Raw genomic sequence first — 68,714 nt, 5'->3', positions numbered from 1 at the left:
AGAGGGGTGATTCATGATGGGAACACTGCAGTGTCCTCAACGCATGTCTTAATAAAGCCTTTGTGATGCGACTTGATGTGTTGGTGACTAGCTGGTGAACATAGTGGAGCATTCAGCAGCTGAAGGGGCAGATGTTATTGTGCAAATAAATCATAATGAGGCTCCATAACTGCTGGATGTGTACGCTCAACACATCCTCATACCTAAATGATGGAATAGTTCGTTTGACAAAAAAAATATCACTTTCCAAAACGACATGACCGTTGCAGCAACAGGCAAACAGAATATTTGTCATTCCGTCACAGTTTGGTAGGAGTTAGGCACTAAAACTACCTGGCTAGCATTAGGAAAACATTGTGGTTTGGGTAGTGTAGTCGCAACATACCTATGTACTCTCTAATATGGCCAAAATGTAGGGCCATGCCAATGTAATTCATATGTTTTCCACTTCTGGTCGCCACGAACAACCAAAAAACCAAATGAATTCTCATCATGACAACTCGTATCTTGCTAGCGATACCAGCAAGAATCATATCCTGATAATATCTCACATCATTCATAAACTATTGGCCAAGCAAAGCTGAATACCTTGCACTGAATGAAATGCATTAGTGAGTGAAAGCTTGTATGCAACAGTACAAACTGAATGATGGTCTTTCATTTCAACGAATGGACTCTTTTATTTTACCTTCATTGTTTGATACCTACCGGAGGAAACGTGGCTGAAACCAGAGCACCGTCACGTTACAGATTGAAATAAAAGTGTGAATACCAGAATCAAAGTATTTACGGCATAATTCAACATTTTCAGGAGGGTTTAACAAACACATTTCACTTTGGTTGAAACAATAATACAGAAAGTAGTCAGATCAAACAAGCGAATTACGAGTTAGCAGCTCTTTGTTCCTACCCAAGCAGCCAATCTGATGACGCTCTGCGCCCCAAAAACAACCACATCTGGCAGCCAGCAGGCCTGACTGTGGGGGGCATTTTTTGTTTCAGGCGAGGGAGAACACACAACGTGTTATGAGGACAGAGGAAGACGTGCAGAAGTGAAGTAAGGCTCTTCACCCCGTGGATGACGCTCTGAGGCGGGCCGTGATTTTGGAGGGTCACTTCCTGTTACATCAGCCAATTTGGGGTGGTGGGTCACCCTGCCATCTCAGTCCCTAGAGGCCTGCCTCCTTCTTCTGCTGCTTGAAAAGAACTGGGGGAGAAAGTCAGCGAGGGCTTTGTGTTTTGGTGTGTGTGAGTGTGTGAGTGTGTGTGCGTACATGTGCATGTGAGTGTTTTGACAAAAGAGCATGAGTCACCACTTGATTATATATTAAAGCTTCTTCTTTGTGTGAGCTGCTTCTCTTTTTTTCTTCTGCTTCCTTTGCCCTGTGTTTGTGCCCGCAGCCCATCTCTCTCTCTCTCTTTCTAATTGACTTATGCTCTCTCTCTCTCTCTGAATGTGTGTTTGTGCCAACGGGTTTGTCAGGGTCTCTCAGTTTTCTTACTCCATCTGTCTCACTCTCTTTTTGCTTGAGTGTCTGTGTTTTTTGCCCATAGGCTTCTCTCTCTCATCTCTCTCTCTCTCTCTCTCTCTCGCTCTGTGTGTGTGTGTGTGTGTGTGTGTGTGTGTGTGTGTGTGTGTGTGTGTGTGTGTTTCAGTGTGTCATGACTCAAATATGAGTCGCAGCGCCGCCCATTATGATGTATTTTATGTCAGTTGATGACACTGAACAATACATTTTTTAACGATACCTTTTTTTCTGTCCCAAACGAGTGTTGCTCATGTTGTGTGATGGGAATACAGTATTTCATCATCTGTGTTGAAATTGTTCATTTACTGTTCTTCAAGCACACACACACTGAAACATTCATCTTAATGCTGTCTGACGTTAATATTGAGCCATGACATGTTTTGAGTCAACCAGACAAAATGAAATCAAGAGGCGGGGCTTTGACGCTTTACTTGACTTGTCATTATACTTTGTTTCGTATAAAGTGACGCCAGTGGGCAGGTGTCGAATGATGATGTCACTCGTAACCTTGCGTCAGGCAGAGTGAAGCAGACAAAGGAGGGGGTTTTGCTGTCTGATGCTGGGTGGTGATGTATGGCTGCAGGGCTCCTGCCGCTGGTGGCTTGAGCCACAGTCTGACATCTTTGAAGTGTTTGCTTTGAAGAGAAATAACTCTGAGGAAAATGTGCACTGCCTGAACTTTGAAGTTCAGGATCAGAACAGATATTTTATGGGGATACTTTGATTCTAAAATGTAAACACAAGTGACATTTGACCTCTGACAGTTAAGTCAAGTAGTTTTCTTTTATCGGTGTCTTTGTGGCATTTGTAAATTCCTATTTGATAAAATAAAAATATCTCATATGTATAACTAGTATAATTAGATATAATAATACAATATTAATTTGCATTACTAAGGGAAGTAATTACCTGTGTTCCAGACTCTCTGGATTACCAGACACATTTCCCATTTGTTTAGCAATTAAAAGCCTTGTGATGTTTTGCTCGCTGACAGTTGTTTACCAATTTGCAGAAACGACCAATCAGATCTGTGTAGGATTAAGAATAGGGACACCATTTCCCTAATTACCTGGCTAGCTAGCTACATGCATGGAAAATAGCAATAGAGCCACGGCCTTAAAAGCAACCACCAACACAGTTTCTGTGCTGGCAGGAAAGTATGTCTGATTGGTTGAAGCAAAACTAAACTTAAACACCTACCGAGCACATTATTATGGATCCAACTGGATTTCTTGTGAGACCCGCCCTGCTTCGCCTGTGATTGGTTGGCTTCGTTGGTTGCATTCTCTATGCTTGACTCAAACTCACACAGTAGATCTGGCTGTATCTGTTTTTCTTGTGGCTCTGATGTGATGGTTGATGAGCTGTAGTTTTCTAGGTAAACACGCCGACCTCTTCGACCTCTCTCCCGGTCATCTGCTGCTCCTCTCATCAGGGTCACTCATCCTCCAGAGCTGCTCTTCCAGGCTCTGCTGCCTGCTTATGTTTTAAAAACTAACCATGAGAAAAACACAGTCACAACTTATTAACACCAGACAGCCACTGAACATACAGTTAGGAAATAACACGCTAAATAGCTAACTCATTTTTGTTTTTTTTTGTGGTCTGATTGAATAGTAAATTCATCTGAGCCCACAGTCCTCCCACCCTCATCCAGCAGACTACCAGGGCCACAAAAATCTCTTTCAGATTTTCAACATAACCGCTTTTCTCTCCATGTCCCATCAAAAAACCTGATGGATGAAGTTAGCACTAGTCTCTAGTATTGAGTTTTGCTCTTCTTTAGTTTGTTTACACATATCTCGGGGCGTACGGTATCTGCAGTGGAGTCGGATGTTTTCAGCCTTGCCGGATGTTTCGACACAGTAGCCTGCCTGTATTTGTCTACAGCACATTACCGTGAAATTACTTTGTCAGTCATTTACTATGGTATGAAATTGCACAACCAGTGTGATGTTGTTTTTGTGCCTGTGTGATGGATCTTATGCAATGAATAAACGCCATGCACTTTACACAACACAGGTTCTCAATGACAAGCCATGTTTTGGCTGCATGTAACCTTCAGTTTGGAGTTCTGGGTTCTGAACCTCTGCATAACATTTGGTAAAGTCAAGGGATCTTTACCTGTTCGTCTTTGTTTTAGCATTGTGATTGATCGGGACATTAAAGTTGCAATGCTTATGATTTTATTGGTTAAACAAGCACAGGAAGTGCTGACACTCTTATAACCTGATCAGCTTGCTTATGCTGTGTTTCAGTATGTCACACAGACTGCATCCATTTACATTCCTTCAACATGAGTCTCCAAATGTGGTTCCATCACATAACAATGCAGTATATTGGTTTCACAGTTTGTAAATTCATGTGTGGAGATGCCACCAGGGCCCCTCCTCAGCTGAGCGCTGCCTGTTGTGATGTGCGTCATCCAAGAACGCTTTGAAGACTCACGCAGTTCATGTATTGACAAAGAGGCAGCAATTGCACCCACATGTGCACAGACACACACAGAAATACACACCCTCCTGCTCTCATGCCTCACTATCTCTGTCACACATATTCTGAGGTGTATGCACACACACATTGAGGCTCTGCCTCTCGCCCGCTCTCTTACGCACATACACATTCATGCAGAGCAGTGCTAACCGTATGCAGAGGTAAGCGTATGTTTAGTGGTATATGATTCAACCATCAATGCAGAAGAGCGCTGCATATGTCAATACAGCCCTCCTCCTTGTCTTCGCCCAACACCGCCAACTAAAACCAGCTTTACGTGATGATACACCTCCATACGCAAGCAAGGAGCTCAAAATAACACCCTGCCTTTCATCTCCTGCTATGAGACCTAACTTTCCTCAAAGGTCCAACCCCTCAGGGCTCACGGGAGGTTACAAAGCAGTGGTGGTAACGATTGTGGCCTTAACCAGCCTGCTCCCAGGAGAGGCTGAGATAACAAAACTCTCCCCAGCTGGAGACTATCTGGGTTTGAGTCATCGAACGCCTGAGGGGGAACGTTGCTGCCTTGGGGAGTCAGGGCAGGTCGTCAGTGTTGCCAGAGACGGCACAGAACAAGAATGGCATCGGAATCTGAGGGTGTGTATCTGACACACAATGACTAGGTGTTTTGGTCAGGTGTTTCAGCAGCGTCACAGTGATGACTTATAAAGATATCACAACATCCATGGTAGAGGTGTTTGTTTAACTTTCATGGAGTTCTGGTTCACCAGAACTAAAGAAGAAAGGAGGTTTATCTAAAAGGTTTTATAAATGTCATAGAACCACATAAAAAGGCCTTTAATTTAGATTATTTCTGGGTATTTTAGCCTTAAATTGATGGTGTATCCTCAAAAGGGAGGACAGGAAATGTGGGGAGAGAGTAAGAAGGATATGAACATGCAACAAAGGTCCTCAGCCGGATTCAAACTGGAGGTGTTGTGGTTACTGTACATGTTTTTGGTAACTTTCCTTTGCGTAGAAAATTACCTTTTTTTGTATGAAATTGTGCAAAGATTTGGGATATTCAAAGCAGCTGTCCAACAAACAATTTCATCATGTTAACTTATAATAGAAAAGTCAGACACACAACATGAGCTATAGTGATGGCCCAACCCCAATACATCCCTTGCCCCTACACCGCTACTACTTAGCCCTCCAAACGAGGTTTCTATGTATTATGGTTCTTTGTTTTATGTCAAGCATATAACAATCACTTCTAGTTTACTAGCGTCTCTGAAGCTAGTTACTGTAGCTAGCTAGCTAACGTGACATTTTTATTGCTGATTGGTGCGTGACGGCCCTGCATGTTTCCGTGTTGTATCTTCTGTTGTGTCTGAATTAATGACAGCAGTGTTAATAGTTTGGACAAACTTGCTGACAGATTGATCATCGTGATCATGTCAGTCATAAACACAAACACAGGTGACTCACGAAGAAGACATGTGCGTACACGACACAACGGGCGTGTCCAGGTGAGTATTTGAAGGTTGGTGCGTGTACGAGCAAAGGCCATGTTCATCGAGTGCTGTTTAGTGGACACGCTCTCTCTACTGTATGTCGGCAAACTTTTGTCAGTACGTGTGTGTCACATCGTAAATCACTAATCTGCCCTACCTGTTAGAGTTGTTTACACTCGCTAATCTGTGTAAGGCTTCCAGACTGAAACACAATAACATAGCACTAGTAAATCTTTTCTGTGCCAAGGTTGAGCTCATCAGGATCAACTCCCAGAATCAACGCCATTTTCCTCAACCATCACCACCACCAGTATTTAGACTCAATCAGGAGGACTCACAACTGAATGTACAGTGTGTAAGCAGTGTGTTTACAGAGTTACTGTAAATAGCAGAACTGTGACAAATTCTAACCAAAAAGACAGTGATACAATGTAATGGATAGGTCATTGGGGAAGAGAGGTAATTTGTAGGAGTCTTGTTAATGGCACAGAGCTGTCACGGCTGAGTCATAGAGCTCAGCCTCGCCTATGAGCAGTACTCCCTGTGTTGTTAATGAAGGTGTCATCGCTCCTGCCTGCAGGGTATGAAAGTAGTTGTCTCATGTGAAACTGAACTAAATACTTGTTCAATCTTTATTTAACTTCAAATGTTTGCCCAGCACACCCTCTATTTTCTTCAGGCACTATCACACCGAACAAAGTCCCAAAAAGTTTTGTGAAACAAGCAGAAAAAATGTGGAAAAACTTTATTGTGAAAGCATTATATGGCAGTTGTTACAGGCATAGTGTGACATTTGGGGAAATACTCTTAATACCAGGGGTTGAGCGTGTACTTAAACATGCATCACCTGAGTAAAATGTCTCAATAAAGTTTGAAGTTTATTTAAATTTTATTCAAGTTTATAAAAAACATTCTCGGTTCTCTTACTTTTGTGATCAAAAATGGCTGAAGGTCAGTCCTGAGGCTTTTCTTTAAACAGTTTTCAGACTTAAATTATCAACTTCTGTTTGGTTCTGCCCACTTCCTGTTTAAGCACCACCCAAGCCCAGAATAAGCCACGCCCATGCAGAGTATGTGTACGGATACAGATCATTTAGTTGGCTGAACAGATACAGATAGTGGTGTAATTGCTCATCCAACATCTAAGGTTGATTTGCGGAGAGTTAAAGATAGAGCTCTGTTCAACATTCTGCCTAATGGCAACTTTAAAGGTCACTAATTATTATTGTTTAATCAGTAAGAAACAAACAAAGTGTAAAAGCTGCAGGGTGTTTTACAGAGTGGGATGCCAGACTATTACTTGTGTTAGCTAAGCTAGCCGGCTGCTGGCTGTAGTTTTACATCTAAGGGACAGACATGAGAGTGATATCAATCCAACTCAAATAAGCATAATACCCAAACTGTTGAGTTGTGATCATGATTAAGTAAGAACAACTCGAGTCATGAAAACGTCACAGAATAAAGTTTCTGTGCATCATTTGAACCTGTTGAGGGTTGCGTTGGAAAGTTTCTTCTGCAAGTTTCCACATGTGTTTTGAAAATAGCCAATGACGTATGAAATTTGCACGTGAATAAGCAACTTTCATGTGATTTTACGTGACATTATTTTCTTTCCACATGTTAAAGTTTTAATTGACATGTAAAACTGTAATTTTAACATGTGAAAAGGTAAATGTCACATGGAACGCATTCATAAGCCCCGACCATTCCTGGAAAAGTGTGAGAAAATGATGTAGGAAAAGGGACTTGAAGGTGATTTCCACGTGGTGTTTCACTTTCAAACTTGTGTTTCTCCATATGTATCACTCTGACTTTTCAAAGCAGGGAGCACATGCTCTATATTTAAAGATACCAAGCTTATTTCATGAGAAAATGACATTCAATAAACACCTGTACGCTGTCACAGGACAACCACATCCCCTTTTCATTTTCATCAGCTGTTCAGTACCTGCTTATGTTCATACTGCGGTCACAAACCCAGAGTAAATAGTTCATGTTTCAGGATGAATTTCATCAAAACCTGTTTTCTGTAAAACCAGAGCTCTGGAGCATCAGCCAGCTGGCCGCTATCAGCACCTCTACCCATATGGGATCCCATTTGCTACTGTATATCAGCGTCGTCATCCTCATCCTCACCGACACTTCTCCCCGTTATGATCGTCCTCTCGGATCACACCCAGTTTAACACCCAGGTAGGCTGCGTGCGCACCGTCCGGCTCTGCGTGACGCGGGTTGAGCTGTTGGCTCGGAGCTGCGGCCTGCTGGGAAGAAGCAGAAGCCAGAGCAGTGGAGGAACAGATTGGACCAGATTACTCACTGTTGTCTGAGTCTGAGGCAGGCCTGTTTGTGCAGGATGTTGGTGGGTAAACAGGGAGAATTAGAGGCCTAGAGTGTTGAGGCCTAGATACCCCGCAGCACGTCTGCTTCCTTCCCTCTAGAATCTAGATGATTTGACAGGGGGTGTCCACCATGCGAGAGGAGATACAAATCAAGTGAGAAAGAAACATGATTTAGCAACAATAAAAGAACTGAAGGAAAACTTGCTACATCTTTACAAGTTTGATGACAATATGAGTTTTTTGTAGCTACAGAAGTACACACTGTTAAACTCAACTGTAGACAGGTCAAAATGTCTAGAATACATTTTTAGGTGGGACGAGCCCTCACAGATGTCTTTTCGTGACACAAAGATTGCAGAGCCCAAAATGTCTGGGTGGTTTGGTGGGCTGATGCTATTAATTTGAAAAACTACAGGTCTTTGTTCATGACTGAAAGCAACCAAAGGATTTTTTAGGGACAGTTATATTAATAAACTATGCTTTTAAAAAGTGATGGAGACAACACTGGTGAAGATATGTTCCTAGTGTCCCCAGTGTAAATGAACCCTATGGATATCATTTTAAAGTAACTACAGCCTGGTCCTTTCTTCATTTGCCTGAATTGTCTCTATTGTTATTATAAATGTTAGAAAACTCAACTTTTCTTATCTGGACACGTATAGACTGACATTTTGGTAAAACAGACTTCAGACCTGTCTCCTGAAATGTATGTGTATGTGCAACTACTTGATCAGGAAACAGTTTTTATCAACATGCACTCTGTAAAGTTGTAAAATGTTCATTTTGAACTCTGAACATTTTGACAGACACCCTCAGTGTTTGGTTATGGTGACGGATTGTAGTCTTTGTAAAGTATGGAAAAAGGCAGTGAGAAAGGACAGGGCCTGTTTCACTTCTCCATTTTTAACAATGATTTTCCCCGAAGGAATAGTTTGACATTTCGGAAAATATGCTCACTTTCCCATGAGTATATTGATGATTAATGAGTGTATTTCCCAAAATGTCAAACTATCAATTTAACCAAAGTTTTACTATAAGTTAAGCAAACTTAAAGCAGCATTATGTAGAAACTGTGACACTGTGGTAAATACAAATCCCAGGTCTGTAACAATTTGTCAGATGAAATGTAGCTGCTAACTTGTATGTTGAAGTAAACATGTATGTAACGCTGTGATCCTACCCTCTCACTGAAGTTACACAATGCAGAAACAAGTAACAGGAAGGCGGAGTGACTAGGACAGAGACACCATTCACCATATTACAAGACTCTGTACCATCAACATGATTTGAAGCTGTTATTTTCAGGTAAAAACAATACATGATGTTGCTTTAACAATGATTTTTCCCAAAGGAATAGTTTGACATTTTGACAAATATGCCAACTCTCCTGTTAAAAAAAAGGAAATGAGTGTATTTCTCAAAATGTCAAACTGTTCATTCAAACAAAGTGTTACTACAACTTAACCAAACTAACCAAAGAGATGGAGGCTGCAAACCATGATCTCTGGTGTATCACGCTTTGGTCATCCACCCTCTGACTGTATCCTACTTAATAAATCAGTATTTAAAAGTTATGAAGGAAAAGCAATCTGTGCTTGTGCTGTTGTAGCACACTGCCATGGTTGTACAGGTTAGTTAGACACATTGGGTATGAATTTAAGTGCTTAACTTTAACTGAACTATGTGTGTATTATGAAAGAGGACTCTTCAAGATCATAACACGAGGCAGAAACGTTCATGATACAGCTGCTGATGGCTTTAACATGGAAATATTCAGCAAAAGCACGCTTACTGTTACTGAGAGCAGCTCATGTGATGTGCGATGTTTGCTCAAAACTGCACGACTCATTCAGAAACTCTCACACACTCGTGACCACGCCTGTGACTTCCTGGTCAACGCTGTGCAAATTTGGATATTTAAATGATTCCTAACAGACTTCTTTGACTAAGCAAGTGTACAATAGGAAGTGACACTTCTTCCAAAGAAACAGGATCTGCCTCAGGAAACTACAGTCCTTCCTCATCATAGATCAACAATGACATGTTTGTCTTTCACTGGACGGCACTAAACATGGCCGTAAATCCTGCACAGGACCACAGACTGACGCATACTGGGCTCATGTGTCATATAAATAATAATATGCAAAGGATTTCTCACTTATTTCCTCATCATGCTTATTTCCTGTGCACACACACACCCAAATCTCTCTCACACACACACACTCTCAGATGCATGTGAAGTCATTGACAGGACTGAGTTTTGTTGCCAGTTTCGGTGGAACTGAAGCATTCCCCTTTAAAAACACCATTCATGCTGACAGGCCCTGATGACACAAAAACACCCTGTGGTGTTCACATTCATCTGTTTATGGTTACCGCAGACCACATCCACTTAAAGTGGAACTGAAATGAAAAGTGCTTCTCTAACCATTTTAGATTACGTCCAAACAAATCTATTTCTTTGTATTTCTATATCAGAGTTGGTCGTGATTTCTTCCTGTAAAAGTAAACGTCATGTACTTCTTGACTCCATGAAGCACAAGGGTGATGATACAGTAAGTGATTTGATTTATGAATCTCATTCCTAAAGCGTCAGTATTTCGCAACTTGGGATAGAGATTCAAAAATCAACTTTCCTACAACGTGGACCTTTAAAGGTAATTTCATTGTTTCTATATGTGTAAATATCCTTAATTAGACATTAAAAGGCAAAAAATAAACATAATTACTGTGTGTTAACAGTAATGTTAGGCACCCCTGCTGCTGGAATATTACCAGTTTGTGGTTTTACAGTGCATAATGAAAATATATTTATGGTGGTGCGGGCACGTCTGAGCACTTGCGTTGGGGAGGATGCAATGTTATATCGATGATGTCACAGGAAGGTTTGACAAAGTATTGGCTGGCCTCATTATTGCAGTCAATGAAGCCACAACCAGTTTCTGTTATCAAAAAAAACCCTTCACATTCTTAATGATATTAATATCATTATCTCTTCGGTCTAATCTAACTCTAATAACACAGCTGCAAACTGGGATTTAACTCCACTGTTGCCGTGCATCTGCCTATTTAACTTCCTAACCCACCTTTTTGTTTGTTTGGAGTTCTGGAGGGTTAGGTCGGATCCGAGCCAAGTCACACAATAACACAGACATATTAACACTCCCGTGTTCTGAGCTAAAAATATTGTTTTGTCAATGGAGTCTGGTGGCTGTAAAGAGAGTGATATAACGGCAGTGTCTGGTTCAATTAACAATCTTAGTCTTTCACAAAAGGTCCATCTCAGCACAGATCCTTTTCACTATGTTGTCATAAAAACCTGAAGCTATCAGTGACACAAGCAAGCACTTTTAGTGGACGTAATGTTACTTTGATGGGCACACTTGCTCTCAAGCATTACAGCCCCGGCTACTGGCTGAGGCAATCTACTGGACCAATTTCAAACCTATTTGTACCTATTAGTCATTTGTGAAAAATTGTATCCCTTAAACTTGACTAACAGGTTAACTAGAGCCAAAATTACACATTTGTGGATCAGGAGCTATTTGTGTGTGGATCACAGAAAGGCGAAGCGAATTTCTCAAAATCACGTCATCAGCAGAAGGAATGAATGTGTGTATCGCTCGATCCACAAATTCAGATTCAACACTTCACACACAGATTTGCAAATCTACAAATGACATTTCCTCAAAAAGTATCTTTACAAATTACAAACGATATTAACAAGATAACATTCATTTAAATGCCAACTCAGAAGTCACTGGTAAGGATTTTCGATGTTTGTGGATAGCGAAAACTCATTTGCAAATCGTGGAATATTTGTGGATCATGGTTCACGCGTTTACAAATAGTTTTGAGACAATCACTCTCCATACTCTAATGTCCCCCGGCAGCTCTGTCTGAACCCTCTGTGATATTCCTGCTGAGCAGATAGCTTCACTTGTTGCTAAAGTAGCTGCTAACTAGCTGTACTGGGCTCCAAGTGAACAGGACCAGTGTCAGGTCCAAACACAAACTCCAAGACAAACTGCCAGTTTGACGACAGGAAATCTGGTATCAAGGTGGTTGATGGCGTTGAGCTGCTGTTAGACAGTTGCCATTTGCTTGTTTAGTCCTGCAGCTTAGTCCAACATTAGCAGTCCTATTAGCTGACTAACCGGGGCCATATGAACATTAGATGACAGAAGCAGTGTAACTCAGCCTTACTCTCATTTAGCACCTACGTAACGAGCTACAATACCAAGTCCCTCATTTCATACAAGAAATGCGTAAGTATGCAGAAGCAAATGTCAGTCTGCCTTCTGTTTCAGCTCGGCTTTAAACACATGTACTGCATCTACTGTTTGTCTTTATATTGTGAGAAAAATACTTCATTTTCCTTTGACTCGATCTCCTTTGACTTTAAAAAGCCTTCTAGAAAGATATTTAAAGCCTTCAGCCTTTAAATATCTTTACTACGTGTACAAAATTACAGTTATTCATTGGATTATATGACCAATTGTTCTGACAGCCCATTATTCTGAACCCAGTGGTCCGAAAGAAAAATGTCCCGTTGGACGGAAAGTTTTGTCTGTATTTTGTCTGACAGCCTGTTATTATGAAAACAAATACCCGCTCTACTGAAGGCCTGTTGTTCTGGAAATCAACAATCTCCCTTTGTTTTTTGCCATTAATAGGTTAGTGTCTGGTAAACATTAGGTTTATGGTAATTTGTTGGGTGTAAGGCCAGAGAGAAAGTCTATTAATGTCAACCTCCTGCTGATTCATTACAATGGACGAGACCAGCAGTCACTGAACTAACCACTGTAGTGTGTATTTTCGGAGCAATGGGCATTTGTTTTCCGAAATTTGGCTGTCGTAAGAATGGCACGGCACCTGACTTATTAAACTTTAAGAATTGAAAGGAGTTTAGATGTTAGCCTTGACAGGCAGTACAGCTGAACTGATGGAGAGGCTGGAACTGGATGGTCATGCTTGGAAAAATTAAATGAAATAGCTGACTATGTAACATTCCTCCTTGCCAGACATTTAACCACCAGTTACCACAGTGAAGATGATCAGGCTGAATGATGTCATACTGTATATTTACTAAGCCAAACAAAGTAAGGATCTTTTGTAAATATGAGGTTAAAATAGCTGCAAATCCTGTCTCTAGATAAATAAATGTTGTGTTTGGCTTGGTATCCAGGCTTCACTACCCAGCCTCAGACCTCCGAACAAAAGCGAGTCCATTTCCTGTTGTAGAGGAAGTACATGGCTGGTTGTGTGTCACTTACGTGAGCGGGGACAGGAAGAGTTCGTTGGCCAACAGGAAACTGTTCCCTCCTGCATGCCAAACATTGTGCACAGCACTGTTTGGACGACCTTTCTAATCACATCTGTGCTGAATCCACAGTTTTGTTTTACTCCTGAACTTGTCAGTCCTGTTTTTTGTTGATTTGGCTTTTAAAAATAACCCAAGTTTTTGCAGGATTTGGTGGTACACCTGCAGATGCTCACATTTACTGCCTCGGCAATCTGTATTATTTTCATTATCATCACAGGAAAGAGCTATTCTAACATGTGGGAAAAGTCAAAACAGTTTCCATAAAGTATTTTTTCTTTAAGCGAAAACAGAATAAGATTCCCAGAAAGGACAGCCCCCACTGTATGCTGGGAAATCAGATTTAATGAAGCCTCAGGATTTCAAAACTTGTTTAACAGGTTGTTGTTATATCTTGTGAAGTATTATTTAACAAACAGAAGTCACACAGGAGGTCATGAAGAGAACTGAACCGGTCAGAAGATTTTATTTCTTAATTGTTTATTTCATAATTTACAGCAGTTCTTCTTTTTACCTTCCTGTTGTCAGGCTAAAACAAAGTGTGTGTGTAATGTGTTGAAATGTATTCAGAGCTTCTCTTCACCACTTTGTTGACATTTAACAGAGTTTCTCATGCTCTGGTTGTGACACAGATGTTACACCTGTTTTCTCTTCAGGGGAATTTAAACTTTGAAACTGCCACCTCATTTGATCAGGGAAGTACAGAAACCACACTGCAGTTTGAGCCCCGAAACTGAAAAAGTGCTTTTGTTCTTTCTGTCATGGTGCATTCCGTTACCACAATCGAAATGATGTAACACGATAAAAAAGTTGTTAATTGTTTGAATGAGTTAAGTGCAATGATTCAATCACTTATTAATGTCAGAGAAGAATTTAACACAAAGCCAGATTTATTAAAAAATATATATTCTTGTATTTTTAAAAATGTTTTGATAATGTTTTTATTTCGTTGTTTAGTTCATATTACAGGCATGCAGTTTTGGTTTTCTTTTGTCCATTTGAAGTCAAGTTGTTGTCGTTTTTGATAGAGAGGACAGTTTTATGATGAACAGGAACTTTGTGTGTGCTTCTACAATGTATTGTTACATCTGTTTATATCATCAAAAATGTGTAATTTTACAACATGTCATAACATTTATAATTCAAATTTTAACTAAATTGATTTTGCAATACATCCTGAACTAAAAAACCGAAGGCACTCCAAACAAGATAAGTAGAAAAAACTAGAGAGGAAAATGATTGTTGTGGCTAAATCGTTAAACATGTTTGGACCACTAGGTCTTCATCAGGGCTCCAAACAACAAACAACACGATGTGGCCCCTCCTCTATTAGGCGGCATTCACCTGACCCAATTAATGACATGTCAAGTGAAACTAACAGAAAATAACAACAATTAAATGACAAGAGATTAGGAAAAAAGTTTACATCCAAACATATATACAATCATATACAATATGATACCTCAACAGGCTGTGGAGAAGAGGGAGGCCTGTACAGAAACAATGTTCTCATTAGGACCAGGATAGTTTGACACATCCAGTCTAAGAATCCAAAATGCTTCCCTCAAGTAAATCAAAGGTAATCCCTCCTGATTTAATGATGACATGAAGATCAATTTACTTATTACGTGCTGTGCTACACAGAAAACCCTGGTGATGTCACAGTGATGTCAAAAAAGCTTTGTTTTTGCATTTAGCCAAGTTCTTGGATTTTTAATAATTTTAACAGGCAGAGAGTCGAATAAAAAGACACTCAGACAGGCTTCAAAAGTTTTTGGAGCTTGACCTCTATTAGCGTAGAAAATTGTGAATATTTTGATCTGATTTGCATCAATTTGTTTCATTATTTTACTAATCTTTCTTTCAAAAGTCCCTAAACTTCCTGGAAATGCAATAGTACAATGTAAAAGGAGCTGCGTGACCCAACAGACATCCACCTTTGAGCATTTAGCCTAAAGTTTTACATGATCAAAAGCGAGTCATAACATTTCATGAAAATCTAACCAGAGGACGTGCAGATAATGGTTATGTTGACGTATATTTTTAGTGAAATGATGCTTCAGAACATTCAAAAACTTCTGCTACAAGAAAACCACAGACAGGCCCAAATACCCCCATCTTTCACACATCACAATTGGAATTTGCGTATGCAAACCGTCCACAGAACCACAGGCAAAACTGTGAGAAAATATTTACATTTGGTGTTTTTGAGTCTTGGTTTACGAGAAAGTTCTCATCTCCGGTTTAATTTTAGCTCATGACCGTAACCATGGTCTTGGTTACAGATGTTAAAAAAGTGACTATAAGAGCGTCACGTTATAGATCAACAACTTTAACCTCCTCCATGTCATATATTTGCACGCTGTCAAAGTGTCACCACATTCTCACACAGCCCCTCCTCGTAGACTCTGAAATCACACCAAAAACACAGCAATCAGCTCAGAGTCTCAACGTGACCTCAGACAGTCATCGCCACTGAGGTCAGCATCATCATTACCACGCTGACGATGGCAGCTGCTAATAAGAGTGTGAACGCAGGCGGGTGGCGGCATGGTGGTGACTCATCGGGTGATGCCTGGCCCCCACAGCCAGACAAAATGGACGCTAGCTAAAGGGAATCTGTGTGTGTGTTTATGCAGAGCGAGCTATAGGGATACTTACACGGGTTCATTCACAGCCAAGAGGGATAGACTATTACTTTCAGCGTTTTGACGTCAGGTAGAAGTTGACTTTGGAGGATGAGAGGGGTTCGCGAGCGAAGAGTGACAGCTATTTGAGTTGACATTTATCAGGTTTGCAGCGGGCGCGATGGGTGAAACAAAGTGCAAGATGGGAGGATGAGTCAAGAGGCAAGGTAATTGCCATCAAATGAGATAAAATAAGCTTTTAGGGCATCAGCTGTCAGTGAGCAAGAGAGTTGGTGGGGCGGGGGTGGTCACTCCTCTGACTCATTCATTTTGTTCACAGAGGTCTTTCATTCATGCTACGTGTATGTGGAGGCTCTTTCTTCTAATCACCTCCTTCACATATTAGTCAACCTGAATGTCACATGTGTGTCTTTAGGTGTGTGTGTGTGTGGGGGGGGGAGGTGTTTGTGAACCGCTATAATCGTATGTTTCAACCTCGTCTCCTACGACATACATTTATATGCAGCTACTTTGCACCTGCAGTTCACACTCTGCGGGAACCTTCAGTGGCAAAGCAGGAAGTAGCGTGACGTTCGTATGGCTGAATAGTAAAAGTGTGGAAACATGAGACTGTCTTCCCGACAAGGACAACATCAGTTGTGTCAGAAAGTGTCCCAAAACAACTTATGTTCACATTCAAGTGACAAATCCCTTGAGCGATCATACTTATTTTAGCAGGTGCAAAGGAGGAAGTCAGGTGACGTTGTTGTCGAGCTATAAAGTCAATGAAAGGAGGAGGTTGGTTTGGATGCTTGGATCACCAAAATACCAACTGACAGTCAACGTTTTTTAAAACATGACCACCATCGTTCACTTACCTTAACCACAAAGTGCTTATTACAATTGTGTCTATATCCAACCAAAACTTAACCAAAGTTTTGTCACATAATTAAAGACACTTAAAGGTTTTTGGAAGGCACAGACAGACGATGTTGACCTGCCAATAGTGGCAACCGACCTAAAAATGCTTCTATATGTTGGTCGAGAGGGCATGTACTTCCAACCTAAATGACAAAGAAGGTTATACAATGTCAAAGTGGAGTTCCAGTATTTTTAAACCAGGGCCCTACATTTACATGTTTAGGTGTGTAAATGTCTTCAGAAGTTTTGGAATCGGTCCAGCAGATTGCCTCAGCTCGCAACCAGGACACAGCTGCAACGGCTGCAGCACGATCCTTTGGGACAACTCATACGTCAAAGTTACATCCACTAAAAGTGCTTGTTTTTACTGACAGACTGAGGTTGTTTTTCTTAGTGTCAGACAACATTACTGTAATGATTCCTACAGAAACAAACCTTTTTATTAAAATATAAGATCTTCTTTGTAACCAGAAACACAAGTCCTGTTCAAGAAGAAGGCTCCCTCAGGAAGGCGGAGAGAGTTGGAGAGAGGAGTTTGTAGTTTTCCTCGAGGAACAGCCAGCAAGAATTTAATTCCAAAGTCATTGCTGAGTATTTAACTGATTTTGACGATCTACATGAGGCAGCTACTGTAACAACCCTCCTTTTGCAAGATTTCAGAGCAAGACTTCTCCTTGAATGAGACATTGCTGATTTACTGATGAATCATTCGTATGAATCATTCAAACATCAAAACATGTCAATACAGGGCCCAGGTTTAAAACAACAAAAAATGCAGAATTCCCCTTGGAGACAGGTTTGGTAAAGTTTGATTGGATTGACCTTCGTGATGGTTCAGGAAAGATTGTGGCCACACTTAATAAAAAGGCAAACATTCAATGCTGTTCTGCGACAGGACATAAACACTTCTTTACTACAAGTCCACTGCATGAAGATCAGACACACTACACACTGATTCAACACCTTGACCACTACACCCACACACCCCACCTCTCTACATGAAGGTCACACTACTTCCATAAATCATGAGGTGTAGAATCGTCTAATATCAAGGCCATTTCTGAGGATACTGGGCTGGTTTACCTGATGAGGACCTCTTGCCATGCATGAAGGTCCTCTTTTGGGCACAAAGGTTGAAGAAATAGAACATTATTGCTCCACAAACCCTCTAATGAGTAGGTTCAGGGTGGGTGGTTTGGCATCCAAAAACAAAAAGGCTTTTGACAGAACGAACCACTGTTTCCATTACGTCTCCTACTAGCTGTCAGTGTTGGTTTTTGTAACCATGACGATTATCTTTCCTAAACCATATGTGTTTTTGTTGCCTAACCTTAACCGTACCTTCATTTACAAACTATCATTTATTTGCCATAACTACAGTCTTGCTCTCACCTTAATCGTACCAGTCGACATGCGCAGATATTGAGGATGCGCACATTTTTAAAATGCTGTCTTTTAACCTAAGCTGGGGTTTTGCAGAGTCACACAATTGCAATGTTCAAAGGCAACCAACTAAGTAGCTTAATAACAGAGATTTGGTTTTGACCTTGCTCGTCAAAAGGGCTATGGTGTATTGGCATTATGTAATGTAAATAAAGTACAAGAAAAAGTATTTATATCTGTTCTATATTGAGGAAAATAATGTGATTAGAAATAGCTGTATAGTGTTTCTGGATTAGCTCAGAAAATACTTGTGGGAAACTTGTGTGTGAGAAAATGTGCATGTGACGAGACGGCTGTTCAAACTGTGACAGTTGTTCATCGACGTGAAACAAATAAAGTTTCTATTTGTGTTCTAAAGGAAAAATTCTGACGAGCTTTCCTTCTCCATACCTCGGATGGCCAAATAATCGTTCAGCAACTACAATACATACTGAATTTGGTTCATCGCCAGATGACAGATTACATTTTTCTGGGAAACTTTTAGGCAAAAGTCTTTGTTATATACAAGTACATTTTTTACTCTCTGAAGATCTGGTCTTATGTCCAGAAAACCTTTAACGAAACAACACAGAGTTATAGGATACCATCTCGTTACTTCCTGCTCCCAGATCCTCTCTAGGAATTCCACTCAGAGGGGAAATGCCTCACTAGCATCCAGCCCCACCCGGCTCCCCTCCGCTGGGAGACGTCTGCCTGCCTCGTCCCCTTTCATCAGTGCCAGAGGTACTTCATGATAACAAGCTTTAGCTCCGTCACTGATTGAATTCAGGTAGCAGGACTCATTTCCAGGGCATTGATCGCTTCCCTAATGAGCAGACACCACGGAGCCTTTCGTATCGAGACTCCTAGTTTTACATTTATAGGGGTAAAACTCAGACAAACAAAGAGCAGAGATAACCTGGCTTAGAGTGTATCTGCCTCCACTTAGTGTATCAAGAAAGGAATCCGTAGCAGTGGTAGATTAAATGGCCATTAGCCTGCGTCAGTGGCTTGACTTTCAGGAGACAGGAAATTACCTTTTGATCTTTTACCTGTTTTACCAGGCAACTCGGTTTTTACAGCATGAAAACAAACACAAGACAATGACTTACTAGCTGCCTGAGAGGCTGGTAGAATGGAAAAACAAATTATCCCAAGCAACAGTTTACCAGCAATTCATGGATAACAGCTGACCAGTCTGTTGATGCTCTTCTCTGATCCAGCTGACGATACATGACTCACAATGAGAGTGCACATTAGTCCTCCATGTGATTTCATTATAATGTGACAAGGAAGAGGGAGATAAAACAACACACTTGGATGTTACTTGGAAAATGAAGCGATTTTCCTGGCATGGCATGTTCTTTGGCATTATAACATGATAATGTTCCATGAGTTATTTTGTAATAAGGTGTTTACAGTATGCATGGGCTTGTCTGTCACTGGTTTCATACCGTACTTCTTCAGAATGAGAATCAAAAGCCCCGGGAGAACATGCCTGGACTTGTTCAGGCTGAGTAGGTGGAGAGGAAAGTAGTGTTGGCATAAAAAAAAGCAAGATTTGTGGAAGGAAACTGAGAAAATGAAACATGTTTTATTCATCCTGGTCAACTGAGGCATCAAAACGCTTTTAGAAAGAACCATCCTCCTCATCCTGTCTTCTTTTTGTACAGCGGTACGATGGTGCAGTGGTCAGCAACAAGAATGTTCTGGGTTTGAACCTGAAAAACTTCAGTGTGAACTTTGACTGTTTCTGCTTATGTCTCAAGCATAAATACAAACTCATTTAGAACAAGCAAAAGATGATTTGTGGCTGTACTTGCATATGACAATTGCTCCTAACCTTTTGTTTTGAATGTCAATGTAGTCGATCTCACAGCTCAGCTGTTGACGGCTGTCCAACATATTATGATCTGCATTCAAACTACGTCCAAAGACATGCAAGCTAATCCTTGACTCAAATGTGTGGATCTTATTTTTTCTCTACACCAAAATTAACACTGTTGCCGTTCTGTTTCTTTTCTCGTGTAGGTCAACATCACGGAAAATGTTATGGTGGTTACCTTTTTATATTTTTTACATCATTGTTTCTTTCAAACTCAATGCCAACTGAACAGTGTTCGAGTGTTGCTCGTACTGACAGAGGTGGAAACGTACTTACGCATCAACAACTGTAACATCAACGCAAATGATGTGTATGTCATGTGATGCGGGAATAGATGCCTATTTTACCCTTTTCCATTAAAGACCAAAGTGAGATGTTCGTGGGTGTTTCGAGTTTTTTTGTCCAGTGTGACAGGGGTTTATGTGTCAGCCCTGTGATGAATGGCAGCCGGTCCACGGGGGATGTCCAGTGTCAGCTGGGATTGTCTCAGCCCCCTGGGACCCTGCAAAGTATAAGCAGTGACAGATAATAGATGGAAGTTGGATGTTGCTGCAAATTGTGCCTCCAAACCAAGTCAGTCAAAGCATTTGATTTTTAATTCTGCAGGGCTAACACCAAACCTTCACCTCAAATCGAGAATCTGGGCAAAGAACTGACAGGTGTATCACCAAGAGCAGCTTTTTAATAGTGTCATTGTGCATACATGGCCTATATGTGCCACCGATCCCCTCAGTCTGCTTCAATACTAAAGGGAGCTCTCTGCCCAGTGTCCCTTTGTAGAAACGGAAATGACTGTGCGAGGGTATTCCCTGAAGATTTGATGTCTGTCTGATTCTCAACTGCTCTGTATATGTGTCTGCGTGTGTGGGTCCTATCCATAGTCTGTGATGGACTTTTGTTGCTCATTTCTGTCTCAGTGACTCAGGAACGAGATTTATTTTTCAGCAGGCTGACTCATCCAGGGCGTTTTGATCACCATCTCAATAACCGTCATAATCTATTGGTAGAAGGAAAAGGTTGTTCTTTCTGACACTCACACTTTATATATGAGTCTGCTCTTTCTCTGTCGTTTTAACAGCCTCCCAGTCACATTTGGTAGTAATCTTCTCATAGACAGAGTAATGTGTGTGAGTTTTTGGAGGCAACAGAGATCTTAAAGTCTGTATTAATCATTACATTTTTCATTTTTTCTGATTTTATTCATATAGCCCAAAATCACAAATTTGCTTCAATGGGCTCAACAGTCTGAACAACAAAGACCATCTCTCCTTCAACCTCATGATATAAAACACACTCATATATTCTAATGTGTATTGGTTTGTCAATTGACATCCATTCATCAGTGTACCGATTAATCTAAGGAGGTAACCTTGCATTGGACAAAGAAGTCCAATGCAAGGAGCTGATCCGATGTGAAAAAGCTGCCCACAACAACTTGTCGGAAACAGTTTTCGAGTTTTCAAATTTTAAATTTGCGTCTTAGTTGTATTTTGTTTGATGTTTTATTTCCTGTTCTGGTTTGTAGGATATGGCAAGAATTAGAAGGTAACTCCAAAACCATAGCATATCAGCAGGGTAACCAACAACTGCTGCTCTTTGCTAGCTATCCATGGCTGTAGCTGGCTACTTTTAGCTAATTAGCTGATGGCTCAGTTGTCTGTGGAGCCAGTCAAACTAATGTTTGTCTGGACAGGGACCTCAGATCAAAGGGAGAGTCAACATGGGCAACGGGGACACAACTGGATTTTGCAGCTGAGAGTGAACACAGCTGCACACAGAACGAGGACTGAACACAGCCTTCAAGACTGACAGAGGTCAGTTTTACAACAGGGGATACAGTATGGAGGTGATTTACAAGCATTGACCAAGACTATGACTTCGGGGACAATGAGACACAATGGGTGGGGATGGGAGAGAAGTTTTATTTAGTTTAGGTTGACTTGAATGAAGTTTGCTTCACGTTGAGTAATTAGGGTTGTCTTAGTTCGGTAATTTAACATTAAAAAGGGAGCAACTTGCATTCAGAAACTGTCGGTGTGAGTTAATTTTGTTGCTTTCTTACGCTAACAGCTGACATATATCTGCCAGCTAAAACTACTGGGGTCTATCAGGCTATCACCTTTTGTGGTACAAGGTGGTATTGCTAAACAAGACGGGCTGGGGCTAGCTGGTTAGCATGCTAAGTTCAGTAGACAGCTCTGCAACACGTCTTTGACATAACATCAACACCATTGTTTCTCATTTTTTAAATGTTTTAAAGTAAAATCCTGGCCATATATTAGAAGTTGCTCCTTTAAAAAGTTCAGTCAGACAGCATTAATTCAACAAAAACAAAACTAATGCACATAAGGTTGGGGAGTGAAGGCAGCTGGGGCAACAGAGTTTCCAGGGGAGTTTCAGCAGACAGCAGGAAGTTTTAGGTTATAATGACAGGCCATAGGATACACCTGTGTGAATATGATTGGATGTTACTGGTCAGCTGGTAGCCACACAGCTGATGAATGAGTCAGTGATTGTGAGGCTGAATGAAGCAGCTGATGTCAATAAGATAATGTAAGCCTGCCTGCAGTGCTCTGCCTGAGCTACTCTGCTTCAGTACAGTATTTACTTGTATACTCAGTCCAGGTATAGTACGCTATCATTATAATAATATATAAAAAGGAGTGAATGTATTGTATAGAGTCTATATTAATAGGTTAAGGAGGCTATTGAAGCTTTATGGTGAGCTGCAGTGAGAATTGTTTTATGACTTGAAACAGAATGACTGAAGTCGGTCATCAAACACGCGCACACACACGCACACGCACACACACACACACACACACACACACACACACACACACACACACACATACAGCCCCCGCTCCTTCAGCTCCAGCATCTCTGACCCACATGTCTGCCCTCTTCTGCCCCTGCAGGATTCTGGAGGATTAATGTCTTTTTCTCACTGATGACGGCACAGCAGCTTAATGTCATTTTGCCTCTACACTTACACACATCCGCATACACACCCCCGTCTCACAAACAAACGCACACACATCCCCACAATCATATATCCATACTTCTCTGTCCCCGTCTCACACGAATGAGTCATTATTGGGGGCTTCTTACATGAATACAGATGGCAACCAGTCAGTGCTTTTGATGTTTGTTTATATTGTGAGGCTTTGAAAAACAAAAGTACTTCCTGGTGGTGCAAAATAACCTTCACAAATAAATATAATTTATGTATTTGCTGTGATTATAGGCAAGTTGGTCAATACATGTGACTCAACATTTTCTTTCACCGCGAGCCAAGATCTCCTGGTTTCAAAATTCACTTTCAAAACCATCCTGGAACAAAAAAACTTTCCTCCCACTGAAGTTTCGAGACACTCCCAACACCAGCAGGTACAGACCTCTCACCCCAGTTCCATGACATTATGCTTACAGAATCTGTTGGGACACCACTGGCTCGTTGTCAAGGTTTTTGAGAGATCAGCCCTGATGCGGTTTGTTTTGGACATTGTCCACTGCACGCATGGGCAGCTCTATCAGCTGTGACTCAGTCATTAATGAGCGTAACTAAAGTGTGCATCATTCAGACTAACCCTTGTTGGCTCAGATCTTGGTGAAATACGGAGCAAAGGTCAATGTCCACCTTTGTGAAATCTAAACAAAAAAATTAAGAAACACGTGAAGGGCAGTTTTATGAGCAGTGTGTCCACCATGAATGATACGTTTTCCTTAAAGAAACAGGCACCACACGGAGGTTGAATAGAGGTGCTGCAACAATGGACTGAAAACTGTTTGTTTTCTCTTCCTCTTTGACATGTGGTTACTCACGGCCACATGGACGCAATACTAAAATAAATGTACAGAGGAACACAGCTCTTTAACTTTTGGTTTGTCAGTGAAATCAAGAAGAACATGTTGTGTTTCTCACTCTGTAATCCAGCCTGGCCAGAGCTGACAGTCTGGATGTGGCCACTTGATCACAGCTTGGTTTCTAGTGTCGTCAGCTTTCTGTTACGTGTCTTTCCCCCTCTGCCCCTCCCTGCACCACTTCAACACCTCACCCCACCCACGGATCAGTTTATCAAGAAGCAGCGGTTCCTCGTAATCAAGGCAGTGGGTTATCCAGATAAAATTAGTCGCTCATTCATTCTATCTGATAGCTCTGCAGGATGTACGAGGGGAGAGAGGGAGGGGGGGGGGGGGGGGGGGGATGCCTCCAGAAATGAGGATGCGTAACCTTCGTTTGTTCTCAAACAAAATCTTCCCCGAGGTGGCAGCCAGAGGAGTTAAAGCCAATATGAGGAGAGAAAAAAAGAAGAAATTGAGAGTCAAACATCCCACGTCCTTCCCTCCCTGTCACTGATTGGGGGAAGTTAGATGGAGACAGACAACGTATGAGTCACCAGCCCAGCCCATCCCTCTGCTCCTGTGAGAGACTGTCAAAGAATGGTATAGAAAGCGGAAATGTTATAACCCAGCTGATTGTCTGCCTGCCTGATTAACCCACCGCTGATTCAGTGTGCTGCATCACATCACCTCGAACACGACCACCATGATTACACACACGCAAACGCTGGAACAATGCCGACAAGATTTTAATTGGTGTTGATTGTAATGGCGTCATTTTCGTCATGTATATGCACATGTGTGGTATGTGTAACAGCTTTAGGTATGGTTCCTGATTTCTTACTTTCTGTTTTGTTGTGTGATGGTGTGTCTCTTATTTTTGCTAGCCCTTATTTTCAACATTACCATGCTGGTATAGTTAAAATGGCATGAACGGGCAAAACCGATAACCGATAAACCAGCCCGGGCCCTCTCACCTCAGTCAGAGAAGAGGAGCGGGCTACAGAGGTCTGGTAAACATCTTTCCGCTCCCTCTTTATTCACTTGGACAGTCCAAATCATTTGGCATCCCATCACCTGAAACATTAGAGCATGTTGTATTTCGCAATGAATGAAATCAGCTGACTCAGCAAGTACAATAAATGTCATATCAGTGCCTTCAGCTCCTGACAGTTTACAGTAAACAAGACTGATGTGTTTGTATTTCAGACTTTAATGTGGCTCAAGACCTGAACAGTCCAGAGCAGGGATCTTTGTCTGGTGAGGTCTGAGTACTGCGGCGTACTGAAGCAATGCACGGTGAAGAATAATGAGATGAAAATTGAGCAAAAACAGCACTTTGAATATGAAACAGCAAATGGTTTCTTGTTTCATACAGGTTTGTGGCTGCATACCAGCTGGGGTTTCACCTTATGAGGGGGCTTTATTTCACAGTCTGAACACAATAGAGTTGGCAACAGGACTGCGGCTCATCATGGAAACAAATAGTGTGCGACCTTCACGGGAAGCCATGTCAGAAACCCTCCCCCACACAGATGTACTGAGATAAGGGATTTTTTTTTTTTTTTTATCAAAGACCGGAAGTTAAGAGTCACTCTTGCACCATACCCCCCTCTTGTCTGTCTGTCTGTCACTCTTTCTCTGTTTTACTTCCATCCTCCTCTCTCATCCCATTGTTGTCCAGCCTGTCTCATCACCTGTGTGGGAGGCACAAAGCCAAATCCACTCAGCTGGAATTAAACTCACTGGGACCTTACAGATTGCACTGCTCCCCTTTAATCACACACAACACACACACACACACACCTGCACATAAACACATACAATCACACACTGACACTGACGCTCTCCCACTCAGTGGATGGAAAGACCGAGGCAGGGATGGAAAGATGTAATAGATAGGAGCACTGGGAGCGGGCGGTGACTGGGGAGTGCCCACGTCATAGGAAGTAGGTATAGACAGTACTGTCACACACACACACACATACACACACACATATCTACACACAGTACATAGAGCTCAAATACACACATACACACACAAACTGTTATCATTGGGAGCAGGTGCCAGTGTGTCAGAAACATAGAGGGAAAACATTTGCAGCAGATGTTAATGCACACAACATTTCCCTGTTGTTGGCAGCTGATAAAAGGAAAAATACACTGTTACCATTTGCTGACATATGTCCTTTTTTCAGACACTTATGTTATTGATTTAATGATCAAATATTTTGGTTTTATGTTCAGTTCCTGCCTGGAGCCCTTTACTGCATGTCTTCCCCATGGACGATTATCTAATGAGCAATTCCTGAGATGGATACCAAAAGCAGTGCTGTGACTCCGCTAACGTCACTCTGAAAAACTACACTGCTCCTCCAGCTTCTCTCACTGACTCAAATTCAACAGCTACAAACATTCATTAGAAGTTACAGATTGTTTGTTTGATATTATTGAAATGACAGGGTTGTGTTTACAGTTATATATGGGGGGGCACAAAGGTGTCATGTCCCCCATGTCCCCCCCTGTGATTTTCGCCTTCGGTTCTCCCCTGTCATCAGCCCTACTATCCAATAAAGGCAAAAGCCCAGCCAAAAAAGCTTGAAAACTGGACTTAAGAGAATAATTAAGGCATTGTTTTCACTTTAGATTTGGTAGCTGCAAAAAGCATTGTTAACTGTTGGTAGGATCTTAGTTAGCTGCTAATAAATGCATAACAAAGTAGAAATGTAATCTTTATAAAGAACAAAAAAAATTTCAGTTATGATTAAGAATGACATAATAGGTAAGTCCTTAAACTTAATAAATGTGTTAGTAATGCTGTTATGAGCAATCTTAAGAAACTCATAAGGCATTGATTATTGTTCCTAAGCGTCAATAAACTGCTAACAAGTTTATTATAAGTGCTTATAAATGTCTTATAATCGAGCAATAAACATGTTTATGATGCCATTATTATACTTATAGTCTTATTAGCACTTAAGATGTTAATAAGCATCTTATAATGACTTATGATAACAAGGACCTTAATATAATAAGGCATCACTGGATTGGGTAACGTGTTGTGCTTTCACGAATCTGTCTCTTAGATATTACATTCAAAATTTCTTCTCCCAATTATTCAGTCGCTGCCAGGTTTATGTTAATGTTTACCACAGTTACAGGCTACACCGCTCACTGCACACTTTCACCTTTGAAACACAGACACACACACACACACACACACACACACACACACAGCTGCAGATACAAACATTCAATTGTCTACAGGAATGTTTTCGCGCTCGCAAGAGAGCATGTTTCCTTGAACAACAAAGGCCGGGGTGCCAGCTATCGGGAAGTGCTCAGTTGAAGCCAGAAGCTGTTTTGCCTGTAAATCACTGAGGCTTTTCCGAGGGTTTTGGCAGGTGACAGTGTCTACAAAGCTATTGAAGAAGGAAGTACTGCACCCACTTTACAAAGCTTCTTGAAACCAGTTTTCCAAACTTGTTGTTCAGTGAAAGTCCTGGGAAATTTGCAAGTGTAACTCTTCCAGCTTTTTGTTTGTTGATTGTTTCCTTCCTGTTGATTGGTATATTAGTATATTCAGCAACTGTGTAGCTCATCATTTTATGCACAAACAAAGGTGAACTGAGACACACAGCCACTGCGACTGTAATGGCTTCTCCACAGTGGCTGTGATATTAAAAGCCCCGCTGCATTCATACAACCCGGATTATTTGGTTCTTTATGTAAAAAAGCTTGACGTACACAACTGTACTTAGTGCATGTCGGGATTTATTCTGCAGGGCTCTGAAGTTGATGATCCATTGGCTGACTCACTAGCAGAGGCTTAGAGTGATATTTATTGCTGTCTCAAAGTAACATTAACACCCTCAGCGAGGCAAACACCAGCTACATTTTCAGCACTGCCCCTTTGTTTATTTACCTTCTGGCTTCCTTCTTCATTTCCTCTGTGACCCACTGTACTCAGCGGAAGTGAAGACTTATAACAATATAGTGACATATATGTGTATTTATAGACACTGAAATGAGTTAGAGAGCAAAGCTGAGAGGAAGGCACAGCTTTGCCCAGGCATTGTTACATATAATGCTGAGGATGTGGTAGAGTAATGCCGAGCAGGCAGACATACGGGTGGCTGTATCGAAACGTTCATACTCTCAACTTGATTAACCACTGAGGCCGTGAGGCTGCTGCCAGGATGCATTTCTGCCTCTATTTTACACACCCACTGAACCAATTTAGCACAAAAAATGATATATCTTTCTCGTGACACAAAATGACCGATAGCACATAGCACTGGGGACTGATATCCATGATAACTCTTGTCTGGCGCGGAAGAGTCTATACTTTTCTATAAAGTCAACAAATCACATGATGTAACAAAAAACAACAATGCGCTAGTTCATCTATCAACACTTTCTGTCTTCATCCTGTGTGTTGCAGGCTCATCCATCAACCCTAAGCTTAACTTAAAAAACAGGCCACACATATATAAGTAAATTTTTCACAGTTGGGCACTGTAGTTTTTAGCAAATGTTACCCAAGTAGCAGGAAATGGAGCATTTTGTCAGGGACTATTTTCAGCTGCGGATTAACACACATTTATTGTATCACCAGCTTTAGCCTTTAACTCTCTTGGATGCTTGTATTGTTCTTGAACAAAAACTACACATCAGTTGGCACTTCGAGATATTAGAATGTTCAAACACATCAATGACTGTCAGCGTCTCCAAAAACAAACTACTGTACATCACCGTTCCCACAGTTGCAGCGAAATCCCCAGATTCCACCAGGGCGTCTCCGGCATGTTAGGGCTGCAATATGGTCGGCTGTGCTGCTGCACGTTTCAGCAGCATCCTCTCCGCTCTGCTCTGTGGAGAATATGCGGCAAGTTTTGACGGGAAGCGGACTGCAGCTGCGTCAAGCCGCACAGAGCTGATCGATCCAGACAGGAGGTCAGACAGCGGACGGGTGCAGTACATCAGGTCAATTTTCAAAATAAAACACCCTGTGCAGATGTAGCCTGCTCATCTACAGTAGAAGCACAAAAATCAAGAGAAAATGATGAAATATGCACAATCTGAGCAAGTCTACAGGCATGATGCCAAGGACAATGCAGCTTTGCGCACGTCACATAATAGAGACTTGCCCAGTGGAATCAAGCACACGTACCAGACCTTCATTGTGTCGCTGTTTGGTCGGGTTTAGGCAAAAAACTATTTGGTTATGTTTAGAAAAACATCATGGTTTGGGTAAAAATCACCACATTACCTCCGTTACAAACCTACCTGCATCACCTAAGGTACCTCATGTCATGTATGTGACGTAACTTGTAACTTGTAAGTTAAAAGAACTCACAGCTGACTTCTGGTTACATACTGGACAGGAATACCAGTTTCTTAAAATGAAAGTCCTACACTTGTTTAATCTGTCCTTCCATCCTTTTATCTCCATCTTAAAAGGACTTTTCCCTCTTTATGCTACTTCTCCTCACCTCCTCCTTTCAGCTATAATTATACTACAGCCGCAAGACGTCATCTACCGCCTACCAACAAACGAAAATATGGGTCGTAATAAGCTGCTCTCATTTTTGACATATATGATTGTTTTTCTGAAGAGGACAGGCTCCAACACTGTATCTGTTTTGGATCACATTTTAGGTGCAAAAGGCCAAAAAACCTAGGAATAGGAAATGACTACACTATTATTTGTGAACATTTCTGTTACATCTCTACTGTAAATAACCTATTGTTAATGGCCACGAATTAAAGCTGCAAAGGACTTAAAGCAGCTTTGTGCTTCCAGATATGGATGTGTGTAAGTGTGAATGTAAAGCAGGTGAAGAGCATGCAGGCATCTGGCATGGCAGCTTGCAGAGATCTGCATGCGCATTTCGTGTTATTTTAAGGGATGTGATATACGTGGGCCCCTGTATAATAGTCCTCCTCGATAACCAGGTCATGCTGTGATTCAGGGTACAGTACAGCACAGAATGTAATTCAGCTATTCTCGCAGTTACATCTTGTCAACCCGATGCTGTCTGCTTACACTGACTGACAACATGGGTAGATTAAAAAAATAACAATAATCAGAGGTGTTTGTTGTTCTTTATAGTTAACACGTCACAGAGCTGCATGACAAGCCCCTCGAGCTCCGCAGTCGGTTCCCACAGGACTCTTGCCTCTGCAGCCTGAACAGGACGGACCAGATTTATCACCACCCGAGGCCCTGACTATTTTTACGCAGTGGAAATTTCACCCGTAGACCCAAAATGACTTTTCTTTGGAACAATAACTGGGGGCTAAGAAAGGGTTACTCTGTTTAATCTGCCAAACACTCTCTCTCCTTCCCTCCTTACCGGTCTTGCTTAAGAGTTCGGTTTTCCTCGAAGAGTCATGACATGACGGTGAGCAGTGGGTGGAAATGGGGGGTGAGTCAAGCCTTTGAAGCTCTTGTGTGTGTGTGCGTGCGTGTGTGCGCGTGTGTGTGTGTTCAGCATGTGTCATCTGGGGCCATCATATCATGACTTGAACTCAGGAATACCAAACATTCTTGTTCCATAATGAATTTGGCAGCGGCTGGTTGACTGGTGTATTAGATGTGATGTGATTTGAGTGTGCAGTTACTCACAACGCTGACGTTTGTTTTTCCTGTCTCTCATCGAACACGGCATCAACAAGAACTGGCGTGTGACAACATGTCATCAGCAATCCCTGAAATACTTTTTGATTGAATTTACTGAGAAAAGCTTCAGGGGTAACAACGTTTCTTTGCCAGCAGCACTTTTTGCACTCCTTATGTTATGAAATGTAATATTGACTTTATAGTCTGCTTGTTTTTCTCCATGACCTCCTCTTTTTTCTACCCTACACAGGTGTTGCAACATTGAGGTCTCAACTCATTTAAACTACTTTTGTTTGACTGGTTGTTTAACTATTGTTTAGAGTGGGTTGTGGTGATTTAGGCTACAGTACTCGTTGTACTTGGTAGGTTTCCACTAATGAAAAGTTAGGCTATATTCTCATCCAAGTTGTGTGATTGCAACTGACAGATCACTGATATCAATACCTGAGTCTACACACACAGACTGATAACTGCATTGTAAAATCTGACAAAGAGAGTTTTAAAAGAAAATTGATTGTTCTGCTTTTGTATGAAACAAAAAAGGGGGGACGCAAAGTTCCCAAAGTTTCATAAAGTTTCCATTAAAATGAAAAGAGTTGGTTCAGAAGATTGTATTTTACTGAGTTGACATAAACAAGCTCATATTGTAGGACAGACTGGACAACTTTCAATACAGCATACTAATAAAACCAACATATTAATAAAACACTAATATACATAAAATACTACAAGTAAAAAAAAGATAAAACAAAACATATGAATATACACAAATAAACCTTAAAGTGCCAAAGATTCACAATTCAAGAGTTGAACAACCCAGTAACACTTTATAACAACCATCATTAATAATGCTAAATTCATAGTTTGTTAAACTTGAGTTAATAGTTATTTCAACTGTAACAAACAATCACGAGTTTCCTATACCTTCTGACAGAGGGCATTTCCTATACGAGCGCAGGTGCTGGGTGAAAATCATCTTTAAAAGTCAAGTTGATTTTTGAGTCTCATTCCCAACTTGTCCAGTACTGGCAGGTTGGGACTGTAGGTCGGGTTTGGCCATCATCCCAAAGCAAATATTCTGTTGAAGCCGAACGTTATAAATTAATAAGAGAGATGGGAGGGAGTTTTAGTGAACTTATTGTGGCATTTCCTGTTTTCTGCCAACACCAGCACGCAGTAGAAAGTGTATTTATGACCAGAGAACACATAATGGTTTCCCTGTTTTATCAGCATGGCCTCACTGACTTTGATGTGATGGGACGGGTTGACATTCTGTGGGAGACATTACCAGAAATGACTTGCTGCTGCTATTAAAATAAATGTCCTGCAAACTATTAATTGTTGATCTACAGTGAAACTTTGAGTCACTTTAGACCCCCGAGTGGAATTCCAAGCTGCTGGACTCAGTGGTCAGCTGAGGGGAGGTGAGATGAGTAATGTGGGCCTTATTGGGAAACAGCATCATCATCTGGAGGCTCTGTCAGCAAACCAGGAAGCACCTGCGCAGCTGAGGGGGGAGGGGAGGTGCATGTCCCTGCAAAGGCGACCTATTGTGTTTGGGTGCTTTTTATAAGTCACATGGAAAAGGGGACATTCTGGACAGGAAGTGACTTGACGCACTCACATACCGTACTAATGGAGTGTAGCCAGCGGTTATTGTCTGGTGAACATAAAAAGTCTCGACTCGAGTTACATGCAGCATGAAAACAGACACTTAAAGATGGCTTCAGTATAAACTATTCTGTCAACAAGTAATGTAAACAAGAAAAAAAGGAAAACCATTCTCATACCATACATACAAAATAATCCTCATTAACAGACTAACACCTTTAACTAGATATTGGCATTTATGTGTTGGCAAGAAAGTTGCGGTGAAGTTCAATTGCAGGAAATATTGAGACTTTTTAGGCCTTGTACACAGTAACAGTACATTTTTGGATATATCCCTCAGAATAAAGGACATAGTGGGTCTTTCTGGGTCCCCCATTTTGGAGCAGAGAAACAGCAAGAAATCAATCATAGAAGAGGCAGAAAAAATGATTTTTCCACCAGCAGGCGCCTCAATAGACCAGTAAATAGCACCAGCACAAGACTTGAGGTTCTGTTTCTGTGAACCTTTGACAGAGTCGTGAAAGTATTTCTTGGAAACAAGAAGAAAAAAAAAAGTTTATACTTGGAAGTGGGCAAAGCAGTTTATACTAAAGTAAACAAAGGCTAAACTGCAAAAATTCACCATAACTCCAAGGAAGCACTGAACACTAAATATAGTTAACATCTGAAACTGTAAAATTTTCTTGTGTTCATCCACCTTTGTGGACATTGTCAAAGCATCCATCCAGCCTGCGTGTTATCCCCTGTGAACCACTAACAGTTATCTGATGTTTCCATTACATAAAAATAAGTACTTTGGAGGGATTTATTTTGATGGCAAGTTGACCTGAATTAACATTGAGGACCGTGTGACAAATAATTGTTCAGTAGTCATACTAAAATCCTGAGGAAGTATTTATGACAGTCTTGTCTGTCAATGACAGAAGATGGAGACTGGCTGGACCGTGGATGCAGGACCTAGGGTCGCCTAAACGAGGCACTATAAAAAGCATTATTGATAAAAGAATATTGATAAAAATATTGATAGTGATAAAGTGTGTTGCAGACTCGCAGCAGAGTGTCTACACATTATAAAGATTGTGTTTGATCATGAAGCCTGATGTTACTCTACAATTCTTTGGCTTATCAGTCAAGTGTCTGCTGCAGACTGGTGTCTCTGTTACAGTGACAAACAGGCACATCAGCGTTATAGTCACTCATCTCCTTTATGAAATGTCTGTATGAATGAATGAATTAATTTATATTGGTTACATACATCTTGAGAAACAAAGATTATTTCACAAAAATTTCCTAACAGTCCATCTTCACTATGCTGCATTATTATAAACTGTGAGCATTAAAGTGCCTTGTGTGTCTGATGCACATTCTCCGTGGCTGGCATTGGGAGTCTCATCACTTGTGACGGCAAACAGAGATGATATTTACTTTTGGTGATCATTGCTGCTCCTGTCTCTTGTGAAACCAAAAGCGAATGCTGAATTGAATCCAGACCGTGATCTCTTCCAAAACCTAACCAAGTACTTTATTGCCTAATCCTAATTAAACTGGGGCTGAAAATTGGAACTACTCATTTAAATCGACTGAAGCTCAAACGTCGAACAAAAGCATAATAAAATCAGGCAATTCAATTTGACTTGTTGCACTTGTGACCCGATGACATCAGCACACAGATGACACACTTTGTGGAAATACTGGTTAGACACAGTCACGGTCGATACAACAGAGTCCTAATAGCTGACCAGCTGACTCTGTGCAAGCAGGATTGTGGCTGTCTTAAAAATTGCCTGTCTGCTTCCTAAACATATTAGCTTTACTACAGAGCCACTGATACACTGAAGCAATCCTGTTAGACACATGTGTATGGACTCAAACCATTGATGTAAGAGGGAGGGAGGAGACCAGAGGAGAGAGAAACAGAGGAAAAGAAGAAAGCAGAGATAATAGACTGGAGTGGAAAAGAAAGCCAGTTCTTGTTTATCCGGCTCGTCTGGGTCTACTGTTGTTATTTACAGCTGACACCAACAAACCCCATAATGAAATGAGAGCTCGGAAACGGATGGTGGGCCTCCCCACTCATCAGCCATGATGTCACAAGCCCAGATTAGACTGGACCATATGGCACACTGCCTGCTGTCCCTCTAATCCTCCGCTGCCATCCAGGCATGTCTCCACCCAACCTCAACCCATCCAATTCACCCTCCAGTGCTTCTATCTATCTATCTATCTATCTATCTATCTATCTATCTATCTATCTATCATCAATGGTCTTTCACTCATTCATTTAACTGCCTCTTTTTTCAATGACACTGGTGTGGCTATCTTTTGTTTTGTTTTGTTTTTTGTCTGCTGTCCATCTGTGTCTGTCACCACGTCTGTTTCACTGTCTGTCCACGTCTCATTTTTATCTTTTCTCTCGCTCTCTGTTTTGATCCTGTTATCATTCCCACGCATTCATGCAGCAGACGCAACATGATGTAACACATATTTGTTGGAGCCATTCGACCAAAGAGGCTTTCAGTGCCTGTTGTTTACATTATGTATAGGCAACATTTTATGTAACGCGGCTTTGCCCTTAAATCCTGAACTTTCCCATTCGTGGGACACTACCCACGAAACAAATGTTATTTCATTAAAAACATGCAGTGTGCAATGGCTCAGAAATTCTGATTAACAGTGAAAGTAAACCAAGGAGCAACTGTAATATAATGTCTTATTTTATGTATTCAATTTTGTACACATTATGTCTTCTTCTTTTATTTAGCTTGTCTTTATTTCTTTGTATACATATTGAATGAGCATAGACAGCCACCATTAGCATTCAACCACATTCTAGCTAACACTACTGTTTGATACGATACTGTTTTGATGTGATACGGTTAGGAAACCTGGAAGTGAAACACACAGGATATAATCAAACAGTAATGTTAGCTAGGGGCTACGAGTTATCAAATATGTTGGTCGAATGTGTGTCCAAATTTTTACTATCCATCACCTTTTAAGTTGCTGATGAGTTGAGAAGCTTTAAAATGACTACAACTTGTCAGATTACCTACGTTTATACGACTTGTAACCTGGAACACAGCAGCATTACGTTACCTAGCGTTCAAGCTTCCCATTCAAATGTCTAGACAATTATTTTAATTCATGAGAAGGAAAAATAGCTCTGCATGTAACCCCCTGGTAACATGGCAAATTGTTATTTTCCCATTTCAGTTTTTACTAATTTAACAAATGAAAAATTAAGTGTTGGCTTGACAGGAATATAGCTTGTATTGCTAAAGCTAAGCTAGCTAGTCGGACAAGAATGGCAGAGAACGCACAGCCAAAATGTTCCAATACTAACATGAGACAGTGTGTTCACAGTACACAGCCACTGAGCCTGTTGTTGAACAGCTAAAGCCAATAGCACAAAGCACACAGCCTCTGTACTGAAGAGCAGAGCCGCTGCAGCAACAGACTCGTTGAGCTGCTAGCACAATACACACACCCACCTCAGAGAGCAGTAGCTGCTCGGGCGGCCTTTACAGACTGAGGTAAGTTTGCTTGTATTTATTTGGCTGTGGCATTCAACTGATTTGTTTATTTATGTATTTATTAGACTGCAAAAGCTAAGAGACTTTGCTGAACGTATCAAACTAGCTGTTAACGTCCCAGCTGGCCAGCTGAAGCTAAAAGGCAGGCGGTGTACTGAGGCGGTGCGGTATCAGTGGGATTAAAGGCTACAGTTACATTTCAAACATACACACACTAATACACATGCAAACAAAACCCAAACACAGTCCTCAGCTCTGTGTCAGGGTTAGTTGTCATGTCATGTGAGCACACGCAGTATGACGTTAAACCTGTTAATTCATTTGAGGGATTAGGCTTACATGCTGAGGGATATAAGGCAGGTTCACTGGGCTATACATGGGACCAAGCGGAAGTTGGGGGTTGCTTGTGTCAGCTTCTTGTCGTCCAGCTACCGAGCTCTCCTTTGAATTCTCCACAAAACTCAGGACTACAAAAAAGATTATTCAGAAGTAGCCTTAACGTTTGGCCCTGAACTTTTTCACTGTATTTGTATACAACCTCTTAACATCCAGACAGCAATTAAAATGTTGTTTTGAAGGACCTTCAGTATGCCATGTCACACTCTGTGTGTTATGAAGGTCCTGCAAGATCATTGCAATATTTTTCTGTAATGTTCCCCCAACATTGTATGTATTTGTATGTGTTTGGTGTACAGTATGCTTATGTATGTATGAGTTTATGCATACAGTATGTACCACACCCACCTTTTTCATTTATTACATTAATGTGTATGTTGCATTTAACTGCTGTATGTGTTTAAGGTTAAGCTCATTCCATCTACTTCATACAGGCCTACTGTTGGCAGTTTAATCTACAGCAATGTTTCATCATCTATGAGATCATTACATGTTTGTAGCATCTCTGTCCTGTTGGAGCCACATATCTCTGAGTCAAATTAAAAGAGCTCAGAAAAACGTGCGTGTGTGTGTTTGTGTGTGTGCATTGTGAAAAAGGAAAATGTAATAATTATTTTTAAAAGTATAATCAAGGTAGACAAAAAAAGAAGCAGGAGAATTTTCTCAACCTTCACAGGGTTGCTGCTTAATCCTTCAATGTATCAATATTCAAAATTAAAGGTCACCAAATTTGGAGATACATGGTTTTCACTGTGTCAGAAGGGTATGAAAAATTGTAATCTGAAAAGTAACTTGTAACTAAAATTGACAGATTAATGTAGTGGAGTAAAAATATTTGCTTCTGAAATGTAGTGGAGTCAAAGTCGGCTATAAAGTTGCATAAAATGAAAATAATCTAGAAAATTACAAGTAGGTCACCTCGAATTCGTACGTAAGTCCAGTACTTGAGTGAATGCACATTAGTAGTTGCATCCCACTAATGAAAAACATGGCTCAAAATAAATTCAACTTGAATTGCTGACCATCAAGCTGCTGCAAAATGTAGTTTAAAACGCCTTAATTACACAATGCTCCCCTTTTCTATCATTGAAACTCCTCTGAGCTTTGGAAGTGTTGGTTGGACACAATGAGACATTTGAAGATGTCACCATGGAGCCTGTAAAACTGTGACAGCGTTTCTTATTATTATCTTCTTACATCTTGCAGACGACACGAATAATCACTGGCTGTAATCAAGAATCCAGCAGATTAACACAAGCTGATGACAGTGCTGTTGCAGCCTCACTTCCCTGTGATATTCCTGTGATACCTCCTTTTAGATAGAAATGTGTTAGTGTTGCATTATTCATCGTTCATCATGAGCAGCCTGTGATGGCTGACAGCGTCCTTCCAAAACATTGCATCTTTTTTTTTAGCCAGCATGTTTAACAGTGTTGTTAGATTTGCTTTCTATTAGCTGGAGTCATTCTTCTCATGAAAGACGAAGAAACTGTGGTTTTATGTTCAGAGGTGTAGAAGCTGGAGATGAAAGGACATGGTGCTGCTTGAGGACACACACTGAGTAATAGCTGAATCCAGCACACTGCAGTGTGGTTTTGACTTAGCGGCACCGGGGGCGGAGCCACAGTCCAGTCATAGTTGTGGGCGGGTTTTTCTGCTGCGATCACACCTCGCCGGTGTCCATATATGGTTCCTGACGTCACTCGCCGGAGGTTCCATTCACATAAAACTGATCAGCCGGAATCCCCTCGGAGGACATGTAGGCACAGACGCGCACGGGACTCTAACCCTCACCCGTACCCACCGTACAGGAGTAACTCAGTCTATTCTTTAGGCAATAATAACAACTCAAGATGAAGGTGTCCAGCATCGACTGCCGGCGTCTGAGGAAGATCATCAGGAAGGAGTCCGGGAGCTGCCTTATTGTGGATTGCCGACCTTATTTCTCATTCACGAACTCCAGCATCAAAGGCTCTGTCAATGTCAATCTCAACTCAGTGGTGGTCCGGAGGTCTCGCGGTGGGCCGGTGCCTCTGCAGTTTGTCATCCCGGATGAGAGAGCCCTGTTTCGGCTGCGGGAGGGGAGCATATCGGCTATCGTGGCTCTGGACGACCGGACGTCCCACTGGCAGAAGCTGAAAAAGGACAGTGTAGCACAAATAGTAATAAACACTCTGTCACATCTAGCGAGCGGGGCGAACATCTGCTTCCTGAAAGGTGAGAGCTTTGGGAGTATTTTAAATCCAGAAAATAACGTGTGTCAGTTTAGTTGTTGTACATGAAATAGACCGTGACAACAAATTCTCTGCTTCACGTTTGAGTAAACTTTTTTCTGTTAATGTCTTGGGATTGAACTTGTGAACACGAGTCTGTACTTTGTTTTTTCCCCCTCCTCAAACTTAAAATGTAGGCCACTCTTATAGACAATTAATAGGGCGACTGTACCCATGTGAGTCTACATAAACTGGGAATAAAGAAAGGCTTCAACGTATATATATAAATATTTTTACATCTTATTTTACTTTTCCTAATAAGCCGGATTCGTTAAGGCCGACTCGTCTTCCTCTGATTATCCTCCTCGCTTGGTGTTGGGAACATTTTTCCTCTCACTTCTTGGAGAGATAAATGTCCTGCGTGCGTCAACGGAGCGGATGAGTCAGTGCGGGAGTAACGCGTTCAAATTGGTGGTGCAGTGACTTTCATTTATATATATATGAAAAAAAGAAAACAATAAATGTCACCCGAGACGTTTCTTTGAGGTGTTTGTGATAATGTATTTGAAACTCATCCATTTCCGTCTGTCACCTCTGCGTCCTCAGGATGTTGCTCTAAAAGGATTACCGGTCCTTCCACTGCGGGGCCCCTGTAATTAATTACGCGCTTATAATCAGGTTATAAAGGTTATAATCCGGGGCTAAGACTGTTTCATAAACGCCGCTATTTCACAAGATGTGTATTTGTGTGTGTGTGGAGAATTATTCTAAGCTTGTTTATCACAGTTATGTGCTCACGGTTTATTTCCCCCCCTTCTCTCAGGAGGATACGAGAACTTCCACTCTCAGTACCCTGAACTTTGCACTGAGGTGAAAACCGTCGACCAGAGCGGAAGCGAAACCGAGAAAAGAGTCAACAGCAGCCACAGCGAGAAGCTTTCTCACCACAAACCAGATTACGATCAGGTATGGAAACACCCCTCACAACACAATGCTGCCCGCTCCCCCACACGGGAGCCACTTCTTTATATTTTTATTTCTAACCTTATCCGAAAAAAAAGAACAAACACACCCGAGCCCTGCTGACATCAGACAGACTTATATTTGGCATCAAAACAGTTTCTCAACATACTATAATATTCTGTGACCTTCACTGCTCCCCGGCCATCTCATGTGTGGCTCGCTAAAGAGGAGAGAGCCTCACAGAGAGAAACCCCTCTTTCATCCCTGACCTTTCTTCCATCTCCTCCACTGCCCAGACAGAGAGCAGGCGCTCTGTTGTGTCTCTGTGTGGTTGACATATTATGAGTTAATTCACTAGGGTGAAGTCATTCCTGCAGCTGTGTGCAACCATGCGTTTTGTCTGCAGATGAACTTAATGTTCTTGGGCTGACAGGTGTTTGGATGTTGTGGCTTGGACCAATGAGTGCATACTTACAAAGCTTGATGCATCAACATCTGCCATCCAGTGTTTTGTCTTGTCAGGTGGCTACGAAATCTCGTATATTGTGGTCCTTATCTACATGAACTCACCCCCCACCCCCCTCTCTCTCTGCCTTTCAGGGTAAACCTGTAGAGATCCTGCCTTTCCTCTACCTCGGTAGTGCCTACCATGCCTCCAGACAGGACTATCTCAGCGACCTTCACATCACGGCCTTGCTCAACGTGTCGCGCAGGGACCTACAGCCGGCAAAGGGCCACTACGACTACAAGTGGATCCCGGTGGAGGACAGCCACATGGCTGACATCAGCTCCCACTTCCAGGAGGCCATAGAGTTTATCGGTGAGTTGAAGGGAATGGCTCTCTATTCACTATCTTCTGATTGAATCTGAAATCTAAAAAGTGAAGGGTTAGGGAGATGGAGTTCAGTCAGCCATTTAGCTTGTGAGGGAAATAAATACACCACCACCAAGATAGAGAGTCTTTTTCTGGAATACCGTGAACCCCAGCTTCACTGTATTTATAGTACAACATCACCCCAAGGAGTCTTAAAAAAAACCTCCCTAAGCTGAGTCACCTAAACATAGGTGTGTTTATTTCTGCGTCTCGGAATAAGCCCCCTTGTCGCTGCGTCTCACCTGCTACCATTCACAAATAGAGGGCTATAAGAAACCCAGCTGTAATCAGTTTAACTTGATCGCCTGCCTCCAATCCCTCACCGACATATCCAGCCAGTCTGCTTTCATTCAGGATTTGCTCACTGCCCCCCCCCCCCCCCCCCCCCCCCCCCCGTTCCCTTCCGACATCTCTCCATCCCTCCCCCCGCGTCTTAACTTGGAAAAGACGCTCCCATGCCGTCATCGCCTCCCAGGCCTAATCTTAATGGCTTTACTCTGCCGGGTGTGGCCAGTCAGTGTGACAACTGGGTGAGCTGTCCGTGTTTAGTAATGGGCGGGTGGAGGAGGCTGGGGGTGGGGGGGGTGGGCTGACTGACACACACAAACACAGTTGTTTATGACGACCGACACACAGTGAGAAAGCACAGTTGTTGGCTGCTTGCAGGTGGAAATCATTGATGGGCCTGAGGGCAGCAGGTAGGCTAATGTGTTACAGAGGAAGAGAGAGTGTGTGGGAGAGGAGAGAGGTGCGGGATAATAGCAGCAGCTAGCAAAAGATGTACACAATGTGCTGGTGGCTATTTATAGCCAGGCATAACCAAGGACAAAGCTCACCAACGCGCAGCTTGGCTGACCGGTACTGGGTGGCTGCTGTTGTTGGTATTATACATTGTTTGGGGATGCAGCCCACATTTAGGGTGTCTTTTGTGCAAGCCCGTCTACGATTACATAAGGCCGAAAATTGTTCCAGGGGCAGGTTTAGCCTACATTCAAAGAGGGACTCCAAAATTCATCAACCATGCCAGGCGATTAGAAATGTGGTGCACACAAATCCTCACCGAGCCGCAGCCGCTCCCCAAAAGGAAATCAATCAGCAATCAGAAAACCCGTCTGACCTGGTGGATGATGGTACAGTCAGGGAGGAGATAATAAATATTATTGACCCCCTGGATGAAAGCAGCTGTCGAAGTGTGTCATGACATCTCCGGCCAACGAGGGCGCATCGCTCGAGGACGGTCATTAAAACACCCACGGCTGCTGTCACTCCTTCTTTTCACCCCTCTTCCCTCTCTCGTTGCATCCTCCACTCCAGATGGGAGGTTCATGATTCATTCATGCGATTTATCGAGGATCAGAGCTGTCAGAAATCATCATCGGTCCCTATCTGCAGTGGCTCTCGGGAGCGGGCAGAAGTGGCCCTCGATGTTTCTGTTTAGTAGAAAGAGAGAGGCACGGGTGTAGGTGGAATTAAGCGTCTGTAGGTAGATCAAACTTGAACGAGACAGACAGCACAGAGACATGTAGGCGTTGGCAGTAGTTCTAAGAATTAACAGGATCTTGAAATGTGTCATGAGCGACACTTATGCAGATGACAGAGAAGAGATTTTTGTGTGGGCTTAAGAACATACACAGCGAACTGTGCAGCAGCACCCAGTGCCTCCGCAGACGTGTAGGAGAAAGAAAGTCTCATGTGCAGCTGCACTCTGTGACTCAGACGAGTCTCACACCTGAAACTGGTATAGGATGTGTGTACATTTCTGCGCCTACAAATGAGGTGTGCCAACAAGGCTGACGTTCCTGTTGTGTGTGAGAGAGAAAGAAAAGAATGTACGATGTGAAAAGTGTTCGCATTAATAAGCGAGTGGGAGTAAAGAGTAGGCAATTATTACACAGTTAAAATGTGATTTTCCATATTTGTTATTATTCTGTTTAAAACTCCCTGTTGAACCTCTTCACCACGCAACTTGACTTAAAAAAATATCAATTACAGAGGAACACAAATAAAACAAGAAATTAACCTTTACCTCATCTTCTTCTCTTTCCAGATCACGTGAAGCAATCAGGGGGAAGGGTCCTGGTCCACTGCGAGGCAGGCATCTCACGCTCACCCACTATCTGCATGGCCTACATCATGAGGACGCAGCAGCTGCGGCTAGATGCGGCCTTCGACATCATCAAGCAGCGCCGGGCAGTCATCTCACCCAACTTCAGTTTCATGGGTCAGCTGCTGCAGTTTGAGTCCGAGGTCCTCTCGACGGCCCCGGCTCACGCGGCCACACCTGAACCAGCCACACCCTGCGCCCCAGAGTCCGCCTGCTTTTTTGCCAACGACTTCACCACTACCTTCAACAGCAAAAACTTTGAGCCATCTGTGTTCACCCTCCCTACCTCTTGCCTGCAGGCCCCGGTCCACCACCAGTTCAAACTGAGCCCAATAACTGCACTGCCTTAAAATGAACTGTGACTGCTTGTAGTCTTACTTGAAAACAAAAAAAAGAAAAAATAATGCTGTCTGTGTGCCTTGTGTTGAAATCAGCAGAGCAGATAGACTCGAGATCAGTAACAGAAACAGAAGAGTCAAGATAACGGTATTCAGTTCATGGGCCTATGAAATCTATGGGCTTACAGAGTCTGATGCTGCTTCCCTGTCTTCTGAGCTGCAGTGATGAAACAACACAGCACAGTAATAAACTGCAATATACATGCCTTAGGTTGTTATTGTGATTTATTTGCCTATTCACAAATACAGTCAGGCATTGAAACCTAATTTATTTGAAAACTACTGTCTGTCTGATGTTTTTTCAATAATGTGGATATAAATATGTGTTTAATAAATGTTTTCACCACAAAAATAAAAGCTGTTGTCATGTAATCATTGTTTGTAGTTGATGGGTCTATAATTGAGAAGTTAAGTTACCACAGCCTGTTCCCATAAACAGGAATACAGAGCAAAATCTGTAGCCTACTTTATAGACGTTGCATGTAGAGTACAACTTCTGACAGGACAGGGCAAACATACAACTGGAGGGGCAACAGTGACACCTGCAGTGACTGAGCTGGCCTCTATAAGCAGATACAGAACAGCAGCATGGCTTCCATTCAGTCGGAATGCATATTTCTAGATGATTAGTCAACAAGTTAGTGTAACTCAGTGGAAAACTATTAATGAAAAGTAATGCATTAGATTTTTGAAAACCAGCCTCAGGAAAAAAAACTAAACAAAACAAAAAAACAGTCAAAATTCCCGTCAGAATCAGAGTGGCAGTGTGCTAATACAATACATAGATATAATAAAGCGTATCAGTTGGTAATAAGTAATAAACAGCTACATTTATCTATTGACCGGTTTAGTTTCTAATTGCCTTCAGTGTGCACGGAGTGTGCTCCACTCTTCTGTCTTTGGCGCCTAGAAGATAGACAGGAAGACTGTACCAACTGTACAAATAGGGAGATCAATAAATAGCGTCGTGTCAAACATATTATTTATGTAAATTTGTATAACAACCAAAGGGTAAACTTAATGTACCAAGCTGTATGCTGCACTTTCGTTGACGGATTCGGTCTAAATAATTTAACCATTGCATGTAATTTAGTATACATTTATTGCTACAACCCTGTTTTCACACAATGGTATTGTCCATTTTATCCCGCCCCCGCCGCCATTTTCCATGTTATTCTCTGTTGCCACACAGGGATTCACAAATTTTGAATGCATCTATTTCGAATATTTTGTTGAGTTTGGGTTATTAAACACCCGGCTTCTCCAGTTTAGTGGAGGAGGGGAGCTTATCTCCTAATTCAGCCAAGGAGACATCCTGCTTAGACAGCCATGTACATCAAACAGGTAAGCTAACGGCATCAGACTTGTGCTTGTTGCAGGCTATCACTGGCCTATCGGTAGTAAGGCTATGTTAACATTACCCCAGTGAGTGATTGTGCCCGGAATAACGAGGTCTCACACACAGTCTAACGTTAATGTGATCGCAGAGCTCATCAAAATCGCACCAAAGACGGCAACAAGTTTAAGAGCTAGCTTGCTAAAGCTAGCTTAGGCCACATTGATTAATCTTGAATTGAACAGCCCGTTCTCCTTCTCAGGATGCTAAGCTAACGCTAACGTACATGGCTAACTTCTGTTAGCGGATTTGTCTCGTTTCTATTAATGTTGCACATTACCACTTAGCAGATAATTTCATTACATGTAAATGTGAGCTTTGATAGTATTGTGGTTGCTTAAGTTTGTATTTATTTTTGTTATTAAGCATGCAGAAGCGTTAACGTCCTGAATGAAAAGTGGCTCGTACAGTAGCCGACAGTAAAGGCCCTGGTGGAAGTCGTACACCGCTTATGATATATGTGATGCTGCGCATAGCACACAAGTTGTACAGCTCGAGTCGACTTTATATAGGAGGGCACAGGTTGTTTTATGCTACATTAAGGACACGTTCCTCTCTATCTGTTTCACATAACCGCGTATTGGTACAGTATATTTAACCTAAATATGAGGATGTTTAATGACTGTTTACTTACGGCGGTCTGGTTCTTGTGCAGGTCATCATCCAGGGGTTCCGAAGTTACAGGGACCAAACGGTGGTAGACCCTTTCAGTCCAAAGCACAATGTCATTGGTGTGTATTTGCTCACCTCAACTGTTCACTCATGCTTTTGTAATAAATGTATTTTTCAATATTATGTGGATGTAAGGGGATGTACTTTGAATGCACCTACATTAGTTGCCAGCCAGTATTGGTGCACTGAAGACTTGTCTTATGTGGGTGGCTGTGGACATACCTCACCATGTCCTCATTCTGTGTTTTTTTCTGTTACAGTCGGCAGAAATGGGTCAGGAAAGAGTAACTTTTTCTACGGTATGTGAGCCTCAAATGATCATACAACACAGCTGTCTTTTCCTTCAGTGTTTTTGTTCTCTAAACTGTGTCTCCGCTCTGTTTTCTTAGCCATCCAGTTTGTGCTCAGTGATGAGTTCAGTCACCTGCGACCTGAACAGCGGCTGGCCCTGCTCCATGTAAGTAAAGGGCAAATGTCAGACACACTACGGATCCCAGTGACTGAAAATGAAGTGCCCCCCCCCCGACGTAGTGAATGTGTAGAAATTTCTTGTCAGGCATGCTTACGCTGACAAAAAGTTGTGTAACTTCCTAATAATAAATAATGGATTACGAAAGTCTTTACATGAATTGTTGCACTTCTGTTAATTATGAGTTTGTGTGTATAGAAGTCTGAGATACAAAGGGAAACATCATTCATACGTGTAAACATTTATGTATTGTATTGAATATGTTTTTCCTCCCTTGTCACTGTAGGAGGGAACTGGTCCTCGTGTCATTTCGGCTTTTGTGGAGATTATATTTGACAACTCTGACAACCGGCTGCCGGTAGGAAGTTCAACTTAATCCTTTTACTGTTACTGCACACACACTGATTGATTCTTTCTAACTTCAAGTAAAGTCTTTTCAATTTGTATGTGACAAATGCTCTGTTGCTTTGATTTGTAAAGCCATTCAAATCTAAAGCTAGAGTATACTGACATATTGGCATGCCATCTAGCTTGGCCAATGTAAGCCTAAATGTGTATATTGTTGTATGTTGAATTCATTTCCCCAATTGGTCAGTAGTTGCATTGGCGCTTTTGTGAACAACACTTGTGCTAAATCAGCAGAAAAGTTGTAACATTTAACTTCCAAATTACCCACAGAATTTATAACAAGCTTTTTAAAATGTTACACATTTTACACATGTATTTGTACGACTCTTAAGAAACTTGTAAGACTTAGAAAATGCACATAAATACAACCTATGCATGTGGCAAAGAACCAGATGTGACACCACCTTTTAAATTTTTTCTTTACTTTTCTGTGCAATCTCAGTCCAGGTTACCAGTGGAAGTGGTACATTAATACTATATTATGTTGTTCAGTTTATGTTGGCTGGCTCCCTAAATTGCTGACAACTGCTATGACCACCGATTGTTGTTCCTCTGCTTCCAGTACACACAGTGCTTATTATTTTGATGCTGAACGCCGGATGTTTGCACCACTCTAACAATCACGATTGTGCAAAAATTGCTTTTAACTGGGTGATAAACTGTAATCATGCAGCCATGTAATACTGTGACATAACCTGTTGCTGTTGTGTGTGATTCTCCTCTTGACCAGCGATAAATGTCTCTCCCTCTAGATCGACAAAGAGGAAGTCTCCCTTCGCCGTGTCATTGGTGCAAAGAAGGACCAGTACTTCTTAGACAAGAAGATGGTGACGTAAGTATTGCTGTGGGCCGACTGTCCATGTAATCAAAGGAAATAACAACTCTGTGAATCAATGTAATCACTCGTTCGATTGCGTCTGTGATTGTTGCAGTAAGAATGATGTCATGAACCTCCTGGAGAGTGCCGGTTTCTCTCGCAGTAACCCCTACTACATCGTCAAGCAGGGAAAGGTGAGAAAGGAGTGGATGCCAGTGTGCCAACCTCACATGTGTTTAACACATTATAGTTTATTTGTCATTGGTACATAATGCAATGCAGCAGTTAAACAGGGCTGTAAAAAGAGTGCTAACTGTTCCTCGCTCGATGTCTTTTTCTGTCTTGTAACCATCATAACAAAGAAAACGTTTATGTATGACTTTTTAAGCAGAATGTCAGCACTACATTGAGCAGCAGAGTATTCCATCTCACAGGTTATGTCAATATTTCTTGCAGATCAACCAAATGGCCACAGCACCCGACTCCCAGCGTCTGAAGCTGCTGAGAGAGGTGGCAGGGACACGCGTGTATGATGAGCGCAAGGAGGAGAGTATTTCTCTCATGAAAGAGACAGGTAAACACGTCTTAACATCATTGTTTCACAGACTGCCAAGAATTATTATTACTGATTGTATGCCATTTGTTCACGTTTTAAGGGATTCAGTCAGAGTTGTGCTGCCTCTGCTTATGCTTGGTTACACTTAAAAGTTTCTGAAAAGGTTAATGGTTATCATTTGTATGTAGTAGCCAAAGGCAAAGTGCAAACAGTGAACAGGAACAAAAAGCATGATGTTGTTAATTTGGAAAATAAAGTTGCAAATATTCATCCAGTAGCAGCAGTAAGCAATCATCAATCATTTTAAGTTAGATAATTACACAATTTAAAATCAGTATTTAAACAGCATTCACCAAATTATCACTTGAGTCAAAAATGCCAGTCCCTGAATGTGAAGTGTGCAGTAAGTGGCTTACATTTTTAAAAAGCAACCTAATGTGTGTGTTTCTCAGAGGGTAAGCGAGAGAAGATCAACGAGCTGTTGAAGTACATTGAGGAGCGTCTGCACACCCTGGAGGATGAGAAGGAGGAGCTGGCTCAGTACCAGAAGTGGGACAAGATGAGAAGAGCCCTGGAGTACACCATCTACAACCAGGAGCTGAATGAAACCCGCGCCAAACTGGACGAGGTAAAAAAAAAAAAAAAACTCAAAGAAAGAAAACTGACTTGTGTTTGTTGTTTGGGTGAGAGAGTTGGAAATTGTCATTACCCATTATCATTCATTATCTTACACATGCACATATAATACAGAATATTAGTCATCCAAAAATGCTGAATGTTAAATGCATCCTCCTCTTTTGTGTTCAGCATCAATATCAAGACCTTTGTATTTTGTTTGTGTTTTTTCAGCTGTCCTCCAAGAGAGAGACCTGTGGAGACAAATCCAGACAGCTGCGAGACGCTCAGCAAGATGCCAGAGACAAAGTAGAGGTAAAGAAATCCACCTTGCAGAACAAATACAAATATCTGGGATTGGTGATCGGTAAACATCGTAATGATCATCACAGCATTATGTCTAAATGACATTTTGTCTTAATTACTCAAAATCACATCAAAATCACAATTTGAAGTGTTAAGTGTTTTCACACTGTGGAAGATTTGTAGTATTGTTGAATTCATTCATCAGGAAACTAGTTTGTGGATAGTTTGTGTCACTACAGGATGTGGCTGTAAGGAGAGGTTATAAATGTTGTCACTGAATTTAAATCCAGCCTTTATCAAGACTGCAAAACCTAATTACTTAGAAACAGTCTTCGTTTTGGTGTCTGGATGGAAGCAGGCTATCTGCTTCTAACTGTTCACATACTTGATGAGAATGCATTGAAATTAATACATCATTTATTTATTGTATCCAAATTTCCGGACAGCATGCGGCCTTGGTAAATGAATACAGAGTTGATTAATCACTGAAGAGGAAGTCAGTTGTTGCATTTCCACTCCGTTGAATTGAATCCCACAGCCTGTTTCCTAATTTTGGCTCCCTTTCTGTAGGAGACAGAGCGTGTGGTGCGAGAGCTGAAGTCAAAGATCTCGGCCATGAAGGAAGAGAGGGAGCAACTATCGGCCGAGCGCCAGGAGCAGATCAAGCAGAGGACCAAGCTCGAACTGAAGGCCAAGGACCTGCAGGACGAGCTGGCAGGCAACAGCGAACAGAGGGTACGGAAGCCTCCCATCTGCGTCACTCTGCACACGTGATGCTGCACCAGCAACACATCCCCATCCCCCTTCCCCTGCACCATCAATGTCTGTAGAGACGGATGGTCGTCTTTTTCTCATTTAAACCACTTTACCATGTTAGTAGTTGGAAAGTGGGGCACTTGTGAACAGTTACGTTATTTGCCCTTAAAGTTCTGCTTATTTGATTGGATGTTTTAAAAATTCATTGAACTATTGGATCAAGAATTAGAAAACAAGTTTTGAAAGCTAACCAGCTAATGTTTGTTTTACTAGAATTATTGTTGATACATTTCCTGTTGAACCCAACTGATACTCTTATTATTGGGGCCTATCTTTATTCTGATATCGATATATCGACCAATATTTAGATATTTATAATTTCCTCCAGCTATCTTTTCCTGAATTATGTTCTGTGTTTTGATATCGGTGCATCCTGGACAGCTTCTATGCTGATACCAATATATCTGTGATGGGCCAGTATTGGCAACTAATGTTGGTTGGTTGATTAACTTCATCAATTTATTAACTAATCAAAAAACACTGATCCAAATATAATAGTCTGTGGTAAGTTTAATTTCCCTGTGAAAAAGGAGTTGGCCTAATGTACAGACAGTTTTTAGTGCTAAATCTTTCAGTGGAACATTTGCTTGGATGAATTGAGAAGCAGAGGAAGCACCAGCCTGTGCATCAGACTCTTTTCCATCAGCTCCACTATACATCATTCCTGGCACCAGGTTGTGTGTACAGAGCTGGCATGGATCGCACTCCGTATGGCCTTGTGTTCAGTGTGTGTTTGTGTGCACGTGTGAGTATAAGGACGATAATCATGCAGAACGACTTTATTGGCTCAGTCTGTGTGTGAACCGTGATGGGTCCCAGGCCGCATGCTGGCTGTTGGTTGGATGAAGCCCACCTGGCGTCGGCTGGCACAGCATCAGCCAAAAGTTATTGGAGCAAAATGAAAAGCAAGGGAAGCAGAACTGCGTCACTAGTTTTTGATGGTTCTGATTTGATGTGGCATTGACATGATGGGGAAGGTGGAGGAAAACCTGTGGGATGACATCGCACCATCACCACCCACACAGAAAAATATGTCAAAACCAGTAGTCTGCTGTTGGGGAGAGCTCGGAGAAAGCTGCAATTCTTTATGAAATTGGAAGAGAAAGATTTGAGAAGGATTGTTAAATCTTGACACAACAGAGGCTTTAATTTTTAAGAATGGGTTTACTCTACATATTGTAGAGAAAATATTTTTACTTTCACCTACCCTCTGCATTTGCTGGATGTTCCCTTTATTTATAATCTGTTACTACTTTTTGAGTGTTGCATGTGTTCTCAGTTTACAGTTTACAAGCAGCATCGGTTGAAGAGATTAGGAAGTAATTGTGAGTTTATTCTTTTAGATTATGGTGCTTTATACAAACAGTATGTTCAGGGTTCATACAAAGTCATTAACGTTTCAAAAATACTTAACAAAGCTTTAATAGTTTTCTTTCCAAGGTAAGGGTTGTGCTTGAATTTGAATATAATAATTGAAAAAAATGCTTGAAATTAAACATATTGGGTACGCACATTTTAGGGTCTGCCCACACAGACTTTTAGTTTCTGAATTTATAATCTATGCATCATCATAAAATACACTGATACTGTGTGCGATCTCCTCAGCATTTGTTGGCAAAAAGGCAGGAGTCCATCTACGATTATGCATAGTAATTTAGTTAAAACCCAATGTGAATATGGCATCTGAGTAACACAGGATATGATTTGTGGAACTGTTGGTATTTTTTGGAGGATTATTTTTGTTTTGGCATTTTCTGTGGTACACAAATTGTGCAAACACTTAGACTTATCCAAGCTGTTAACTGTTGGACCATTATGATGTGTCAGGAGTAGATATAGATATTGGACATGTGGGAAAAATCTAAAAATAACTGTTTGTACTTTTTAAAATCATCCCTCCACCGTCTTCCTCTGACAGAGCAGACACTTCAAGTGTCTCTTCTTTGTTTGGTAAAATGGCATGCTCTTGCTCTTCCAGAAACGCCTGCTGAAGGAGCGTCAGAAGCTGCTGGAGAAAATCGAGGAAAAGCAAAAAGAGCTGCAGGAGACTGAACCCAAATTCAACATGGTGAAGGAAAAAGAGGAGCGGGGCATATCGAGGTAGGGATGACTCATTCTCGGCATCAGTCCCTTGAGCAGCCTGTGACTAGGTATAACTGGATGAGTCAGTCATCACACTTTGAATACATTTTAATGGGGAGAGATCAAGAGGTGGATGCACATGATATATCTGTGGATTCTCCTACAAAGAAAAAAGGGCACATGCGTAGAGAAATGTACATGTAATTATGCACTCTACATGCACAGTTCGTTGGGGAATTAATAGCAGTACAGTGGCTTCCTGTGTGAACTTGTAGAGTTTGTAACACGTTCCATGGTTACACTTTATTCCAGACTGGCCCAGGCTACACAGGAGAGGACAGACCTGTATGCCAAGCAGGGCCGTGGCAGTCAGTTCACCTCCAAGGAGGAGAGGGACAAGTGGATCAAGAAGGAGCTGAAGTCTCTGGACCAGGCCATCAATGATAAAAAGAGGCAGATTGCAGCCATCCACAAAGACCTGGAGGACACAGAGACCAACAAGGAGAAGAACCTCGAGCAGTACAATGTAAGATCACCCGAAACTGTTAACAGGTTTTCAATCTGGTTTTTCAGACACATTTTCAGAATCAATTTTAGAGGGAGTTACAGTTTAAGAAATGGTCACTTTTTGTAGCTCAAGTGAAATTAATCAAAATGCCTCTCTTACTATTATTAGGACAATATGTACTATTCATTTCGTTGAAAGATAATTCGAACATGGAGCTAACAAATTAAGTTATTTTCTCAAATGATATCAGGTTGTTGTTTTGGTATTTAATGTTGATAATTAATTAAAGCAAATTCACACTGACAACTTTTTCACGCAAACTGATTTTCCACTATTATTCCAAACAGACAATATTCAAAGTTTGATTTGGGTCATTTAATCAGCATATTGGGATATTCTGAATTATTCCTTATTCTGAATGCAGCATTTTCTGACTAAGACATTTGGGATATGCAGATATTATTGTCGCCCTGCTAACTTTTCCAAGCGTGGTATGTATGGTATGTGGTGTGTTCTTTTAAATGAGAATGTAGGTTGAATATTCATCTCTATTAGCCATGTAAACTGCTTGGTAGGAATATTGTTTTATTCTGAATAAGGGCCAAAACTGGAATATTTAATGTTTGGAAACAGCCAGTGTCTCCAGTGCAGGTGTAAATATTTAGTGCATTTTAAAGGGACTTCTGAATGCCACTGTATGATATATTCCTCATTCAATTCCTTTAAAAGCTTTCTGCAGTTTAAGCCTAACCTCTTGCCATGACTGTGTATCAGACTTACTTTCATCTTGTCTCTTTAGAAACTCGATCAAGATCTAAATGAGGTCAAGAACCGCGTTGAAGAACTGGACAAAAAGTATTATGAAGTGAAGAACAGGAAAGATGAGCTGCAGAGCGAAAGAAAGTAAGAATCTTCCCTCTAACCTCCTCTTTGATCTCATATCTTGGACTTTCAGCCTTGGCTTGTGCCCATGCCTCTTTATTTTTTGTACAGCATCAGTTGAGTTTACGATCATCTTTACATGAGCCATGCCTGCCTCTTGCATTGAGATGAAAGGTTGAATTGTTTAAACCTTCTTTAAGCCAATATGCCGTTTTCCGCTCTGCAACCTTTAGTTCCTTACCAGAGTATTGTCTTCTGTGAATATCACTGGGCCTTCTCTGTCTCCTTAAACAATGAGCTTTATTTATATAACAGAGAGGATGATGCATCGTGTCTCTGCTGCCAGACACCTTTTTTGCGTTTTAAAGGTCTTCCAGAGTGGATGAATTGTGTTGTGGTGAAAATCAAGTCAAGACAGATGCTTGTCTGCCTCTTGAAACACAACAGAGCATATCCGTTCAAGTCTCGCCATAATTGAGGCAACAGACTCAAGGCAAAAGATGTTTTTTGTATTTTAAGTGTTAAAAAAACAGGTGGGGATCTATACGAAAAAAAATTACAATAACATCAATCAATAACAGGTTCTCATTTTCATCACTTCACGAAACAGATGTCATCAATATATTTTGTCTGATATTGACTTTATCATGCACCTTCCATTTCACTGTGATTCATTGTTGAGGTGTAGTGGGTGAAAAAGGCAGCATAATGACAGCTCTGAGAGGAGCACAACATGCAGATCCCGCAGCTGCAAGCTGTTAGCAGTGTATGAGCTCAAAATATGAATAAAACACAACTACCTTAATGAATACAAGATGGAAACTGTTTTGGCAATTTTATTGTTTTCACTATTTAAATTTGATTCATTAGCAAGAATTAAGCAAATCTGTTTCACTTGAGAATAATAGCAAATAGACACAAATGATTTGAAATAATGTGAAAATCAAGGAGACGAATATTTTAGTTATTTACTCAGTGCTGCGCGCATATAGTGAATCTGCAGTTATGGACAAAAATGCTGCGTTTCTACTTATTTTTACGAAGAGAAGTACCTCTCAAACATTACATCAATTAGTATTTATTGATATATTATTTACATTAAAAATATTCTAAAGATTTGTTTTTCTGTGAGTATCATGGTTTGGTTTTGGTTCTGCTCTTTCTGGTGACATAAGTGTAACAGTGTGTGATTGTCTGTGTCTGTCCAGCTACCTGTGGCGTGAGGAGAACGCAGAGCAGCAGGCACTGGCAGCCAAACGAGAGGACCTGGAGAAGAAACAGCAGCTCCTTCGAGCCGCCACCGGCAAGGTTCGTGTCACTGTACATGACTGCGTAATTATTGACTTGCATAACGCAGCTGCAGGATACCTAACGCTATCGTCTGGACATACACACAGACACCTCATCTCAGGATGACACTTGTAAGCCTGAGGTAGACCTGCCACATGCCTATCAAACCTTCACACATGTGTTTACTTGCTGAATTGTATGCTGAGAGAGGAAATGGGCAAGTGAAGATAAATCAAACCAAAGTGAAAAAGTGTCTCTCTCCAAATGAGCCCACCTGAACACTGCGAAGGACTCACTTTGTGACTCAGCCAGTTGTCAGGATAGGTATATCAAATAGAATCATTCATCTGCCTCGCTACTGGCACCTTATCATAGCTAGCTAAATTTACATATGACTCACTCCTCTCTGCCCCATGCAGTAACTGCCAGTTGTCTCTTCTGGGCAGATACATCAATCAAATATCACTTCTGAATAATGTCTGCTGAGATGAAAGGAGGCTGTTTGTGGCTTCATGGACAAATATCCTGCATTTATTTTTTCTTTCATTGGTCCCGGCTGACTCATCTTGTCTCCAGCCTTTGATGGACGCTATCTGTCCTCTCACAGTGCAGGCACGATGTTGGAAAATACAACTTTGTCATTCTGTACCTTACAGTATTAGCTACATTATATTTGGAGGTAACACAAAAAAGTTTTACAAATTCAGGGGTTCACCTGTTAAAACATTGTTCTGTAACAACGGCCTCTCTTTAAAAAGATCAAGGCTGCTTTTGGGATTAACCATAAAACTGGAAAGTTTAAATTAGAAGAAGAATTATAAGGATTTGGCATGTTTTTAGGTTTTTAGGGTAGAGTGAGAGGAGGGACGTTCAGTTTTCTGTAATTTGCAACCGCACTGCTACATGCCACCTACACACGGCACCTTTTTAATTGTAACACTTTTAAGTTCTTCGACATTCGCGACACAAAAGATGTTTCCCCTCAGGACAGGAGCTGGACACGCGCAAATTTTTGGAAAGACCAAAAATACTGAAAGACTTGCCGGTCCTGTTTTTGAATTTGATGATCAAAATTGAAAGCTTATTTGATCAGTTTTCAATTTAGGATAAAAATCGCGACAACCCTAATTAATATGTAAAATATGTTCCAATGTTGAGTGTTAATTACCAATTGTAGGATCAAATAAATCTTTTAATCAAGGTGAGACTCATTGTTCTGTCTCTTGTGGCCCACCAGGCTATCCTGAACGGCATTGACAGCATCAACAAAGTCCTCGAGCATTTTCGTCGGAAGGGCATCAACCAGCATGTCATTAATGGTTACCACGGCATCGTCATGAATAACTTCGAGTGTGAGCCCGCCTTTTACACTTGTGTGGAGGTGACTGCTGGTACCAGGTGAGGGCAACTTTTTATGTTTTCACTTTTAGCTCTTTGTGTTGTTTTCCATGAAAATGTCTCCATCACACATTTGTGACGGGTATGAAAGTTTTGAAACAAAACACATGTAGTCTGATTTCAAAATCAACAATGATTCCACTTACTGCATGCTGATACAAATGTGTCCTGTGTATTTAATGAGCAGGGTGTTCTCTTTGCAATTCAAGTGGTCAGAGTGAAATAATGTGTTGTGTTTAGTTGTTTCAGATATGCATATATATTTGTCTTGTTTACATCAACACAGCCTTGATTTGTAGTTAAAGTAAGAATCTTGCCAACCCATCTACTCATTGATGTTAATTGTTCTTTTTCTTTGTTCCTTTGTGTCTGCCTACCTGCTATTTTCTAGGCTGTTCTACCACATAGTGGAGACTGACGAAGTCAGCACCAAAATACTAATGGAGTTCAACAAAATGAACCTGCCGGGAGAAGTCACATTCCTGCCCCTGACCAAGCTGGACGTCAGGGACACCGCCTACCCAGAGACCAACGTAAGGAGCATACATAGATTGCATCTGAAACCTTATATGTAGTAAATTTAGACCTTGACCACAAATGAGTATATTTAACTATGAAACAATTAACTTAAAATGAAACGTTAACCAAAACTTTGACCATGCAGGATTCTCTGCTCATCGGTACCTGAATATTTAAAGAAACACATGTTGGCAGTCAAGCACAGAGTGAACCTAAATGATTTATTTAAGTAGTCCTCCATTGATTTTCCCAGTTAAAACATCTTTTCCACCAATACCCATCCCATGATAGAGCGATTTTGTCTGGTGATGAAGTGTGTAGTATACTGTATGCCAATTCGTCCATAACAGTGTTTTTTTGCCCCTTAAGGATGCTATCCCCATGATCAGCAAGCTGCGCTACAGCACCAACTTTGACAAGGCCTTCAAGCACGTGTTTGGAAAGACCCTGATTTGTCGCAGCATGGAAGTTTCCACCCAGCTGGCCAGAGCTTTCACCATGGATTGTATAACGCTGGAGGGTAAGCTGACCTTTGATACACAGCACAGTATATACCACTAACACAAGAAAATAGTAGTTTTACACGGCTTAGTACCAGTCTACCTGGTGATGTTGTAGCCGCTTACTTCTGGCCCTCAAGTGTATTCCATATTGACATTATCATCAATATTTGTGCTATCTTGCTGATGAATTGCTCTGCTACAAAAAGTACAGAAATAGGCTTTGGAACAGCTATGAGCTGTATAATTACTTGAACTATCGACTCTGCCTGAATGATGTTCCCAGTTACACTGTTTGGCCTTCAGCAGATGTGAAGAGGTTTAGCAGTGTCCTCTGTCGGCACACTAATACAGGATCTTTGCCTTGACTTTGGAGCACTGAACTTTGAGCATCCTTGTTCAGTTTCTATGTAGCATTAAATGACATATTTAGGACTAAATGTCATTGCACTTCCAGTTCTGTAGACGCAGTTTATCTCTTCTATGCAGTACATTGTGTTGTGACCTCCTAGGTGACCAGGTGAGCCATCGTGGAGCTCTGACAGGAGGCTACTACGATACCAGAAAGTCTCGTCTGGAGCTGCAGAAAGACATGAGGAAGGCTGAAGAGGAGCTGGGCGAGCTGGAAGCCAAGCTCAATGAGAACCTGCGCAGGAACATTGAACATATCCTTTCTATTAAAACATCTAATGGGTTTATCTAAAGGTCTTAGTCACTCTCTTTCTGTTGGCTGATTGGCTACGTTTACGATCAGTTTACTCAGAAGTGAGTCATGCAGTTTCTTTAAAAGCTTCACCAAATGACCACTTTATCAGTGAGAAAGATTTGTTTCTCCCTTTGAGATATATTGATGTATGAAATGTGTTGAGTCACATATGAATACCAAACAGTTATTATGTCAGTGTTCATCCCATGGGGTATACAGGAAGTACATGTAATTAGAGGAAATCTTTCTAGATTTATTATTCACCTTTAATGTTACCAAACAGACTTCATCCTTTTTTCAAGTATAGCTATAATATTTATGAACATTGAATACAGCTAGTCCGAAATCAGTTCCTCATCTTTTCATCGCAGTTCAAGAAAAGTGTTTCATTTCAGGATAGAATTAGATTTTTCTGAAATGTTACATACGTTTCGGTGCAAACTAGTTTTTCCAAATGAGTTTTCTCATTGACATATTTTTTACAATTGTTTTAAGGACAGTTGGCTTTATAAGGCAAGCTTTTGTTGACTGTATCTGGAGTATACAGAAATAAAACGGTAGGCGTGATAAAGTGTAGGCACTTGTGATACTGGAATTTTGCACCCAGCCTTGGACAAATGGAGGAGGAGACATTGTTGTCACCTAGTGTGTTGGAAGCCAAAAATATCTATAAAGAAGACCACCATCATATCCTGTACATCAAGACATATTTTAATTCAAATGCCACAGTGTAGAGTAAAGGAGCCTCTCTTCTCTGTTGGAACTCTATTCAAACACTCCTGAGTGCAGCTGCTACTCAATAACAGAGTGCTGTCAATTGGCTAAGCCTGTATTTTAATTTAAATCCATTTAGGTTATGTAGCCACCTCAGCCAGCAGCAGGCTGGCCTCTGAGAGGGTCTAAGCAGGTCAAGAAGGATTAGTGTATATTAGGTCATATCGGCCAGAGCCGTGACTCACTGCCGGACGGCCCATGAAGGCGAAACAGGCGGATCAAAAAGGATTTGTGTCTGCAAGTACGTTATGTATGTTTATGGATATGGTCACTTCCGCTCAGGTATGATTATCTGTGTGTTTGCACACCTGTGTGAGCGTGGGTAGCTTCTCACTCATAGCCCAGTGCTGTGTATGCAGCTTAATGTGTGCACCTGGCCATTACGTACATGTGTGAGTAGGCAGGGGAAAGGGATGACTGAGCCGATGACACGGCGCTTGTCCTTCACTTCTGCAGCGGTGAGTCAGAGAACAGATCAATCATTTAAAAGCCTCTTGTTGTTCACTCCCCATCGATAAGCATGAGATTACGCTGATGCACCTCACTCATCCCTCCTGTTTTAAGATTTTGTCTTCATTTTGCCACCAGCTTCACGTTGCAGTGGAAATATTGAGGTCATGCAAAAGGAGCAGTTGCATTGTGACTGCTCATAACTGCGACAAAACTTATTGACTTGGTTATATGAAATGCACCTGATTCATAAGAGGACAGTGGTCATTACAGAGATTAATGCAGGTTTCTTTATTTAATCATTTAATTCAGGGCAGTTGTGATCCTGATGTCAGCTGTTCCATTCAAGAAAATTACCAGATGAACCATCTATTTTCTCCATCTGCTCGTGGCAACAGGCAGGGCTGTCCTCTGACTTTCAATGGCCCCTTTTAAATCAGCAGATTGATTGACTTCAGTGTTTTATTGAGTCCAGCCAAACCTCAAAGGCCCAGTGGAGTGTTGTAGTTGTGGAAGATCAATAGCCCTGTCTGTTAAATTAGCAGCCCTCCTTAATCCTCTGCCTTGATATAAGTGATGATACAGTCTTCCCTTTGAGACCCAATGAGTTGCACTAAAAAGCCTGCTAGCTGTCCTCTGACCAATTTTATTTGCTAATGAGAGCAGACTCTATGAAAACAGTCTGTTCTTTTGTTCATTTGTGTATAATTCTTTATTGTCCAACTCTTTACTAAGCGGTAGAAGTAAGAAGTACAGTGGGCAGTTTCAGCAGTCTTGCATGAGGTTTAAATCTTTCATAAACATTTGTTTATACTTCCTTAATGGCTGCCTCCACGCATCAACAATGAGATCGACCAACTGATGAACCAGATGCAGCAGATCGAGACGCAACAGAGGAAGTTTAAGGCCTCCAGAGACAGCATTCTGTCAGAGATGAAGATGCTGAAGGAGAAGAGGCAGCAATCAGAAAAGACGTTCATGCCCAAGGTGCTCATCTTAGGACCAGAGTTCAGCTTGTTACCCGCTCACAGTCTGGCTGTGCAGTCCACTCATGTCTGGCTCTTTCTCCTTCTTCCACTCCAGCAACGCAGTCTCCAAAGTCTGGAGGCCAGCCTCCACGCCATGGAGTCCACTAGGGAGTCACTGAAGGCCGAGCTGGGAACCGATCTGCTCTCACAGCTCAGCCTGGAGGACCAGAGGCGTGTCGATGACCTCAACGATGAGATTCGTCAACTCCAGCAGGTCAGCAAGAAGACTGGACAGAGATGCATGCTCTGTCTGTTTGTCTGAGATTGTCACAGTGCTACTTTTCTCTTTATGTTTACATTCAAAATGAACAAAATCGAAATCTGTCGAGAAACTTGTTATCACTATATTTAGTCACAAATTTATGTTTTTGTTTTGGACCTCGACTTGATTTATTCTTTCGATTCTTTTGAAATCAACTATCTAAGATTTTGTTAAATTGAATTAATTACCCAGATCCCTTTGCTTTTTATATCTAGTTATATGCTGTTGCCTACACTTTGTTGTTTATTTGTCTCACGTCCCTCGTCGCATCCTGCTAGTGTATTCAACCGACCTGAGTGAGGTGAGAGCAGCAGCTGTGAGTGGGATGTTCCTGTGATCCAGTGTTGCCTCCTCTTTCTCTTACACTGCCAGCTGCTCTCAGCCTTCACCTCAATGAACTCTCAGCCATTCCTGCTGTTGATGCACAACAACACCGCCCCCGCAACATGGAGCCTTTCATGTATGGTTCTCCAGTGTTGGCGGTTGTCAAATTATATTACTTGCAACATAACACTTGGTCAGAAGATATTATTAATTTGGTGTTTGCCTGTGAATGCAGACACAGGGGTGTTTGCACCAAATCCAGGGCAAAGACTGTATGGCGACAGATGTAGCAGATATTAATCAGAAGCTGTTTATACACAAATTTTAGCACCAGTTTTATTTAGTTCACATTTCAAACACTCTGGTGGCATCATTCTGTGCAGCAGATTTCTTCCATCTGATCCACAGAACAAGAGAAAACTATTTTAAAAACTTTTAGATATTGAGTTACTGGGGATGTAGTAATGTTTTGTTTGTCTGGCAAAGACCTGACAGGAGTAACTGTTTGTGTTTTATGTGTTAACCACCCACAGGACAACAGACAGTTGTTGAATGAGAGGATCAAGCTGGAGGGCATCATGACCAGAGTGGAAACATATCTCAATGAGAACTTACGGAAGCGTCTCGACCAAGTGGAGCAGGTACACTGTCCTTTCATAAGTCTCATGATTGATTGATACGTCTCTGCATACAGATTGTTTTTTTTAATGTACGATTGATGTGTAACTGTTACTTTGTTCTTTTATGTTACTCTTACAGTAAATTATACATTCTTATTTGCATAAGGAGCAAGTTCAAGGGTTTTATCGTTTGCAGCTGTTAGATGAGTCTTAGTGTTGCTTTCAGTGCTTGCATTCATTCAAGTCAGAGGAGGGGTTTTTGAATTCCGATGACTCTCTTTTTGTTTTTTAATGTGGCCTAATTTTCATTGACACAGGAGCTGAATGAGCTGCGAGAGACTGAGGGAGGCACGGTGCTCACAGCCACGACATCTGAGCTGGATGGCATCAACAAACGTGTGAAAGACACCTTGGCTCGATCAGAAGGTACCCATTATACTAAAGACATGACACTGGGACAGTGGTGGCAGCCTAAAAATTAGTGAAGCCAACCTGTAACCAAAAGGAGAAGCTGGAAAGCGGTTTAAAAAAATACCCACTTTCCATTCAGAACCTTTCAAAAAAAACATAGACCCCTGTTTTTCCACCAGAGCTGATCAGAAAACGACATTGGTTGGTAATGTTTCCCTGTGGAAATGATATTCCACTATTAAAAGACATAAAGAAAAGCATTGCAAGTGTTTATAAGAGGAATTAAATGCAACATTTTCCACAATGGTTTGGAGCGAAGACCGACAACTGTAGAAAATCGTCTGTGCCAGTAATTCTTATATTCTTATAGTATCTTATAGTATAGTTATACGAGAATCTACTGACAAACTTGATATAAGGATGATGCCAATCATTCATCAAGATCATCACACACACACACGCACACACACACACACACGCACATTTATTTATACTTTTCACTAATACTTAAAAGTAAAATAAAATGAAGTATCAAAATGCATTAAAGAAAAACTGCCATGAAATAAAGTGAGATTAAATGATTTTTGGATTGTATTAACAGTGAACAATGATACTTTAACAAAGTATTTACTCTTTATTGAGTTATCATCTATTGAGCCATAACTGTGCTATCTATGATAAGAAACTACACAGTCGTCAGTGGGCTGGTACCACCAGCAGATGGGGAGAACTGCTGTGATGTGTTTGACTCACCGTTAGGATAAAATGTTGTTCCAGAGTCAGACTGGCCACACAGTTTTTTATAAATGTTCTACTGTTGCTGTGACTCAGACGTGGTTGATGTGAATGCAGTTGTCAGAAAGCACTTGTTCCTGAATAGAATTCATTAGCATGGATTCATATGTAATAACTGACAATAGCTTATTAAAACACATTCACAGCATGAGCTTATTCTTAAGTAGGCTTGTTTTCATGCCTTTGTTCTCAACCCTTTGCGTGTCAATTTTCCATTTATGATTCAGTGAACAATATGATTTTCTTTGGTCTTTCTCCATTAAAAAAGTGGGGGAAATAACCTCCACAATAGTATGTTGTTGATGAAGGCTTGAGATAAAACATGTTCCTTGTTATAAGGTATTAATCATGTCTGAGCCAGGACGTTATGTGTATGCACTAATGTATAATCTGAAGTTAACCCTGTGACTTCTACTGCACCACTCTTACCGCCTCCTCCAATGTCTTTCCCAGATCTGGATTGTATGATTGACAAGACGGAGGGGGAGATCAAGGACCACATAAAGAGCATGGAGCGCTGGAAGAACATTGAGAAGGAGCAAAATGACGCCATCAACCACGACACCAAGGAGCTGGAGAAGATGACCAACAGGCAGGGCATGCTGCTCAAGAAGAAGGAAGAGTGCATGAAGAAGATCAGAGAGCTGGGCTCGCTGCCTCAAGAGGCCTTTGAGAAGTACCAGACCCTCACACTCAAACAGGTACATGCATGCACACCCAACCATAGTGCTTAATGATGATGCATGATGGTTTCTGGCTTTCATGTTTAATTCATTTAACAGGCAACATCATCCCCATCATTCAGAGATGAAGCGTGGCTTTATATATTCTAATTTAAGGTTACTTTTTTTCAGTCTGTATTCAAACAGCAGTCAGGTGCCTGTTTGAAAAATGTGTCAGGATGTACTCGCTGGTATCTTTCTTCCTGTTTATACTCACTATTAAGAGAGTGCTTCATCGTGTGCTTTCAATGGAAGTGATGGGGGAGAAAAGTCTTCCTTCTGTGCAGTCTGAGTGGGACAAATGAAGTGGATATCTGTCCCGCTTCTACTGAAACAAGTTTTGGAACAGATCTCTTCAGGGCCGATATGAGCAGGAAGAATGAATACAGCAAGATGCCGCTTGGGGTCAGGGGGACAAGCTGTAAACGCAACATTGACCTATAATCATACATGATTAAGGTAAAGGATGAAGATGTTATGCTGAATATGTTGGCAAAACAGTTACCTATTTACACATCTAGCCAACACAGAGCGACATTAGCATCCATCTAGGTCCAGTATTCACTTTTCACACTTAGTGCTCTGGTGTGTTCTTCCCTGAAATCCTGAGGGAAATATCTGGCTCTTTAAGTAGAAAAATGCTGCACCCACGAGTCGCTCACGGCTGTCTGCTGTTCGGTGGTGGGCAGGTAGTGTACATTGTCTTTATGAGAGCTTTTTTTTAATGACTGTGGCTGAAAATTAGATTGAAAAGAGCAATGAGACTCAACCTAAACAGTAAATTTTGTTGCTGTAAAACCAAAATGGTGTGCAGAAAGATGTTCAAAGCCTCTGTCTAGCTGAGAGAACTGCAGAGAGGTGATAATTCTCAGTGGGATTGTCACTATGATCTTTAACATTACACATAGCCATCTGAGCAATTGTTGATATAAAGAAAATTAGTGCAGCTTTGAGCCTCTTGAGTTGCCAGAACTTTCTTAAAGCCAGTCCTGGCTTCCACTTTGTAGTCACGATGTTGTAGTCCCCCAAACCCTGTTGTTGCTGCAGCAATATTGACACTAAATACATAAGAGCAGCAACAACAACAATAACTATGTATGTAAACTGAAGGTCAGTTTTCCGTGCATCCGATCTTACTACCTGAGTGTACACACATACCCACACCGATAGACCCAGGTCTGATAAGGAATAAGGCCTGAGGCCGTCACATCACATCCCACCCACTCACCGGTGACTCAGACACTAGTTAGTGTACTGCCTCTGATTTTTTTTTATTTTATTTTTTTATAGCCAACTGCCTCTGGGAGCAGAAAGAGTTTAGTGGACTTGGTTGCATCTTCCATAAGTGTCTGAGCATGTACTGAGTGTGTGTGTGTGTGGGTGTGTCATCTCCCCTCCTCTACAGTGCTGAAAATAGCCTCACGCTTTCTCATAAACACTCCACATAGTTAATCTTTCTCTATGGGACACTGCTTGCGGGTAAGATGGTGCCATTGATTGCAGAAGTGGATGAGGGGGCCAAGTAATAATGGCACTTGCTCATGTTCCCTCGGCCATTAGTGATTCAGATGGATGAATTTATAGTTTGAGAGTTTGGAGAGTGCATGTCACTTTTGAGCCAGGCTAAGCTGGTTATTAATTAATCAGGTCACGTCCTCTTCAGATATGAATAGAGTCTGGCAAAGCACTTTTAGATTCTTGTTCTGAAATGAATAATGGATCTGGACTCATGCCTCTGTTTAAGTCAACAAGTGGTATCATTACACATAAGTGGGCTACAGCTAACTTTTTTTATGATGATAATACACAGGTTTATTTGTGGAATTTTGCTTGCATATATTGGTTTAAAAAAAATCTCTACATTAATTAGTTTGAGTAATATTATTAAGAAAAAACTCAAACAGGTTTCTCCTTCTTAAATGTGAATATTTTCTTGGTTCTTGACTCCTCTGTGAAAGTAAACTGAATATCTTTTGGTTGAGGACAAAACAAGACATTTGACACCATGATCTTGGGCTTTGGGACACAATGATCGACAATTTTCACCATTTTCTGACATTTTATAGATCAAACAACTGATAGAATAAACAACACAGAAATCAACAGTGGGAAAAAAAAATTCCAGTTAATGATGATATTTTTTGTGCTGTCTTTTGAAACCTCTTTGCCAGGAAAAATTCACAAAGGAGAAGTCACAAGAGCAACTTTTAGAGTATAAAAAAAACATTTGCTAATCTGGATAAGACTGGAATAAATAAACATTCAATCATCATTAATAAACGTAAAAGCCACATTATGGACAAGAATCTGAAAACAAGAGTGTTAAGAGAAATATTTTTAAAGATACTGGCTACCAGCCTGACTTCAACCGGAGCGAATGATAATTTAATCCTTCCCCTTTTCCTCTCCAACAGTTGTTCCGAAAACTGGAGCAGTGCAACACAGAGCTGAAGAAGTACAGTCATGTCAACAAGAAAGCTCTGGACCAGTTTGTCAACTTCTCTGAGCAGAAGGAAAAGCTGATCAAGCGTCAGGACGAGTTGGACCGGGGCTACAAATCCATCATGGAGCTCATGAACGTCCTGGAGCTGCGCAAGTACGAGGCCATCCAGCTCACCTTCAAACAGGTATGTGGCATGTCACAGCCTGTTCAGAGATGGGCACATACATCCATTATGAAGTAGAAGGGCATCGACGCCAAGGACTGTAATGAGGTGCTGATAACTGGTAGTAAAGTAGTAAAAGTGTTGCACACTCTGGCTCCATATGAATTTTTATTTATATTAATTTTGTGCTCCATAATTTCTCCCACTCAGGTGTCAAAGAACTTCAGTGAGGTTTTCCAGAAGCTGGTGCCAGGTGGCAAAGCTACGCTGGTGATGAAGAAGGGTGATGCTGAAGGCAGCCAGTCTCAGGATGAGGGTGAGAGCGGCGCAGACAGTGAGAGGGGCTCTGGTTCACAGAGCAGCGTTCCTTCAGTCGATCAGTTCACTGGAGTCGGCATCAGGGTGAGGGTCTTCTTCAGTCGTTCATTTCATGCATTTTAACTGAGAACACTTTCTCTTCTTTAATCGCTGATGAATGTTATTCCTAGTACAACATTTTAAGTGTTTCTGCCTCTGGTCCAATAACACAACTTCCTCTGTGTTGTGTAGGTGTCATTCACAGGGAAGCAAGGTGAGATGAGAGAGATGCAGCAGCTGTCTGGAGGTCAGAAGTCTCTGGTGGCTCTGGCCCTGATTTTTGCCATCCAGAAGTGCGACCCTGCTCCTTTCTACCTGTTTGATGAGATCGACCAGGCCCTCGACGCCCAGCACAGGAAGGCTGTCTCAGGTAAAGTGCCTGTTTAAATATATACAGAGAGGGAATCTCCTTGAATAGCAACAAAAATAGAGACTTCTGTACAGTTTTATACAATCTGTGCCTCAGGCCAACAGCAAATACTTTATGATCATTCCAGTTTTGTTGTCATTGTCAGATTTATGTGAAATATACGGCTGCAGCTTGCAGTGGAGTTGTAATGGCTGAATATTTTGTATTTTTAATGTTTCCATTCATGATAACAGCAAATCGTGGTTCCTGTGTTTGTGAGAAATTAATGACTCGTACTTCAATCTTTAATTGATAAGATAAATGTAAGAAGGTCATAAACACCATCTTTATACTGCGTGTCTATTTTAGACATGATCGTGGAGCTGGCAGGCCATGCCCAGTTCATCACCACTACCTTCAGACCTGAGCTGCTCGAGTCCGCTGACAAGTTCTACGGTGTCAAATTCAGAAACAAGGTGAGTCTCCTGCTGCAGGGCATGGGTTGTCCACAAGGATTCATTCAAGCTGAAGATTATCTGAATAGGTTTTATCACAGAAAGACTGTGTGGGATCTAAACAGTGCCAAAATGATTCTCAAAAGTCAACATTATTTTTCATTTTACAAATCATATGTTAAAGAGAGTTCAACAGTGAATGTGCAGCATTTGCCGTTTTAAAATGTAATAATGAAGTAGTGAACAACATTTAATTTATCCTGAATAACACTATTACATTTTAGGGGTGTCATTGGGAGGAGGGAGACTGCCTTTCCAGCTAAGAATTTGGTGTTAAACTATCTTGCTGAATTGTCCTTGAGCAAGTCAGTAAAATAACGATGATGATAACAAAAATAACATAGGTTAATGATAGGTTATTTGTCCTGATTGTTTCTTAAATCCAGGTACTAAGGCATCTGTTATTTTGTCCTTTTTATTATTAGTATCAATAATTTTCCTGAAAATACCAAAACCAACAATGAATTTGTTCTTCTGACAAGTATTGAACCTGATATAGCTTCCATGTTAACTTTACTTGCGTCCAAAAACCTTATCGCCGCATTAGTTGCGATAATCACCACCATTACTGCAACATTAACATAATCATCAAGTGTTTGCAAAAGACTCAGATCAGTGGTGTCTGTGATGGGTGAGTCAAAGTGTCTGTAGTGTGGTAAGCTAAAACAAATAGTTCACTAACAGCTTTAGTCATACTACGGTTCAGTTGACATAACTGTAAAATCCAAAATATCCAGACCCTGAATTTAAAAAAGAGGAAGTTTAACTCCAATCTCTGTCAGTGTAATGGCATCATCATCATCATCATTATTGTCATCCTATATAAGTCTTGGCATCAACAAACAAATGGGAAATTTAAAGAAATCACGATATCTAACAGATGAATGAAGCAAGCATCCTTACAGAAATTGTGTCATGTAGACAGTGAACAGATGGCCACATTTGGCTGGTGTTGATTCTTCACAGTTTCTCCCTGTAAACCAGGTTTGTGTTCTGCTGAGCTGCCTGAGTGAAAAGAAAATATTTCCTTTTGATTTGTTGAGGTTTCATAACATAAATGATTACTGATTAGTCAGAGTGGCTGAAATGGAGACATCGATTGGTCATTAATTCTGTGTATGTGTTTAGGTGAGTCACATCGATGTGATCACAGCGGAGCAGGCCAAAGACTTTGTGGAGGATGACACCACCCATGGTTAACAGTCTTCGGCTCTTCATCATCCTCCTCCTCCTCCTCCTCCTCCTCCTCCTTCTCTACAGTGCACTGCGTAGCTCAAAGCCTTCCACCACCGGGCCCAAAGACAGAAATATCTCACTCCATCTATCCACCAGCCTTTTTTTAGCCCCTCTGTTAAAGATAAACAGTGCAGCACATCTATGCTTCTCAGACCATCTCTGAGGTTGTAAATCGTTGCTTTGACAACACTCAGCTCAAAACTACTGGTATTTACTGTTTACTTTTGACATCATTTCAGGCTGATAAAACTACAAATTAGAGAATCAGAGAGTGGTTGTGTTGAAGATCTGTGAGCAGGGAACATTAATTGTCACATTTTCCTGCTCTGCCCGACAGATAACAGAAGTGTTCTTTTACATTTTGTCTGAAGAGGTCCTGAAGAGAGCACTTGTTACCTTTTTGTGTTACTGTGTTGAGTTTTATAACAATCAGTTTGAGCAGAGCTTTGGTCATCTGTCATTTGAAAGTGCCAGAGAGGCTCTTGAAGGTAACGAGCCTTCAGAACCTTTTCAGACAGCAGATCCTCTTGTGTACAGTTGAGACAGTTTTGATATGACTTGGATGAAAATTGTTGAAGTGAAACTTTAAAGCTCAGTGGAGATGAGAGGCTCTGAAGCTGATTTAGAGTTTTGTTTCTGTTGCCCCGCCCCTTGGAAAAAAAGAGTTTTTGTTCACTCTTGTTTCTGTAATGTGTATACTCTTTGTACTCATGAAACGATGCTAACTTGTATCTGTTATAACCCGCCTCCTGGCTTAAAATGTTCAAAGGTTGTGGTTCCTTTTTATGGTTGTCTCTGTATTGCGTAATTTCCTGTTTTTTAGGTCATTTAAAGATATATGAAGGGTTTAATTCCAAAGCATCAGATATCCATTTTGGAAATCAACACAGCTCCATGCATTTGATCGGTCGATATTTTCAAAAACAGGTGATTCAGCGGTGAATAATCCAGATCTATTTGGGTCCTGAAGTGACTCATTACTTCAATAAGAAGCCACATTTTGCTTTTTTTAGAATGAAGTTTGTTTTTTTCTTACTTAGTCCTTACTGGAAGTGTTGTTTGGGATTAAACTCCTCATATGTTGTACCTAGTTTCAAATCTGCTTTTTAAATGTTTTGGTTCCTTTTTATGTAATTAGAAAACTTACAAAAATAATAAAAGGTTTAAAAATAATCTGTATGACACAGTTGTGTTACATCTTTCTTGATAAGACCACAAGGTGGTGCTGCACCACTGACACCTGACATCCTCACATGGCCAGAGCTGTTTTTAAACAGAGAAACAGTCGGTCTTAAGGTGGAAATAAATGATGCACTATTCAAGAGGGTTTTAGTGAAACCTGAACAGATTAGTTTTAAATTAAGCTTCTCAACATATTCTCCTAAATACAGCAAATTGTGAAGAGTAGGCAGCCACATTTACAGCACTAACTTTGAAAATCAGCAGTGTCACTAACAACAATGAGACTTTATTTCACACATTTTTTAAGAAACTGATGATACTATTGGACAACTGAGTGAATCCATAAACATTCACATACAGTTTGTTCTCATATGTCATGACTTGTATTCTGTCATGTTGGTTTTTATCATTTCTGTTGCCTGTTGTTTATATCATGTACACCTGTGTTCAATCCTTCAGTTTCACCACCAACTCCTTCCTGGATTCCTTATAATCCATCTTGAAATACACAAGGTCAGTAACCGTCTGGCTGCTGGCATTAAGGTCAGAATCTTACTCATTACGCAGCCCTTACACTCACGTTATAT

The 68,714-nt window shown here is 41.2% G+C and overlaps 2 protein-coding genes across 2 annotated transcripts; both read left to right on the top strand.

The window, feature by feature from the left end:
• The first annotated feature begins 37,745 nt into the window (after positions 1-37,745).
• Positions 37,746-42,800, top strand: dusp5 (dual specificity phosphatase 5). Its single transcript, XM_084377852.1, has 4 exons — positions 37,746-38,221; positions 39,041-39,183; positions 39,781-40,000; positions 42,102-42,800. The coding sequence occupies exons 1-4, from the start codon at positions 37,858-37,860 to the stop codon at positions 42,506-42,508; spliced, it is 1,134 nt and encodes a 377-aa protein (XP_084233978.1). The 5' UTR covers positions 37,746-37,857; the 3' UTR covers positions 42,509-42,800.
• A 916-nt stretch (positions 42,801-43,716) lies between these two features.
• smc3 (structural maintenance of chromosomes 3) lies at positions 43,717-68,118 on the top strand. Its single transcript, XM_084345464.1, has 29 exons — positions 43,717-43,900; positions 44,608-44,683; positions 44,885-44,923; positions 45,014-45,081; positions 45,380-45,451; positions 46,254-46,333; positions 46,434-46,512; positions 46,775-46,892; positions 47,327-47,502; positions 47,724-47,804; positions 48,366-48,530; positions 50,590-50,711; positions 51,006-51,219; positions 52,001-52,104; positions 53,292-53,391; positions 54,611-54,771; positions 55,163-55,304; positions 55,660-55,810; positions 56,303-56,455; positions 58,556-58,707; positions 58,804-58,962; positions 59,868-59,975; positions 60,272-60,380; positions 61,614-61,861; positions 64,297-64,509; positions 64,699-64,890; positions 65,038-65,215; positions 65,564-65,670; positions 66,838-68,118. Exons 1-29 carry the CDS (start codon positions 43,886-43,888, stop codon positions 66,907-66,909), a joined length of 3,654 nt encoding a protein of 1,217 aa, XP_084201590.1. The 5' UTR covers positions 43,717-43,885; the 3' UTR covers positions 66,910-68,118.
• Positions 68,119-68,714: the final 596 nt, after the last annotated feature.

The sequence above is a fragment of the Pagrus pagrus genome (genome assembly GCF_965226575.1).
Source record: "Pagrus pagrus genome assembly, chromosome: 2".
In the NCBI taxonomy this organism is placed as follows: Eukaryota; Metazoa; Chordata; class Actinopteri; order Spariformes; family Sparidae; genus Pagrus; species Pagrus pagrus.
The sequence above is the reverse complement of the archived record's forward strand: the minus strand, read 5'-3'. Positions and strand labels throughout refer to the sequence as shown.

What these genes read in the sequence shown, in the direction of transcription:
- dusp5 (XM_084377852.1), top strand. Translation starts at nt 37,858, where the DNA reads ATGAAGGTGTCCAGCATCGACTGCCGGCGTCTGAGGAAGATCATCAGG. An exon ending in ACAAACCAGATTACGATCAG is followed by an intron (nt 39,184 to 39,780) that starts GTATGGAAACAC and finishes TCTGCCTTTCAG; the next exon opens with GGTAAACCTGTAGAGATCCT. An exon ending in GGAGGCCATAGAGTTTATCG is followed by an intron (nt 40,001 to 42,101) that starts GTGAGTTGAAGG and finishes TTCTCTTTCCAG; the next exon opens with ATCACGTGAAGCAATCAGGG.
- smc3 (XM_084345464.1), top strand. An exon ending in GAGGTGACTGCTGGTACCAG is followed by an intron (nt 54,772 to 55,162) that starts GTGAGGGCAACT and finishes GCTATTTTCTAG; the next exon opens with GCTGTTCTACCACATAGTGG. An exon ending in AGATTCGTCAACTCCAGCAG is followed by an intron (nt 58,963 to 59,867) that starts GTCAGCAAGAAG and finishes AACCACCCACAG; the next exon opens with GACAACAGACAGTTGTTGAA.